The 68,975-nt window shown below is 33.0% G+C and overlaps 11 protein-coding genes and 1 pseudogene across 12 annotated transcripts; 4 read left to right on the top strand and 8 right to left on the bottom strand.

The window, feature by feature from the left end:
• Window positions 1-11,268: 11,268 nt before the first annotated feature.
• On the top strand, window positions 11,269-13,852 carry LOC125860609 (auxin-responsive protein IAA26-like). The gene is made up of 5 exons (XM_049540606.1): window positions 11,269-11,655; window positions 12,521-12,795; window positions 12,940-13,087; window positions 13,477-13,541; window positions 13,639-13,852. Exons 1-5 carry the CDS (start codon window positions 11,315-11,317, stop codon window positions 13,659-13,661), a joined length of 852 nt encoding a protein of 283 aa, XP_049396563.1. The 5' UTR covers window positions 11,269-11,314; the 3' UTR covers window positions 13,662-13,852.
• Window positions 13,853-14,185: 333 nt separating this feature from the next.
• Window positions 14,186-19,539, bottom strand: LOC125859336 (hexokinase-1). The gene is made up of 9 exons (XM_049539060.1): window positions 19,103-19,539; window positions 17,908-18,058; window positions 17,644-17,826; window positions 16,882-16,956; window positions 16,584-16,739; window positions 16,393-16,491; window positions 16,164-16,294; window positions 15,388-15,469; window positions 14,186-14,751 (listed from the first exon to the last, which is right to left on the bottom strand). The coding sequence occupies exons 1-9, from the start codon at window positions 19,372-19,374 to the stop codon at window positions 14,407-14,409; spliced, it is 1,494 nt and encodes a 497-aa protein (XP_049395017.1). The 5' UTR covers window positions 19,375-19,539; the 3' UTR covers window positions 14,186-14,406.
• Window positions 19,540-23,077: 3,538 nt separating this feature from the next.
• LOC125860400 (uncharacterized) lies at window positions 23,078-25,802 on the top strand. Its single transcript, XM_049540350.1, has 3 exons — window positions 23,078-23,279; window positions 23,686-25,478; window positions 25,572-25,802. The coding sequence occupies exons 1-3, from the start codon at window positions 23,192-23,194 to the stop codon at window positions 25,665-25,667; spliced, it is 1,977 nt and encodes a 658-aa protein (XP_049396307.1). The 5' UTR covers window positions 23,078-23,191; the 3' UTR covers window positions 25,668-25,802.
• Window positions 25,803-25,928: 126 nt separating this feature from the next.
• On the bottom strand, window positions 25,929-26,864 carry LOC125860401 (uncharacterized protein in LEU2 3'region-like). Its single transcript, XM_049540352.1, has 2 exons — window positions 26,465-26,864; window positions 25,929-26,375 (listed from the first exon to the last, which is right to left on the bottom strand). Exons 1-2 carry the CDS (start codon window positions 26,725-26,727, stop codon window positions 26,087-26,089), a joined length of 552 nt encoding a protein of 183 aa, XP_049396309.1. The 5' UTR covers window positions 26,728-26,864; the 3' UTR covers window positions 25,929-26,086.
• A 6,531-nt stretch (window positions 26,865-33,395) lies between these two features.
• On the bottom strand, window positions 33,396-34,336 carry LOC125857687 (acid phosphatase 1-like). The gene is made up of 3 exons (XM_049537299.1): window positions 33,954-34,336; window positions 33,749-33,863; window positions 33,396-33,665 (listed from the first exon to the last, which is right to left on the bottom strand). Exons 1-3 carry the CDS (start codon window positions 34,334-34,336, stop codon window positions 33,396-33,398), a joined length of 768 nt encoding a protein of 255 aa, XP_049393256.1.
• A 2,869-nt stretch (window positions 34,337-37,205) lies between these two features.
• LOC125860092 (pentatricopeptide repeat-containing protein At1g51965, mitochondrial) lies at window positions 37,206-40,645 on the bottom strand. The gene is made up of 2 exons (XM_049539986.1): window positions 39,849-40,645; window positions 37,206-38,494 (listed from the first exon to the last, which is right to left on the bottom strand). The coding sequence occupies exons 1-2, from the start codon at window positions 40,602-40,604 to the stop codon at window positions 37,289-37,291; spliced, it is 1,962 nt and encodes a 653-aa protein (XP_049395943.1). The 5' UTR covers window positions 40,605-40,645; the 3' UTR covers window positions 37,206-37,288.
• Window positions 40,646-41,624: 979 nt separating this feature from the next.
• Window positions 41,625-52,627, bottom strand: LOC125860093 (uncharacterized). Its single transcript, XM_049539987.1, has 16 exons — window positions 51,922-52,627; window positions 51,476-51,531; window positions 50,800-50,858; window positions 50,626-50,697; window positions 50,146-50,229; window positions 49,326-49,433; window positions 48,908-48,970; window positions 48,369-48,449; window positions 47,773-47,838; window positions 47,121-47,276; window positions 46,195-46,272; window positions 45,801-45,839; window positions 45,134-45,216; window positions 44,324-44,396; window positions 43,172-43,739; window positions 41,625-41,942 (listed from the first exon to the last, which is right to left on the bottom strand). Exons 1-15 carry the CDS (start codon window positions 52,512-52,514, stop codon window positions 43,569-43,571), a joined length of 1,782 nt encoding a protein of 593 aa, XP_049395944.1. The 5' UTR covers window positions 52,515-52,627; the 3' UTR covers window positions 41,625-41,942; window positions 43,172-43,568.
• A 2,456-nt stretch (window positions 52,628-55,083) lies between these two features.
• Window positions 55,084-58,648, top strand: LOC125860104 (uncharacterized). The gene is made up of 9 exons (XM_049540001.1): window positions 55,084-55,259; window positions 55,349-55,414; window positions 55,503-55,608; window positions 56,199-56,241; window positions 56,529-56,601; window positions 57,597-57,684; window positions 57,787-57,843; window positions 57,975-58,053; window positions 58,271-58,648. Exons 1-9 carry the CDS (start codon window positions 55,189-55,191, stop codon window positions 58,282-58,284), a joined length of 597 nt encoding a protein of 198 aa, XP_049395958.1. The 5' UTR covers window positions 55,084-55,188; the 3' UTR covers window positions 58,285-58,648.
• A 482-nt stretch (window positions 58,649-59,130) lies between these two features.
• Window positions 59,131-61,831, top strand: LOC125860106 (protein CHUP1, chloroplastic). Its single transcript, XM_049540002.1, has 4 exons — window positions 59,131-59,494; window positions 59,575-59,660; window positions 60,024-60,785; window positions 60,865-61,831. The coding sequence occupies exons 1-4, from the start codon at window positions 59,329-59,331 to the stop codon at window positions 61,726-61,728; spliced, it is 1,878 nt and encodes a 625-aa protein (XP_049395959.1). The 5' UTR covers window positions 59,131-59,328; the 3' UTR covers window positions 61,729-61,831.
• Window positions 61,832-61,944: 113 nt separating this feature from the next.
• On the bottom strand, window positions 61,945-63,179 carry LOC125860103 (putative F-box protein At1g67623). The gene is made up of 3 exons (XM_049540000.1): window positions 62,995-63,179; window positions 62,540-62,720; window positions 61,945-62,355 (listed from the first exon to the last, which is right to left on the bottom strand). The coding sequence occupies exons 1-3, from the start codon at window positions 63,177-63,179 to the stop codon at window positions 61,945-61,947; spliced, it is 777 nt and encodes a 258-aa protein (XP_049395957.1).
• A 543-nt stretch (window positions 63,180-63,722) lies between these two features.
• On the bottom strand, window positions 63,723-64,713 carry LOC125857686 (putative F-box protein At1g67623). Its single transcript, XM_049537298.1, has 3 exons — window positions 64,532-64,713; window positions 64,265-64,445; window positions 63,723-64,124 (listed from the first exon to the last, which is right to left on the bottom strand). Exons 1-3 carry the CDS (start codon window positions 64,711-64,713, stop codon window positions 63,723-63,725), a joined length of 765 nt encoding a protein of 254 aa, XP_049393255.1.
• A 1,165-nt stretch (window positions 64,714-65,878) lies between these two features.
• Window positions 65,879-68,462, bottom strand: LOC125860096 (GDSL esterase/lipase APG-like; annotated as a pseudogene). Its single transcript, XR_007445810.1, has 5 exons — window positions 68,041-68,462; window positions 67,399-67,529; window positions 67,015-67,248; window positions 66,371-66,626; window positions 65,879-66,277 (listed from the first exon to the last, which is right to left on the bottom strand). The product of XR_007445810.1 is annotated as a GDSL esterase/lipase APG-like (transcript).
• Window positions 68,463-68,975: the final 513 nt, after the last annotated feature.

Below are 68,975 nucleotides of genomic sequence, written 5' to 3'. Positions count from 1 at the left end.
ATCTTTTTTACTAACATAAATTTTGTATAATTCAGTATAGTTATGTATTTTACAGGAGAATCAAGATCTTCAGCAACCAAACAACGTAGAACAATATAATTTCATGTATTATTCTAACTCATATGATATTCTTACTTATCCTAGATACTAAACGACGCCTTAGATTATTCCAAAGAATTTCCCTTCAAAAGAAAAATAGCATATTTTTTTCTTGGACATTGATTGATCATAATAATTTTATTTAAAAAAAAAAAAAAAAAAAAAAAAAAACTGGTCAAATTTCATATCAAAATCAAATTAGTTAGGCTGGTAAAAAAGATCCAAAGCTGAGTATTCCATGAACTTAGACTTGCAACAATTTAGGCCCACATTCAACTTTTCAATTGGGCCACAATATGGGCTCAACATTGGGCTTGGGTAGTCCGTTTTTAGAAGTTACAATGACCTGGGCATGATGTCCGGTTGACGTTCAACCACCGCCGCAGGCCGCCGCATGTGTTGAATAATAATAATAATAATAATTACTGTTATGATAGTTTGTGGGAAAAAATATTTCATGTGCAAAAATGAATTAACTTTGAATTTAATTTCTTAGGGGAACATAGTGGGGCCTTATTAAAAGAGTCGTGCAAGTTAAAATTGAAACTATACATGCATGTAACTTATATAATATTTGTAAAGTCTAGTTAGAAATGATATCTTTGTCTGACTATTTTTTTTTTTGTCTAACTTTTTAATCCTAATTTTGTACGTGACATGTTTAAGACTTTTTTAAATTCTGTATCAAGTCAAAATCAGACAAATAAATTGAAACGGAAGGAGCACTATTACGGATGAGTTTAAGAGTTCAAAACGTGGCTACACAATCAACCTACCAACACAAGTAGACATTTTGAAACGTCTAAAATTCTTGTGTCTAATTTTCCCTTTTCACCAAAGTCTAGTATTAGAGAATTAAAGCCAACATTTAAAGCTTTCTATCAAGTGGGCTTAGTTTGAAACTTTGTGCCAATAAAGAGAAAAAACATTGAAATTTTTACACTTTTGCTGGAAGAAGCAGCAATATGGTCTTTTATGACTTTAGAAGAGAAGTTTACATAAACAAAAATCAAAACATCATAATTGGGTGGGAATGTGGGAAGCTAACTTGAAGGTATTTGGTGCAAGTTGTGAGAATATGGGTAGTTGGGGGGTCTCTACTATAGTTTTGCATGCCTTAAAGAGAGATCGAGGTAAGATCTTACTTATACTCAATGTTTATACTAAGCCAATATACATATAATATGTTTGTACATAAATTTTTAATACTTAATTATGATTAGCTAACATATATTCACATGATTTTATGTAAACATCTGATTGGGGATGAATATAGCCTTTGAACGATTGGTTCAACTGGACTCAATAATGTCAACACGAACACATGCCTCATGAATTACCACTAAAGTTTTAATAAATATGAGTGTATTCGTGTTAAGAAGTTAAAGATTAAAGTATTTAAATGCGACTATGCACGCAAAAGGAAGACTTAGAATTTTCTTTCAAAGTGTGTATGGATTAATTTGGTGGGTGGGTAGGTGTGGGGAGCCTCTGAAGTTGATATAAACCCAATTTAGCTGTTCATCTCAAATAAATCAATATATGCAATCACGTCTTATTTGTGAATGTTTGAACCAATTTAGTTTTTTTTTCTATTTATAATAAATATATATAGAAATATTTAATTATAAGTTTATTAACTAAAAATAATAAACGAATTCAATAATAAATAAATAATTCATAAACTTCAAATTCGAGTATATCAAACCTTATCCATTAATCCGATCACGTATCACATTTAATTTTCCATTTTAATTTATTGTTTCCTTTGCCATAAAGAGTAATAGGAAATGTCAATGAAAACTACAACTGCTATTCTATTCTATACCTATCAGTCAACATATTTTGTTCTATCTATATATCATTATAATTAAATAATGATGAAGTAATTAAGAGCCTTGTTGATTAAAGGATATATCTTGTCTTGGTGGGTAGTTGGCATAAGTTCACATGAAATTTAGAAAAAAAAACTGATTTTATTTTTTTATTTTATTAGTTTTCCTTTGGTGCTTAGGGCTCATTCAGGGGAAACACATTTTAATAGAGATTATTTCATAAGCCAGACTTAAAAATTAAAATCAAGATATTTGATTGAGTGAGAAATAATCTAATTCACTACACCACATTATCTGACAGAGAAAAAATGTAATTAAGGACGGAAGAAGAATCAATTGTGGTCCTGCCACTGGTGTTATTCATACTCTTATTAACAACTCTTACCATTTTTATTCTCTAATTTAATTGAACTAAACGACAAATCTTCTTCTTTTGAAATCGAATAATTTCATAATGGCTACTGATCTTCTAGCTAAGTATTCGAATTTCCAAACGATATTGTTCTTATAAAAAGTACTTGATGATCTCAAGGGAAAATAATCAGCTATATAATAATAATAAAAAATAAATAAAAAAATTATCACACAATCAATACCCTGTAAAAAATAGAAATTAAAACTAATTACAACTTCGTCATTAATATGCTGTTAAATTGTTCGTAAATGTTTTTTTTATAATAAGTTTCTAAATAGGATAACAATGAATTTTATTCTTAGATACAATACTTATCTACCATTAATTTCTTTTTTATCTTTTTAATTATCATATAATAATGATGTTCGAGTCATCTTATATATATCTCAATTATTTAACTGAATACTTATTAGTATATGTAGCTTAGCAATAGAATATGGAAAAACTCTCAAAATTATGGAGATGTGGAAAGTGGTACTATAATAGCAGGGGATTTAGGTGTTTAAAAAGCTAGATACGGCGTGATGATTTAATCTTGATTTAAATTTGTTAATTAGGGGCCACTAAAGCACAAGTCATCATCAGAATAAAAGGAACATATGCATCATTAACTCTGCTAATCATAACCAATAACACCATTAATTATTATTATAATAATAATCAGTTGAAGAAATTAGATTTGATTCATTCATCCTTTCTGTAAGATTATCCTTAGTATTTCTTTAAGGCCGACGTTGGCATATACAATGAATCGATCTCCTTCTCTTGTTTAATTTATTAATCGACTAATTCTCACTAACATAACAGATTATAGGCTTAATACTAACCCCCAAAATTCCCATGCATGCTTCTAATCATCAAAATCGACGTCACCAAGCTTCTTTTTCATAATAATACTCCATATAATAAACAAATTGATACATAAATAAATTATCTGTCCACTCCCTTCAAATATATGATTAGGGACATTAATTAGATGATTTGAGCTAAATCTGAATGGATAAATCTTAACATTTTAAATTAAACAACAACTCACAAATCCTTTATAAATATATATTTGGACTATATCTCTCCTAAATCAGTCCAATTTTTATACAATGATTTAGTTTTGTCCCAAATTGACACTTCACCTGTTTCAATTTGTTTGCATTATAATTTTTTCTTTTTAATCCGTTCAATTTAAGCAGACTATATTTTCATGTGCTAAAATTGAACACTTTGTAACAATGTTTTGAAAAACTTTGTTGGGACTCGCCTCAGGGCTCGCCTTAGGGCGGGACTCTAGCAAAACACTCCGAGACTCAAGTGTGGGACTTAGTTCTTCGCCCTAAGCGCCCGACTGTACGCCCTAAGCACGCCCAACGCCCAACGTTCGAGGCTCGCCTAACAGATCTTACACAAATTATGTGTTAAAATCTTTGATTAACATTTTTGACCTCCATAATTCTTGAATAATTGAATGATACATAATAATTTTTAATCTATAGAGATAAAGAAGATTGAGAATAACTCAAATAACAAGTTTTAGTATCGCATCTTTCCTATTTGGTAACACAGTGAAAGTAATTATATATTACGTAACATTTCTTTTATAAATTCGTCGCGAAATTTTACTTTTTCACTTATCATTGGTCTTCATAATTTTGTCATATGTCTCAAAATTATTATATTTTATTTAGATATTTGAAAATAATTTTATTTTTATTCACGATGGAGTGATGTTTTTATTATAATACTAGTAAGGCTATTAATTATTTCTTTTAGGGGGTAAATCGTATAGTATGATAATTTTATTTTATTTTTTGAGAAATAGTGATTTTTTTATTATTAGAAAGTTAAGATATTAGATTATTTATATTTGTAATTATTTCAAACTATTGATTTATTTTTATAATTTTGTGTTATTATATTAATATACTATATTATAAATTAAAAATTTAAAGATTCAGGCTTACGCCTCACGTCTCGAGACTTACGCCTTGTCCTATACTAAGTAAAATGCCTCGTCTCACGCCCCGCCTTTTAAAACACTGCTTTGTAATATGACGGTATAGCCCTCCTCCGTGGTTTCCGTCCAGATAAGCATGAAATAATTACAAAAAATGAATTATAAAAAAGGTGGATTTCATATATAAAAATAGAGAAATAGTGTGCTAGTTTTGAAAGTGTCAATTGAACAAGACTACACTTTCGAGTTCCGACCATTGTTGATAGAAAGGTATATAAGGTGGGTCGGGTCAACACAAACGTTACAGCTATACTTGATAATGACCCCTTATACTATTAATGATGTTTTTATAAGGTTACCAAAGGATATATATCAACAAATTAATTGATAACTCTGAATTCGAAATAGTCTAACTTCATTATTACGTGTATTGAACACTAAACTTTTTCTTTTTTTTGAAGTAGAGCAATATGCCACTTGGAAAAGGGGAAAGGAGTAGGCTTGTGGTGGGAAAATGCTGTAGATTTTTATTTTATATATAAAAAATGGAGAGCAGCATATGACATAAAAACGTGAAAAAAGAAAGAAAGGAAAGGGAAGGGACATATCGAATATTATTATAATTTTACATCTATTAGTATCTTTTAGGGATAGTGATAGAGTGTTGAGAGGCCAATAAGTGAAGTGAAGAAAAATGTAATTAGTGTTCATCCGACTCTTAAGGCTTTAGTTCAGTGAACGAATCACATCATTGACGGAATCAAAATTTTATTAAAAAAGTTCAAAATATTTATAAAAAAATTATAATAAATTTCAACGTCTATTATATATACATAAAAATTATTCTGCCTGGCTTTGCCTCTGAATGACATCATCTTTTTGTTAACTTATTGATTCAATTAATTTAAATTCACGATGATTAGTTCATAGCTAAAACATAAAGCCTCTTTATTAAAAGGGATATCATTATTGTAAGGTATACTAGTAATTTTAATCATTCAATTATAGATAAATTTTGATTTTGATCCTGATAATATTTAACTAAGCATGTCTAACCTTTAATTAATAAAATATTATATTTTTAGTACCTTTATAAGGAAAATATGTATGATATTTTAACTATTTTAGAGTTATATTACCTTTAAATGGAGTAACAATAAAAATAATACCTAACACATCAATAATTTATTAAATTTGTGAATATTTACGGTTAAAGGAATCAAAAGTACACGTAACAATGAATTGATTATAAGTCAAGTGTATACTTAATTATAAACTATAAAGTTAAAATCATTATTTAACAATATCTAAGGAAACCTCTAAATGTTGCACCATATTTGACTTGATATGATTCAAATGAGTGGAAAATAAGAGCATCAAATCCAAAATAGTGAATATATTGCTAGTGTGAAATGGATAGATCCACATATGTAAACATCAAATAGTAGATGGGGTCTACCACAAACTTTTATGAAGAAATGAGGTGAATAAGATAAAGGGCCAAATGTGTTCCCCACACCAATTATGTGGAGTACTGTGAATGAAGTGCTACAAAAGTTATGGGGTCCTCTTTTCATATTCTCCAAATATAATGCATACTCTCATTAATTATTTGGAAAACGTGGCTAAAATATTTTTGCCTCTACTAAAGAAGAAACAACAGTCGGCAACTCACCAGCAGCCTCCTTATCTTTTTTTTTTTCTTAATTCGATGTCCAATATTATATTTAAGCCTGACTATTTTAGATTTACATCACGTAGGGTTCCATTTAAGGATAAACGCTTTTTATGGTGATGTTTTCATACTCAAGGCTTAAACTCAAGATTTCGGATCAAAGGAGGAATAATTTCATTCACTGCACCACATTCTTTGATGGTAGCAACATCCTTATCAAATGTACTCCATTTTTATCATGTTTTTTTTTTCAATAATTAAATTACATAAAATTTAATTAATATTTTAAGTTACATATCTTTACAAAAAATAATATAAAAAAATATAATAATTTATAATATTTTTTTAAAAATATTGAAAATTTAATTAGAAAATGTTGAATTGATCTAATTCCATTTAATTTTAAAAATTAATTAAGACAAGATCTTAGGTTGATGTGTCATCTTGCGACTTAATTATGTTTCTCACTTCTAATAATAATAATAATATGTATAATTTAACCTTTGTAAGGAAAGTATTATATAATTGATCAATTAGTCTTTAAGCATGAAAGGGTATGAGCAACCCACTTTAAAGTATAATTAAAGGATATATAAAAGTTGTTACTTTGGTATGTTGACGTGTAACAATTATATGTCATATCTTCCATTTTTAAGTAATAAATTGTTATTCCTCCTAAAGATGTTTTCCGTTCTAATTAGAAAAAGGACTTCCCTTAAAACTTATCAACAAGAAAAAAAAAAGTGGCATGTTTATATAATAAAAAATATTTTTATTTTAGCAAAAAAAAACAATGTTCTTTAATTGTTGCAGCTGAATTTATGGATAAAAGAAGGCATTATTTCTATATTTTACCTAAAGTATAATCATACCGAATATGACTCACTTAAAATAGAAAACAATATATCAAGCACGAAATAATTATTTGGTTTTATTGTTTTTAGGAAGGTCACAATATTATTAGGTAATTGGCAGTATACATTGAATCATAGTCTTTTTCGACCAAAAAAAAAAAAAGAAGAAGCTAATCATGGTTACTAGTGGATAGGGTAATATATATTTTGTGAAATTAGAATATAATTAATATGGTAGAAATTTATGAATAATTAATTTAAAATATAATTGTTATAGTGCGCCATGTCTAACTTGCAATAAAAATTCCATTTGTGAGGAACAAACTATAAGTATGATTACATGTAGGACTAAAAAGAGGGTCGTCAACCTTTTCCAGGGCCCTCAAATGCTTTCTATGATTTGACCCTAGGATCACGCCTTGCTCCCCTCCCCCCTACCCACTTAACCCCTCACATTGAATCATTCACACTTCTCCTATCACAAATCTAATGTTCTGATTTAGTGACGGATGAGATTCGATCTCAAGACCTTTGTCTGATCTAATATCATGTTGAAGTGTGTGACTATTTCATTGAGAGAGCAAATTAGAGCATATTTTTATTAGTTAATAGTATTCTCAACACTGCACCTTTTAAATTTATTTGTCTGATTTTAATTTAATATAAAATTTAAGAATGTGATTATTTTTAAAATTTTGTGATTTTAAATTAAAGTTATTTTTAAAATATTCTTTAAACATGTGAGGTGAAAAATTAGAGATTTAAAAAATTACTAAAAAAATAATATTTTATTAAAAACAAAATAAAAATAAGTCAGAGTCATTTAAAGGGAAAGCGTAATATAGAATAGATCTCTTGTAGATTGTTAATTAATTTACAAGAGGGAAAAAGCTTCATACTCCTTGAAACTATTATCTTATTACTAGTTGTTATTATTATTATTATTATTATTATTATTATTTCTTCTTATTATAAAAAAAGATTTGACGTATTTTTAAGAAGAATAATATATTTTGAAAATTTTCTTATCGCGTCTCACATAAATGACATAAGTTATGGTGAGATTTTATTTTATTTCATAAATTGGTAGACTCAAAAATGTAAAATGTGACTTCACTAATTAGTAAAATAAAAATGAGGCCTCACAACTTACAAGTTTTACAAATCAAATTTCTCGAATTGAATAGAGTTGTGAATACAATCAACAAGTATCATGTATAAATGAAATTTCTTCACTTTGAGACGAGAGAAGGGGCTAAGTTATATAAGGCGATAGATATCATAAAGACATTAAAAGGTGTTGAGCGTGTTTCATGGTCGGAAGCAACCAAAGATATCGTCGAAATTGTTATGCCACGCAGTACTCGATCTAACATACAATAATAATAATAATAATAATAATAATAATAAAAGATAGTACAAAGTTTAATTGTGAATGTGAAGTACGAGAAATATAAAGATGGCGTTGTTCAGTATCCAAACACCACAGACAACAGTTGAGCTGCGCGCGCAGTCGACAGACACATCAGATAGAATCCTCTTTTCTTACAAATCCCTAAAAACAACATCCCTCTACACTTTGCTAACCTTCTTCTCACTAACACATGCATGATCAAATTTTATGATTCAATACATATAGTATAGGTGCCTTTTAGATTTGTCACAACATTTTATTTACATCCAAGAATTTAGTTATGTTTCAATTGAACACCTTAATTTCTAATAAAGTGTTGCAACCACACTTATATTTGACATAATACATACATGTAACTTGACTTGATCAACTGATATTTATGTCCTGCAACTTAAAATAGAAACTTAAACTTGTGTAAAATTAAACAAGTAGACACACACGTCTTACGTGACATAATACAAGTAGGACTTCACATAGGACATAAAATTGTCATGTAGGACGTCACATAGGATGAATATGTCTATTTGTTCAATTCTATACAAGTTTAAATGTCTACTTGTACGTATTCAAATTTGAACAACATAGATGTCAGCTAAACCGAAATTAAAGACTATAGTTATGTATTATGCCCTTATATTTTATCGACATCTTATATGATATGTTCTTTTTATATATATCAATTCGTAAAGTTAATTAAAAATACTTGTTTTTAATATAAATACATGATCAAACTAGTGCATTTTTCACTTTTCGAGTGATATTCATACCAGTTCCTCTAAGTTTCAAAAGAAAAAGTTTTCGAGCTATATGATGAATTAATCTCAACTTTGTTCTTCCCTATAATTATCTTATAGATGATCCTAATTTGATTATGCTATAAAATTTGTCTTGTCAATTTGGTATACTTACCATTCGACTTTAGGAGGTGAAATGATGAGACACATTAAATGTAGGCTCATGAAGAAAAACACGACCAAAATGTCACCAACAATTGGTACAAGTTTACAATTCCATGCTTGACCAATAAAATTAATTAATTAATTAATATATAGAGACATACATTTCATTTTCAAATGTTTAGACCAAAGCAGGTAGGCTTGTTGCCATTGAACTAAGAAGCCAGGCCATACCCACACGTGAGGTACCTAAAATTACTCTAAATTCAAAGGTGTGACGTGGAGCTTTACTATCACATTGTTTAATTATACTACTAATGTCAAATTTAAACTGAAATTAAAATTAATCAAAGAAAGTAAACAAGTATTTGACACACGGACGCTAAAATGCTTGACTTTTAAGGAGACAAAAAAAAAAAAACTACCTACTAATTGGACTAACAACAGTTTTGAAAAACAATTTGCTATTCCATTACACGAAATGCGGTAATTTGTCAAAATCAAAAAAGAAAAAGTAGGTTTAATTAATGGTGATTATCATGGAAGTTACATTTATTATAACTCGACTTACATGAGCTTATTCAGATTGCCAATTCCAAAGCACAGACAAAAGAAGGAGGGTTACGTTATCTTATCGGCAGTGTATATATCTTACTCGTGAGATTATGCTGAATTTATTATGGTTGTTTAAAGTTAATGTTACGTTATTTAGAGTGAGTGGTCCTTGGGAGGGTTAAAAAAAACAAAAAGCCTTTAGGTAGCGTGTGTACAGTAAGAATAGAATCAAAAAAGGAAGCGGACAAAATCATGGGATGTGCATGTTTTTTTATTACACTGCCAAAACACGGATCATGCAAATCCTCCTCTGTTTCTGTCTCTTTCTCTATTTCATCCCCAACTCTTTCTCTACTACTAATAACAATACACGAGGAGTTTAATTAATTAGTAATTAATTTACAATTTCAAGTTTTATACTAAAAAATATATAGTGGAATTACAACCTGAAATATTACACCGATAAAGAAGGATTGTTGTGATAGAATTATTGTGATGAATTTTGTTAGCATGTTTGACTTTGAGCTTATTGTGTTTTTTTTTTTGGAGCATTTTAACATTATCTAGATTTTTTTTTTCTCCATTCGATGTTCTGTACCCACATTAGAGTTTGGTTAAATTTGAATTCGCTTTGAAAAGTCTCGCTCTCTAACAAAGACGACTTCATACACAAGGAAACTCGAACCCAAAACCTTATTTCACTTCTATTATTTTTATACAAACAATAAAGATTCACTTAGTTCATCGGAGAATGACCCAGAGTGTATATATATATATATATATCAATGGATAGTGTAAAAATTCTTTATATCATGTAAATTCATAAAATAATTAGCAATATATAGAATAAACGGGGTTTGGTAATAATTAGGCTTAACCTCCCTAATTTAAGGATGAAGTCACTATCTAATCTTAATTTATTTTACTTAAACATTACTATAAACCGTTTAAAAACTTACATTTTCATTGTTAGAAGCAACCACTATTCACACTTGTCTGTGCATGTTTACAAAATTCTTATAGTATTCATTATAAATACATTATTAAGTAAAAAAGCAAGTTTAGGGAAGTGTGTTAATAAGTCTATAAGGTTATAGGTTTACTGTAGAGTTGAGTCAGAAAAGTAGAAAAAGGGTGGTCAGCTTAGCACGCTTTGCTTATTGAACAAAAAAAAACAACAAAAATAAATATATTAGTGGTTGCGTGCGTTATGCTCCAATTCCGTTTTGCTGTTTTAAGGGACTGAAGAGAATCTCCTCTACCCCTATAATCTATCTATATCTATATACATAACCCTCCCTCTTCTTTTCTAGCTTCCTTCTATTTACATCTTCTCCATTATTAACTCTCATATGCCTTACCCTTGAAACTCATAAAATTTATAAAACTCACTCTCTCTTACCCAACAAGATACAAATTTTTCTTTGTCACAAAGTATTTGCCATTTTTGGGTTCGTTCTTCAAGACAATCTGGATTCAAGGTACAACAAGTTTTCATAACTTTTTTTCCCCAAAGTTTATTAATGTGAAGTTTCATGTAATCAAGATTTTGTTTTTTTATGTAGGAAGTTTGTAAGGTGGAATTATCAAACAGAGTTGGTTGGTTGGTTGGTTGAGTAAAAAATGGAAGGTTATTCAAGAAAATGGGTTATGCAAAGAGGAGAAGAAATAAACCATGGAAATTCTGAGGAAAAAAAGCTTGAGTTAAGGCTTGGTCCTCCAAACGGAGATTGGTCATCTAGTGAAAAGGATGAAACATTTTTCCCTTTTAGTTACATCTCAAAAGATAACCATGCCCAAAAATTTTCATCATTTCTTCAGCTTCAATCAACGGCACAGAAGCAAAGCCAGATGGTACAGGAATCATCTCAGACAATTTGCACCAAAACAGCAGATTTGCAGAGCACAGAGAAGAAAAAAGCATTTTCACAGACAGCTACTGCGCATAACAGCGCTCAGAAAAGGTAACTCAGCTTTTTGCCTCTTATTTGCTTTTTTTTTTTTTATGACAGAGGATATTCACTGCTGTGGTCCATGCAACTAATGCTTTGTTTCATCTTTGTAATAGTGTTGTCTATTCTTTAGTGTAATGTGATTTTGCAAAGCATGATTTTTCTATTATATTTTAAGGTTATTATTGATAACATTTACAGTTTATGGTATTTTGTTTTGTTGTACTAGTCCAGCTCAAGCATATACTTCTTTTTATCTAATTCCGTGCCTAGCTATTTTTGTGATATTGTGCAAATTTGTTGAATCATAATAGAGCCGTATTTCTTTTGTTTGTTACAATATCCTTTTCGTGTACACCAACTTTTGATTAACCCGAAATTCAGGAAATTCGTTCCTTATTTTAGCATAGTTTCATGGATTCAAGTTATATACCGTGATTAATTGCTTGAAAGACTATTAGAATTTATCCCTTGTAATTAAGGGTGTGGACCTAGTGGTTAATGAAGTGAGTTGAATTTGCAATGTCAAATCCTCAAATTGGTGTCGCTTGGACGCCACAATTATTTATGGTTGTAGGAAGTTATCATTCTACGTCTATATTGGTCAATTTAACTGGATGGTGTAAAATAATCAAGACATCCTGATTAAAATCCCTATTATAAACCTCCTTTTATCTCATGCTGATTTTAGTTAACACATGGGATTAATTTAATCTCAAAATTTGAATCGGGATAATCCACCTAATCCCTTGAACCAAAACACAAAGATGACTTGTTATGCCCTGTCTTAAATTTTGCTTTCGGCGACAATTTAATATTGTATATTGTTTTGTCAACTAACTTGTGTTGTTGCTTCTTTCAAAAAAAAAAAAAATAGGACTGCACCAGCACCAGTTGTAGGTTGGCCTCCAGTTCGTTCATTTAGGAAGAATCTTGCAAGTAGCAGCTCTGTGAAATCTGCCACTGAGACACAAAATGTGGTCCCAAATAAGAGTGCAAACAAAAAACCAATGGAAATTTGTCAGAAAGGATTATTTGTTAAGATCAACATGGATGGTATTCCTATTGGAAGGAAAGTAGATCTCAAAGCTTATGACAGCTATGACAAACTCTCTTCTGCTGTTGATCAACTTTTTAGAGGCCTTCTTGCTGGTTAGTTACTTATCTACACTTTCCGTGGATAATAGGCTCGTCCCTTTACCCTTCCTTACCTAATTAAATACTACTATGTGTTTGTTCAAACATGTTACTTAAAACTTAAAAATTCTAACTTTGTTTTACTGCTGTGTTAATTAGCTCAAAATAATCCATCTACTGGTGGGAATGAGAAGAAGGAAGACGGGGAGACAGCGATAAGTGGTTTATTGGACGGAAGTGGGGAATATACTCTTGTATATGAGGATAATGAAGGTGACAGGATGCTTGTTGGGGATGTCCCTTGGCAGTAAGCATCTTTAGCTCTCTCTCTATCTATGGATCTGATACTCTCACTTAAATTATTTAATATTCTCACATATCTTAATGCTCTCTTTATATTTGGTCTGTCTGAAATAGTTTACAAAGAATTCTTATTCTCTTAACTAAAGTAGTACACCATAGGACAAAAAAATGAATGAATCTTTTCATTATGTGTACGTTTTAGTGTTTTTTGTCAGCCTGCCTGAGATAGGATAGGATTCATATAAGCCAAAAAAGTTGCATGTGTGTGAAGCAATAGTGCACCAATAAAGGTTACAACACACTATTTGGAGATTAATGGCCTGCCTTCACGATTTCATTCCTGTAGTAGTTTTCATCGGTTCGTTCTAATGGTTTAACGTTTGACATTTTCAGCATGTTTGTGTCTACTGTGAAAAGGCTGCGTGTGTTGAAAAGCTCCGACCTCTCTACACTTACTCGTAAGTTCCAAGTTGTTGATTTGTGTATACTACAATTCTTTTGCTCCACATGAAACTTAGGAACTAAAATTGGTACACTTTAATTTGCTTGTTTCAGGTGCAACTAAGCAGCTGACCTAATGATATCAATGAGCTAACGAGATGTAGAGTCAACATATATCTAAGAGAAGAGAGTGACTTGTTTTGTATGGAATTTGATGTTTTTTAATTGTTCAACTGTAGTTGCAGAAGCAAAAAATATATCATGTAAATTATGAATATTGCTGCTAATATTTGTGTTTTTGGCAAGGCAAAATAATCATTGCTTTCTTGTGATTGTTTGTGCTACAGTTTCTAATTAAAACCTAAACTGTTCTCTCGTGAGGATCAGCAGTTGAGTAGAAGCATAGTTTCACAATTTTGCAAAACCATTTCAATTAACCCGCTGCAAGTTTCGTCTATTATAACAACAAATAATTCAGTATAGTCGATAATAGCAAGTTTCTTGGTTTTGTGGGTAAAGTTATGGGCGTATATGTTTACCAGATGAATTAGTTGAGGTACACACATAACTTAAAAGGATTGTTACAAAGAAAAATGATAAAATCTAAAATTAAACTATGAAAATTCTGTATGTTTTCAGTAAATGATTGAAGATCATCCAGTCAGGTAGTAAAAGGATCTTTATCCATGAAAATTCTGTGCTTGAAAGCACTTCTAGGAAAACTCTCCTGGAGATAAAAGTTAAAAGTATCTGCTGGGGATATTATTAATTTCATTTGATGGTACAATAAAGGAGAGAAAATACCGAAAACGCTTGAGAGCAAAATATAGAGTCTAAAGGTAGTAGTCCCCTCTAGCAAGATATGGATTTGATCACACTCTCCTAAGCTTGATCTTCAAGGTACATTGAATGAGAGGCAGCAAGAAGAGCAGCACCAATGCCAGAACCATCATTGGAGTGCACAAAAACGATGCTCGTTGCCAATTCCTCTCCGAGCAAGTCCTTCAAAGAGTTCTCTAAACACATTCTATATTCTGTATAGTGCTCATACAACCCACCATCCATGGCAATAACCGTCCTTTCTGAACCACCCTGCTTAGGCGTATCTCTTCCCATCTTTTTCAAGATGCCCAATACCCCTGCAGCTGCAAGTCTTGCCCCACGTGTTGCAACGATATTGCACAGCTCAACCACTAATTTCCTTGTCTTCAAGGAGGTATTAGATATCTAAATGGCAGAAGAAAAAATAGTGTGAATTCATGTTTGTTGATGTGTGTATCAATTATCAAGAAGTAAAGATACTACTGTTGATGGAAAAAAAATGTCAACAACTTCAATCACTTTTTCCTGCAGTTATTCTATTTGATTATCATTTAGGCACTTTTGTCGAATAATTTTGATGTATACGTATATAGATTTATTGTGTGGTGTGCCATCTTAGGGGCTAAAACCTTGCAATGTACTGCCAGCAAAATTTTCCATTTATTCATCACTATCTGATACAGGGAGATACTTCTTCAGGATTTGCTCACAGCAAGAGAAAATTATCCAGTTTTTGGGTCCATTGAAAACAGCCTCTCAACCTTCACAAGGTAGGGTTAGGCTGCATACACTGTGTATATCGTTGTGTTGTTGTTCTAACTTTTTCAGTCTTTGTTTTAAAGAGTGACAGAATTGAAGAGGTAATATTGTTCACCGTCTATTCTCCTGAAAGTTACTCTACAAGGAAAGATGTCATATGTTGTACCCATAGGCAATGAGGAAACCAAAAAGAGGCCCTTCTTTTATTTTCTACAGTGTAAAGACATAAATGAATAACAACATTTCTTTTCTTGGTAACAGTCGAAAGGAAACAATATTTACCTCTAAAATATCCTTCAGCTTTTCACCAACCACTTTCAGATCAGAGGATGTGTCATGATGCATAGCAGACATATCAGGTGTCCTGCATATTGTTTAACATTTTTATCAGAGGTGCTGTTTGAATTTGGATAAATGGACAACAAAAGACAAATACCATGTGATGCAAGTGAATTAGAAACTAAAATTCAATTACATGAAGTATTTCCAAATGCAAATACCATCTCATTATTTAGTACTGATTGATCATCCAGAAACAGATGTAAATAAATATGCTTCCTCGAAACTTAAATCTGCCCATGTTCCACTCTTTACTCATTATTATCTAGACATGTTGCAGAGAGAAATTGATATTGACTTGTGAGATTTTCATCTAATTGCAACAAGTTCAACATTTATGCCAATAGCCCATTAGAGAGGTGAAAAGGGATTTTCCAACGCTTGTTGATCATATGAGACCTTCAGCTCTAGGCATAGAATTAATGAAGATTGTTTTTCATGTTTTTTTTTTCATAATCGAGGTATCTGGGCTAGCATGCACCTCGACTAATTCCACAAGATACTTGCTACCTCCCACCTGCATTCCACAAAGGCCTGGACAGATGGAAGGGATCAACTAATGTTTTTCACTTTGTTAGGATTTGAACCTGAAACTTCATGGTTCTTAACCCACTTTATTGACCACTAAGCCACACTTGGATGCGCTTTTTAGGTGGTTAATAAAGCAATTTTGCATTATAAGATTATTCATCAGCAATTCTGAAGTTACAAAGTAGTACCTTAACACAAATGAATCCTTGAGCTTTGGAGGGACCTCATCACCAAAAACGCCAGCTTCTTCAGCCACCCTGAGTAGAACTCTGCGTAAAATTTCTCCCAAGTACATGCCAGAAGTCATCTTCTCAAATATCTGTTAGGATGAATGGAAATATTCCTCATGTGCATCTAAGTAATCACAACATAAAGCAAGTCTACAACAAGAAGTTATAAAAATAGACAAACAAGCACCTGTTCACCAGGATTTAAACTCTCGTTATCCAAAGCATGATCATACTCTGTCAAGGGCAGATGGGATGACCTAAAATTACCCCATTCCATATTGATAACCTAGAAAGAAACACAGGATGCATTTAGCAACTATCAACAGTGTCAGAGAGTGAAAGAGAAAAGCAGATCAAAAGCTACTGAAAGATCCCAACCATTTCACCAGATTTTGGCACAGGACCATGCCACTTTGGAATTGCCTGCACCCGCTCCACATAAGCTGCATTGGTCCCTGTACCTAAGATAACAGCAACAGCTACATCCTTTTGCGTATATTTACCACCAGCTAATGTTCCAACAGTATCATTCACCTTTCATTAAAACATTAATCAAAATCAATATTTTACAACTAAACAGTACTTAACATGTTTTCTGTTAAGTACTTCTATCAGTATCTTTTTTCCTCATACACTCTTAAATGGAATAATATTCTGCAGCACCAGATAAACTCACCAGAGCTGAGACCCGCATATCGACACCTTTTCTTTTCATAGCTTTTGTGAGTTCTCCAACAACATCTTGGCCAACCTATGTCCAAGCAACTAGCACAAACTTAGATCCATTGGACTTTTACGCAAAGGACATTTCAAGTTCCCATTTTAGCAATGAAAGGCACATATGATTAAATAAAATATATTTAGTGTGTGTGTTTGTGTTTAAGTAATACAATAAAAAATAACTACAAGCACAAAAGATAATGCTATGGAACTGGATAAATTGCAGTCAAGTGAAACATGAAATGAGAAAAACCATATGTTTTGAACTTTCTGATTCAGATGGAGTGATGCAGTTTTACTTCTCATCTAGATTTAGTGACTAGTTTCTTATACAAAACTTAATTGTACTTGTATTGAAACCATCTACAAAGAGAAGCACCAAACTTAGGTTGCACCTAACATTTAGCACTTATCTGCACCTTTAATAACACCGCTTCCATATATGCTGATGAAATCTTAAAATATCTACTATCAAAGTATTCTTTCAGGCCAAACATATTTTAGCGTCTAGGCCAAACACATTTTGAAATATAAATCAGCAGGCTGTTTCAGTACCAGTTTAACCAAACTGTTCACTCTATATGTAATCTTCAGAACTAGTAGAAAATAATCTGAAATCAAATTGGAAAGAACACAAACAAGCTGCAGAGAGTGGATGGCTAGAATTACAAGGAACTACAATAAACAGGAAACACAAAGTAGCAATGACAATGCATACCGCATCATCAATAGAGAAGCCTTTTGTCCACCGCATAATAGTCCCAGAGTTGATTGAAGTCTGCATTACTGGGAATGAGAAGGTGAAACCTAGTTCTCTCTGCTTACCAGGAGGTTGATGAAATTTTTCCTCTTCCGCAGCAACAAATTTTGCAAGCTCAGCCGCAATATAATCAAAAAGTGCCTGAAATCATGTCAACTTTAGAGTTCAAAAGAAACAAAGTAGAAGAATATGGCAGGCTACAACATCTCAACAGGTACTTACATCTGAAGTCCCAACCATCAAACTTGGAGGAATTGATGCCTCAGCAAATTCTTGATGAATAATACCACCATCTTTTCCACCCAATTGCACTCGCAATACTCGAAAATTTGTTCCACCAAGATCCAATGCATAAAAGACGCCAGCTTCATCACTAAATTAAAAGGGTATTGATGGAACAAACATTTAGCATATCCTCAGTTCATAATGGGCTTAGACCAGCCACCATACAGAATACTTCAAATCACTCGAATTAATATGATTGACAACACACTTGGCTGTACACTCTTTTGGCAGTTTAAAAGAGCACCGTAATACTGACATTCTGGATAGAAACAATGGCTGCAAATCACACATCATAACCAATGCAAAGAAATTTTACGTCAATCGTATATTGGAATGACAATGCTCAGCACATCAATTTCAACTCAGGATATGTCCAGGGGACATCAGGGGAATTTGAGGAGTAACTTTATACTGGTGAGCAACATTCAGTTACCGCCAATAAAGTTTCTCTAAGGTACATCAATGAATAGCTTAATAAAACAAAGAGGACATGCAGAGCAGTAGAAAACAAGAAAATACAAGTATCAAAGTAGAATTCCCAATTTTTCAACTTCATGGAAATGATATCTAAATACTCCCCAACACTTCCATATAAAACAGAACCAACATTGAGAAAGACTGATTTTTTAGCTCATTCGTACTCTCCTCAGCTTGTCCCGATTGACTAGAGGCTATGAATTCTTAATCTGAGATCATTCTAGACAATTACAATTTTTTTTAGGGAAAGTAGCTTTTGATCCTTTAAATATTCGACTAAGCATATTTAACCTTGACAAATCAGGTTCCACACAGCTAACGTCCCCAAAAACCCCCCGTAGCCAAATCTATAACAGCTGAACCGTAGAGCATCTAAGCTTCAATTTTGAAACTCAACTTACAATTATTATCTTACAAAGTCACTTTCTTTGATGAAAAAACTGAAATCAACAAAGAAATGCGACTTTCCGATATAATAACACTATTAGTTCAAGTGACCATTTTGAGAAATCAAAACAAAGAAAGATTCAGATTTCTACTAAAAAGATCATTTTTTTTCCTTTCTACCAATGAATTGATGACACCCATCAATAACGACAAATCATCACTGCTAGATTTCAATCCATACAAGCAATGCTTAAAAAAGAAGACTAACCCAGTTGGGAGATTATCGACATAGGTGATAAGCATCTTGAGCTTGCTGCCGCCTTCAGAAGCAAGTCCGGCGTGCATCTCAACAGTCATAGCATCAGCAACTTGCTTAAGCTTTGCATCTTGAGTCTTACACTTTTCCTCAAATTCACGAAGAATAGCCATAGCACGACCCCATTTACTAGATTTCCGCATCCGGTGGTGCACTATTAACGCCGCCACTGCACACACCGCAGCTGCACCAACCACGGCGGCTCCCACCGTCACTTTCTTCATTTTTTTTGCCGGAATTTGAGGTTGGCAAAAAGTTGGTCCACTGAGAAAAAATGAAATCAGTAAAGTAAAAATTTGTGATTTTTAAGGAGAAATAATGAAAATTACAGAGAGGGTGTCTGTGTTGGTTAAGAAGGAGATCGGATCAAAGGAGAGTTCAGTAATTCAATGAGAAAAAAGGGGGAAATTTAAGGTTAATTTGTAGACTGGATTAGGATATATTTACTCTCTATTTATTACAAATTTAGATTTTCATAATTTTGCTTTGAATGAGAGTTAGTATTAAAACAGAAAATGACAAAAAATAAAGTCTTACTTATGTTTGGTAGTTGGTAAAAAAAAAACAGAAAAAAATATTCTTCTATGATTAATGAATTGCATTATTCGAGGGATCACAAAGAAAAATAAAATAGGTCAATTCAAACAGGCTTTTAGTATTTATTTTTAGTGTTAGATTTCTTTAATGTAGATTTGATTTGGCTAAGTAAATAATTAAGGGAAACGGATAGAGAGAAATTTTACGAATACTTGATAAGATTATAACCCTTAAATATAAGAAATTATTTGAGATTTATATATTTATTTTATCATATGCCATGTTTAATGTATTTATTAGATTTCGACACGTAAGTAAAATAGTACCCCTAGAATTATTCGAAACCAAAAGAAGTAGGAACAGCTAACCTATTTTCTAAATGAAATCTTTATACTTTTTTAATAATATATTGTGGAGAACAACAAATTTGTACCTATTTATCAACAAATTTTATTTTTTCCCCAAGATTTATATTTTGTGGGATGTTGATGTAAGAGCAGACAGCCAAAAACGTCCTTCTCCCCCACGTTTGTTCTGACGGTTAGGGCAATAGAAGAAATATCACATCATATATATATCTTTCTTTGTTGCTAACTTTTATATTTTAGATATTTATTTGCTTGAGTTGTGTACATTTTATTAATATAGAAAACTTAAACAAAATATAAATTTATTGACATGTTTGAAGTATCACTATTTCTAAATTAGATGTTTAAAAGATGCTTATTGATTGTAATTTTTCCTATTAATATATGACTTTTTCCAATTTTTCCTTGTATTTTTACAAAACGAATTCTACAAATACATCAATTTTTGAGCTGGTAGTAAGAATACATCAATGCTTGATATGAAGATTTAAACTAACGTTATAAATTCAAATAGTATAAAAATAGAAAACGATCACTGATTCATTATCACCAAATTTCGAACCATACACTTATGATTCTAGAAAAAAAATTGTTATTTAAAAAAAGATCGTTAAAAATACTTTAATCTCTTATTTATTACTCAAATTTATTAAAAATAAGTAGTAAGAAAAAAGGCAACGTAGAGATGAATCGAGGTGATGATGTATTCACCTATAAAGGAAATATATGAGTGGGATACACCAGATTACAGACCTATTCTTAGGCCAGTTGATCAAAGTGGAAATTAGGTGCAAAAATTCTAATATTATTAAATTCTCATTTTCTTTGACCTTACTTTTTCAGTATTAGAAAAATAAAAATAATAAACGAAAGAGCCTCTCAACTATTTTGACCAACACATTACCAAAGCAAGAGGTTTTGACTTTTAAACCTTTTACTTTGACCTCACACAACTTGAATGAATACAATCGTTGACCCTTCAATTGCCATTTTTCACGGCATGCGATCATGCTATTGGTTTTAAATCAAAGTTACCACATTCGATCCAATCGATAATATGTAATTTAGCTCCGCTCTTACATTTACCTCGATTAATTCCACGGAATTACTATACCTCCTACCAATACATTTACAAGATAACTTTGTTCATCAAAAATTAAAACATATGAAAAGAAATTACCTCATATTTTTTTGGGAAAATTGTATCTAATAGCAAACTATTAATTCAAATTAAATGTTATAAATATAGTTTGATTTAATTGTACCACATAACAAACTGTTGCTATTTCGCCTCTCTCCTTGTGAATCTCGCTCACCACTCTCGTTCTCTCCCTCGCCTCTCTCGCTTTTTATACAAACGCAAATGTATAAAATGCGTTTGTGTTTGTATAAAATGAGAGAAAATTGTATATATGCATATATTTTCGTTCCCCTCTCTCCCCTCTCCCAGATCTCGCTCGCTCACTCGCCTCTCTCACTTTAAACAAAAACGCAAATGTATAACATGCGTTTGTGTTTGTATAAAGCGAGAGAAAATTGTATATATACATATATTTTTGTTCCCCTCTCCTAGATCTTGTTTGCCACTCTCCTAGATCTCGCTCCCTCAATCGCCTCTCTCACTTTATACAAACACAAATGTATACATTGTGTTTGTGTTTGTATAAAGCGAGAGAAAATTGTATATATAAATACAAATGCATATATTTTCGTCCTATACACTTATGATTATACAAATACGATCTTCCCTTGCCCAATTTTCTTTTGTCTTTCTCTTTCTTGCTTTATACAAACACGGATTATACAATTGATCTTTTGTATATGTATACCAAAGCAGATTATACAACTGTTTTCTTTTGTGTATAACGAAACTATACAACTGTTTTCTTTTGTATATGTATAGCGAAATATACATATTTATGTTTGCTATGGAGCACAATTATGCAAATTATAACTATAACATACAAATATGATTTTTGTGTTTGCTATATGTGAAAGTTGCTCTATTTTTTTATGGGAAAATTGTATATAATGGCAAACTAATAATTCAAATTAAATGGTATAACCACACTTTGATTTAATTGTGTCCTGTAGCAAACTGTTTGCCAGCGTCTCTCTCCCTCAAACTCTCGCTCGCCACTCTCTTCTCTCGCTCACTCCCTCTGTGTTCTCCTCTCTCGCTTTATACACAGAAGTGTATAAATTGCGTTTCTGTTTGTATAAAGCGAGAGAAAATTGTATATACACATGCAAATACATATATATTCGTCCTATACACTTATAATTATACAATAAAAATATTCTCCTGCACAGTTCTCTTGTGCCTTTCTCTCTTTCTCGTTTTATACAACAGAAGTGTATAAATTGCGTTTCTGTTTGTATAAAGCGAGAGAAAATTGTATATACACATGCAAATACATATATATTCGTCCTATACACTTATAATTATACAATAAAAATATTCCCCTGCCCAGTTTTATGTTTGTATAATGAAATTATACAATTCTGAAGAGGAGCCAACGAATTATACAATTGCTCTTTTTGTATATATGTATAGCGAAATAGACAGCTTTTCATTGTATATGTATAGCGAATTATACATATATATGTTTGCTATGGAGCGCAATTATGCAAACTTTGCTATAGCATACAAATATGATTTTTTTGTTTGCTGTATGTGAAAGTTACTCTTTGATTATGCTAGATTTTAACTTGAGATCTCACAGTTTTCAACGACTCTAATAATCACGAGGTTACACAATTGAAGTTGCCTTTCAGCCCAAAAGTGAATATTGGCCCAAACTACTATCTACACAAAAGCCCAACTCGGTTGCATATCCAAAAGGAGTGGGCCATTTGCGGCCCACTGAATGTGGAATTTTCGTAAGTTATACGAAATCTCGCTGACAGCCCACATGCTCCAACGGTCATATTTCTGAAATTTCAGATTTAAAAATGGATACCTACTCTTCTAACGGTCATCTTCTTCATTCCTTGGTTACTCTCTCCCTGACTGTCATATATACCAAAATTTTTCAAAAAAGAGAAAAAAGTGAAAGAGGGAAAATAAAGAAAGTAAACAGCAATTTTCTCAAATCAGAAGAAATTGATATTTGATTTCTTGTGTGACTCTGCCATGGATATGGGTACTACGCCGCCACCGAAAAGGACTCCATTATTGAGTTCTTCTACGTCTTCTGCAGTTCCAGATCGTTCGCTTTCTGGTATGTTGCTATTTCCTTAATCATGAATATTTACACTAATTGACCTCACCCATAAATTGGGTTCTTGAAACCCTTAGATTGGGTTAAAGGGACACATTAGTTGGAGAATGAACTATCTGTCCGCTTATATAAATTTAGACAATCCATCTTTTGTGAAATAGTTTTGGGTTGAGTTAAACCAAGATGTCATATCTTTACATGCCATTGGAGCCAGTTATGGCGTGAATGGGGGGTGTTAGACGGGAATAAAGTTCCATATTTGTTTGGAAATGGATTCAGGATATACTTGTATGTTCTTGGGCAATCTTGATTAAAGTTCCATATTTCTTTACATGATTACTGTGAAAGGTATTCATCACAAATTGTCTTATTTTGTTGATATAAATGTCTTTTTTTCTACTAACAGGGTCAAGAGAATCGAATGAAAATGAGCAACCACTTAACCAGAAACCCATGACTAAGAATTTCATGTCACCCACCATATCTGCAGCTTCCAAAGCTTCAATTCCAATTAAGAAGAAAATTTTGGCAGAAAGAAACGAACTTTCCACCACCTGTGAAACCCTTCCTCACAAAGCCTCAAATTCGACCTCACATCGTTCTGGAAAATTACCTATTGCTTCCTACAGTTATGCCTCTGAATCTGAGAATGATCAAGAAAACAACTCTGTTGTTGATTCCTCATATAAGCCATATGACCCTCTTACTAATGACCTCGGCCCTAGACCGAAGTATCTCCGTTACCAGCCAAATAGGCGTCGTGGGACCTTTCTTGATCCCCAGAAATCTGATGGTGATCAAGTGTCATTGCAGCAAACTCAAGATCCCTTAAATCTGCCTGAAAAACATAACCTGGAGCCGGAGAACGATGAAGATGTGGTGGAGGATAGTGTTGAGGATGATGAAGAAGAAATGGAAGAGGATGTGGACCGGGAATGGAGTTTGAAAGGGGTCTTCAAGATTCTGCTTTTATTGGTTGTTTTCTTTCTGTCAGGCTCAAATTTATCATCCATGGACTCTGTGGTGAGTTCAGGTTCTGGTGTTGTGATTCGGAAGAACATCTTTGAAGCTGTTTTCTATGAAATTTACGGGAGTGAGAGCGCATATGTGGATCAGCCAGAGTATTTTCAAAGTGGTTTTCTGGAATTGAGTCAAAGAGAAACTACTGATGAACTTAAGGCAGTCGAAATTGTTGAAGATACTGTGGAGTTGTTGGAAGTGGGAAGTGCTGAAATGGAGGAAACAACTGAGTCACAGGAAGGACTGAGTGCGGATATTGATATTGATCAGGACAACACGGAGGTCGAAGTTACTCATAGTGTTGTACATGGTGATGAAGAGGAGGAAGCCATGTCAACAGCTGCTGATGAAGTTACTATTTCCAATGAAGTGGATGAGGAAGAAGTTGGTGATTTTGATGAGCAGCAGCTACAAGAGAACCTTGAAGTATTGCTTGATGACATTTCAAGCTCCAAATTTGAGCTAGCAGAAGTTGACAACAACGTTGAGCAGGTCGAAAAAACCTCACAGGAACAAACTGGAGAAGTAGAAATACCGGAGATAGTACCAGAAGGAACTGAAAAAATTGAAACAGAACTTGAAATCAGCAATCTTGTCACTGAAATAGAGTCGGAGAATGCTGAAGTCAAAGAAAATGGACTCAGTAACGCTGTAATTGTCGTTGGAGTTTCAGCAGCTTCAGCGCTTTTGGTTGCCTCTATGGCTATCATCTATGTTACAAGGAAACCAAATGCTTCTACTCCTCAAGCTGAAATACTCAACAACTCAGCTATTGCTAGTGTTGAAGGAGAACTCTTAGAGAAGAAAACTGAAACTTCTGTAAAGGTTTCATCTTTACAAGAACCACTGAATTATCCCTCCGAAAATCGCAGGAACTCTCACCTTGAGAGTACACCTGCCCTTGGATCCATTACACAAGCTTCATCTTTGTGTGGACCAACGAAAGAAGCATCGAAAGAAATCAGCCACTTCAGTGCACCAAAGATTGAACTACTAGGTGAAATGATGGTTGGAGAAGTCAGCAGCTCCCTTAGAAGCTGTGTTAGGAAAAACAACATGATTGAAGCAGAAGGTAGCAACACTAATATATCTAAAGGTGTTGTTTTACCTCCTGCTCAACCAACAGATTCTCCATCATATGGAAGCTTCACAGCTGAAAAGAAGATCTTGAAGAAAAAGGTATGCTGCAAAGTTCAAGTTAAATCTTAATGTAGACCTTTCTTGTATTTAGATTAAAGCTTCAATCTTTAACTATTTTACTTGTAAAAACAGGTGGAGAAAGATGGAGAAGAGATCAAGAAGGTGCTGTTGACAACCCCAGTTAGGAGATCAAGTCGAATTCGAGATCGTATTGGCATGTCCCCTTGAATGAATTATTTACTGTAGGAGTTTTTCGTTTGTTTTAGTGGAAACAGCATCTCTGTTGTTTCATATTCTTTGATCTTCTACAGATCAAATTCTAGGAATTAATGTATCAAGTGCAAAGTGCAAAAGCATTAGAATTGTAACTTGTAGGAAATGATGATCTTAACTTTCAATGGAGAATTCACTTATCTTCTATGAATATTTTGCAAGCTAAGAGAGATAAAGATCAATGCATCCAAATATCTGCAGAGTAATTAAACAGAATTGAACTTTTCAAGGGCAAATAATATATCCAAAAATGCAATAACTTATCCAAAATTGAAGTATACAACACAACTCTTTCTCACTCTCTAGCTAGATCTCTCTTCTGTTTGAATAAATACTACACTCTCCTTATTTTCTTTTTTTCTCTGTACTACACACTACATCTCTTGCACAGGAATCAGAGGGGGCCTGCTCCTGCTGATAAAACTTGCCTTTCCATTAGTAAAAGATGCTGAAAATGATGAGCCTCTTGAAGCTTTCTTCAATATAGTTGCCTTAGGAAGAGTGTATGATTTATACGAATCCAATCCAGCACCATAGCTCTTACAAGACTTCATTTTTCTTCTGTATGGTGATTCTTTCTTAGCAAGATCTTCTAAACTTGTCACTCTTGACAAAGATGTAAAAGACTGTGATTTCCCTTCATAAAACTTGGATAATCCCCTCCTGCAATTCATAAACATCAAAAAAGGTATAAGCTTTTCACTCTCATTATTATTATTATAACAAGATTCATTCTTTTTAGTCATACTTACTTGATTGGTAGTTGTGACATGAGGGATGATAAGTCATACAAAGCTCCATCATCAGAAGAGGGTGATGAAGATGCATCATCTGTTGTATCAAGTGAAGATGAACAACAAGATCCATTAGAGATGTTTGATGATCCTTCACCAATGGATGATGAAATTGATGATGAAGATGAATGGCTCATATTATCACAAATTTCACCAGGATCTAATTCATGTCCTTCATCTATCATCCATAATTGATGCTCATCTTGATTAATCTTCTCCATATGATTTAAATTTTCTTGATTCTTGAAATTGAATAAACAGATTTAAAGATGAGATAAATAGATAATAATAACAATGTGTGAGTTAGCAATAAGCTTTAGTCTTTATCTTTTATAGGCACATACAATACAAAACATGGGATTGTTAGTCATTTCTAGGAAGGCATTTATATATATATATGTACAAGAAGATAATGTGTGGATATAAATTAAACATTTACTTTTTAGGACTTTATGACAGCTAAGAACACAGAAACTTGCGTCACACCCCCAACTAATTACCGACACTTGTCAAACAACCACACGATCGTTACACTGAGCTAAAATTTAAAATTTATGAATTCTGAATTTTTCATCAAACATATAACACGTTTAACTTCGAAATAAATATTTTGCATATATGTAATGATTTTCTCTTATATAAATACAAGATTTTAGAGAAAAGTTATTGAATTTATTTCAATTTATAATTTGGTATTATACACGTGTCAAAAAATGAAGTAGATAACACGGCAAAAAATGATACATTATTGTGATAATAGAGAAATTCTTGATTTAAGATAATAATATTTAATTGAACGAATGAAAAAAAATATAAGTAGGGCTTATCCAGAGATTCGATATTATCTTGTCGTATGGTTTGAAATAAATGTCTTGACTTTAAAATTGCACTAAGTTAAGAAAAAGAGGATAAGCTCTATGACTATGAAATTAATATTATGATATATATTAGCCACCAGTATCTGAGTCACCAGCTAAGTCCACAAATATTAAAATAAAAAATAAAACAAAAGCATATTCTTTTTTATTTTTAGTTGTGTTTTTTATGATAAGAAGCAAGTTGTAGATAAAATCGTTGACTAGGAGACATGGGGGCCATTCTTGCATGCCACTTTTTCTACCTACTTTATCCTATTCAAATTTTTTGAAACACCTCAAGATTTAGGATTGGAGAAAAACATATCAACAAAAATCCATTTGCTTTTTTAAAATCTGTTTTCCGGACACAATTCAATATATTTATCTTGATTAGCTTTAATTTAAAGTAGATTCAATCAAATATATTTATCTTGATTAGACTCATGACTCAAACTAATTATTCGATTGTCCACTTATTCTATTCACTGAATCACTATTTTTTTTTTATCATTGGTATCATCAAAGTATATATATATATATACTCTAATGGTATCAAGTAATATTGATAATGGAGTTCAATCCCACAACACTAGTGTGAAAAACATTTTCGTTGCTCATCTTTACAACTGAGTTATCAATCATTTTTGTTAGGAATTCACAAATTAATATACATATCTATTTATTTAATTTTCTAATATAAATACAAAAAATTAATGAATTCGTCGAAACCTATGAACTCCACCTAGCTCCGCTCTTGGAGGGGGTCAAGAATAGTTTTTTTTTTTTTCCATAGAAAAAACGTGAAAGTAGTCGCACTGCTTAGTCTCCAAATACGGAACATTACTGTAATTTGAAAAGGTCAAATATTTTGGGCTTTGTTTAAGAATCCTATGATGTTTCAACTATTTTTCCTAATTCTTTTTTTTCTTTTTGGGTTATGACTCTAAAATTTTCTATACCATAGAAAATAAAGAGAAAAGTGGTAAAAGACTTGGGGGGCTGTTCAAACCAAACTGACAAAAAGAAAAGGCTTGATTTGATATTGAATGGGAAAAAAGGGGGAAATAATTAAAACTATATATAAATAATAGAATTTTCTCTAAAAATATATGTTAGGAAATATTTGTGATTCTTTTATTGGGTATAACATTTAATAAAACTTTATAGGGCATTTATTTTTATATATATATATTATATTTTATATAATGCTTAATTCAACATGCATCATTTTAGTTATCAAGTGTTGTTGAAAGGTGAAAAAAAAATTATATTCATATTTCAAAATATATTAACTTTGAATATTTTCTTTGAATTTGAGAGTGTCAATAATTATTATAATTTAATTATGTTTGAACGTGGGCATCCTTGAAAAAGTATTTCTATCATGTAATATTTAATCTATAACTCTAATTTAAAATAATAGTTATGAGATAAAAACTAAAATAAAAACTCGATAAAATTGAACCGTTCAAATTAATTTGATTTTAATAAAATTGAATCAAATCAAGTTATGAAAAAGTACATATAGAGAGATAAGAGATAAGACCTAGGTCTATTCGAAAATACATCAACACAACTTCGCTACGATGGACCTTCTTATCCTGTTATCCATCAATCTTTTTGTTTCTTTCTTTTCTTTATATTACGTCCGTTTCATGAAATTAAATTGATATAAAATTAAATTTTATTTAAATATGGTATTTAAATTTGTTAAATTATATATTTTTTTCTTTTATATTATAAAATTTTCACAAGTTGTGAAAATTGATAATTTTTTTTCAAATGAGCAAGTTTATAAATAAGGTATCAGATTATCTAAAGTTTCTCATTGATAAATTAAATATTTTTATATTTTTTTATTAATAAATATTTACTATAAATTCAACATCTCTTTACACTGAATATAACTCTTCTTTTTACAAAATATAAATTTATAGGTCACTTTTTATATTTTTTAAAAAATAATCATGATTTAAAATTTCAAATTATGTATTTTAAAAATTTTAAAACGTTAAATCTAAATCATAATACTAAATCACATACTCAAATATTAATTTAAAATCGCAATTTCATATCGCAACTTATTCTATTATATATCCCCACTCTTTATGAATTATAGGACGGTGGAATGATAAGTGATGAATTGAGCAGCTATGCATAAGAAAGAGTTGTTCTCCCGGATTAGATGCCCGCATCGAACCCATTTTACCCTCTATTGAAGCTTCTCATTTCTAAAATTCGAACCATCTTTTAGTTGTTTTATTTTATAAAATTTTGTGATTATTTGAGAAACATAATTTAAAAAAAAAAAAAAACTTTTTTCCCTTAGCCTTTTGTTTTGGATACGATAACCACGTAACGCAAAGAAAAGGGAAATAACTAGAAGCACAATCATAAAATAACTTATTATTATCATGTTGAGTTTGTTAAAAAAAGATATATAAATAATTGGACTTGTTGAGAGGTTGTTAAATAGTCGCTAGAAATCTAGAAAGATTTGATCAAATCAAATGAAAGAAGATAGAAGCTACAAATAACTCGGTTTCATATTGTCTAGTCAACTTTGTTTGGCTTGTGTCAACATGACATTCTACTTTTTCTAGAAATTAAACTTTTCAATCATATAGTACTATAGTAGTATTTTCAGAATGTTATATCCCTATTTCTCCCTACTATATTCATAAAAATACATATTTTCAAATTCAAATAATATTCAACACTTTTCTCAACTTGATTATTATTGAAAATTATCTTGTGGCTGGAATTCCATTGCGGATTAAGAATAAAAATAAAACCATTTTCTCAACCATACCAAAGTAATATTACATCAATAGTTAAATAATTTCAAATAGTACTAGACAGTGTTGGAGCCAAGAATTAGTGAGCACTCACTCATTCAAGGTGTATGAAACCTACTAAAGGGACTTGAAATCACTGGGCTACAAAAGCGTTTCTTTATGTCAAGTGCGTCCAAAATATGTTATTTAAGATTTCCGACGAAGGGTATCCAAATTGGACTACCCTGACTTGCATGTGCCTCTGCCCCTGGTACTAGAGCCCTTTCCTTTTTTTTTTCTTTTTTTTTTTTTTAAAATTCCTCTCTAATTATAAGAGAAACTAAAATATTATACCAATAAATATATATCAGTGTAACTCGACCAACCTTATTTCTATCGTGTAAAGCTAAAATATTATCCTTAAAAAGAAGTTTTAAGATGGGGTGTAAAGGTACATTAATGGATGAGTCCAATTGGCTAGAGTTATTATAGACCACAAAACTTTTTTGTCTAATCAAAACGAAAACGATGTAACCAATGATTTTTCTATATTGTTAGCACCACATGAGTTGCAGCCTCTGCAAGGAACAATTACAATTAATTAATGATAGGAAAGAAATAACATACAACGTGAAGGGCCTCCGTTTGAATCACGTTGAAGGCACGTGTCTGAACAAACAACAATACGGTGTAATTATAACCGTAAAGTTTGAGTAGAGTAGAGTACATAAATCTTATCTTATTTATATTTTTTGAAATAGAAATATTATTTTCGATAAATTATTGATTCAATAAAAAGTTATTTAAAATCAGTTTGAGAAAACTTTTCCTGCTAGAACATCCAATCAATATATACCTCATTCTATTTTAATTTATTTAAAAATAATATCGCTTTTATAGTTATAAAAATAATTTAATTTTAAACTTTCTTCATGCTTTTACAAGTACAAAATTTTATAACATATTAAAAATTATGAATTTCATTTTTTTTAACAAATTTCATGCTAAATAAAATTATGCTTCGAAACATAAGTATCATCCAATTTTGAAAATAATAATAGTGTAAACAGTGACTCGAAGACGAAATAATGACTATCAAAGATTGTAGTAACATGATTAAAAAAAAATTCAATCTTAATAAGTCTCATATTTGATCCTACGAATGAAATAGACCTTAATATTATTCAAATTTAGAAAATCTTTTTGATACAAATTCAAATACGTCGTACCTGAATAACATATGAAAAAAAAAAGAATTGTGAGGGGGAAATTGTTGGGGCAGTAATACGTGGATGACTAGCTTATTTTCAAAATGGGCCTGTCATGATGGGCTTTTGGCTCAGATTGATCTTCTCCTGCTCAATACAATGTCCATTTCACACTGTACATTCTCGTTTATTCTCTTCTCTTTTTCTCTTTTGTTAGTTCGATCGATTCTCCCTTAATCAAAAACGATTTTTATTTTTTGATGCAATTTAGATATGCTAGCTATCTCTATTATTTTTTCGTCATATATATGGTTTGCTTACGAGGATCATAATTTTTCATGTGTTAGTGTAAGTTATTTGATTGTTCAATTTAGAATATAAGAATCGATGATCTTTTTTATTTTTCATGGAGGACCTTAATTTGTCACACCATGATGAATTTCTAAAGAATCATTTACTATGTTTTTACGGAGAACAACTACCCTCTTATCACATTATTTTCTATTTCTTCACACTCATTATTTATGTAGCGTGATTGACTGTCCTTTTGTATGATGTGTTTTAATTCTTTGTTGCTACTCACTGTGCCTATATATTAAACAAAATGTACAGCTTTTGTTTCATTCAGATCCGCATATTGTACCTACTTAAATAATTTTGTCGATAGCATAGAGCAAAGCGTAAGCAACAAATTGCAAATCGTGAATTACTTATTATAAATACACATCTTAATAAAAATGACGCAAGAATTAACAAGCTAAGTAAGCAGCATGGTTTGATCAGTTTCACGTTTCAAGCACGCCCCCCCTCCAGTTTGGCTTATATAACTAGCTATAAAAAATAAAATTAATCTGTTATATTATTGTAGATTAAATTAGTTTATTTAGAAAATGAATACTTTTGTCTTTTTTTATTATTAATTTTCGCATTTCAATATACTTGTTCTTATGCATATTTATTTTTCTTAGGAGGCCAATAAAACTTTATGCTTATTATGTTTCTTAGTAAGCCAATTAAATAGCAAATAATATCATATTAAATTTAAAATATATATACATATAATATCTAGTTTTATGAAAAATTATAAATTCACCTGCCTCAATTTTTGCCTATATTCACTCTTGGAGGCAGACCAGCAATGCGTTAACGTTGATACCGTCACATATATACATATGATATATTAAACAATGTCTTAGAACTTCAACTAGCTAGCATGAAAATCATTTTTTTTTCTTCTAATTCCATACATTCAAATTCTTCTAAAAAAATTTAAATTGGCACGTTAAATACCCTTAAGCACGTGGATTGCACTTATAAACAAGTAGGATGTAAACAACATTTTAAGCAAGTAGTTGAAGCACATTGGTGAAGTTAGTAGGTCGTTTACTTAGTCTAATGCTTCATTTCTTTCCAAATCTACTCACTCTAACTTTTGCTTAATATTTAACAATATATACACTTGGACTCTTTAGATTCAGTTACGACCTCATTCTCTTGAGTTTAAATAAGTTTTTATGCATATTGAAAAATACATGCATGGCATTACTTTTAGTACAATATAAGTTATTAATTGATCAACCAGTTCAAAATACGAATCGATAACCCTTCTTTATTTTTTGCAAAAAGTTTTTATCAATTTGCTATCCTCGAAGCTCCCCTACTGATAAAGGACCATGTATAAAATCAAACAAGTGAATCATTATAAAAAAATTTGGTGACTTAAACAATTCAATAGGGTTTATCTAGTGATTGTCCATTTGTGTGATATGCCTTTTGTTGTTCCTGACTATATGTCCAAAAAAAAGACAAAATGCACACCTATATTATTATACCAAATTAATAATTTTGTCTTATAGCATAAGCACAATCATTGTGAATCAACTGCATTTCTCATTTCTACACCCTTTTGATTGATTACAGAAAACTCAAAATAAGAAGTAGGTAGGGCTGTAGAAGGAAATTAACATTTTTCAAAATCCAAAACCAAACATAAATCCTAATTAATTAATAGAAATCAGAACCGTAAAATTAGTGACAGTTTGAAGTTTCAAGCAATGTAGTACATTGGATCAGGCAATTTGAAAGTGCGCTGACCAACATAATCACCAAGCAAATCACTCCATTGATCTCCAATGTTGCCAACAATTCTGTATCCATCTTTCACCAACTCCGCTCTTTTCCTTGACTTGTACTTCATTGATGATCCTGTATCATTTACTCCCCTGTACGTACCCACAACAACAAATATCTCAGGCAGGCCATTAAAAACAGAAAAAGCTAGCGCTTCGTATGAGTAGATGCTTACTTCAAGATGAGCCTAATCCATGAATGGTACCCAACTTTATTTAGGTTTGTAATTCTTATTTGTCTAAACTCTTCCTTTGTTCCTGATATAAATACTGGTTTAATACCCATAGATAACAATGTATTATACAGAAACAGAGTTGCTGGTACTGTTGGTGCTTTTCCTTCTCTTGTCCACTCGTCGAATTTCGTGGCGTTGTATTTTATGGAGCTGATGGATCAGAATTAAATGTTTAATTAGGCGAATTTGAATAGAGACAGACGATTGAATCAATTTTAACATAAATTGAAAAGTAGTTACCCAAATGCAACATCAGAACGAGCGTAATAAGGAAGGTTAGAGAGAGTAGTTTCATCAATATCAAATACCCAAACATCTTTACCAATTTTGAGAGATTTGGCATACTGAATAGCCGCGGCGACTATATTATAACAGTCGTCGCGGTATTGTTTGCCAAGCATGTAGTGCCCGACGTAATCTTCGCATTGAAGAGGCACTAATGTCCAGTCCTGAATGTTGTTTGTTTCAACGGCTAGACGCCAGCTGAGGCAGTTGATTTGAGGTACATGGCTCCCCGAGGACCCCGTTTTCGGCTGCAGAGGGTGGATTTCGTTGGGAATTAAATCTGCCTGGGATGATTTTGCAGCAATGGAAATAAGGATGTAGAAGAAAATGAACTTCATGTTGTTGTTACATTTCATTTCATGTGTGATTCGTCCCTTTATATAATAAATAAAATTCGAACTAAGACGGACGCTCCTTTCATTTCATTTCATGACAATTTTGTGAACACTTTCTTTACATGATATCGATATCATTTAGTTTAGTGCTTCAGATTTCTTGAACTTTGATAATGTAAAGTTAAAACCTGTAGTAATTATTTGGTTATTGAAATTAAATTTCAGAGAATTAGGTATATCATCTTTTATATGTGATAACTAAACTAACCCTACAAAATAATATTTGAAACTAATTAATACCTATAATTTTCGTTTTCAATTTTACAGTCCCTAACACAATGTTTTGTGTCGGACATACCTACTCCCTTTTTTTTTTTTTTATTTCATTCAATTATTGCACTTGATAAAATAAAATATATTGACCGTGATTTCTTTGATATTTTATTATACAATCAAACAAATACAAAAGTAAGGAGATGTATATATATATATATTATTATTATTAGTATAAGAATTTTATGTACCATCGATCGAATCACCATGAATTGTGTAGTTTTTGCCACAAAAGGATAAAATGTTGTGTCGCTATTTATTAGTAATATATTTTTTATTTCCTAAGCTCAAATTGGAGAACTATAATTTAGAGTGAACGACCCCCAATCGCTCCATTGTACCCCTTGCTGATTTCCATTTTATGTAACTTGTTTTTCCTACGGAAGTCATTTTTTTTTTTTTTTAGGAAAGTTGTTTCTCTAGAAAAAAATATTTTAACTAATTAAATATGAAAAAAAAATTAAAATATTTTCCTCAGCACCAAATACCTGTGTATAAGATTATTTAGCTTGTCGTTGGACAACGCAATATTTTGGCTGGGATGTACCTACTCTCTTTTCTTTATTTCATCATCTTAATTATTGCATTTCACAAGATAAAATATAATAAGTGCAATTTTTGTCGTGATATTTTATTTTCCATATTATTTTATCATCAAATAAATACAAAAGTAGAGGCTTGTATGATTACATAAGATTTTCATCCACTTATCGAAAAATTCCTTAAGATCCTTTTCATTTCTCTTCGCAAACTCTTTCTGAATATTGGTAACATCACTTTTCATAAAGTCAATAATATACCTCTTATTAATCATCTAAAACGATAATTAATTTAAACTAGTTTTTTGTGTATGAAATCTACATAGGATCAAAGGGAATTATACGTACGCTTTAATAGAATTCAGTATCACCATGTCAATTATTCCTATTCACAAATGTTTTTTTTAAAAAAATTATATCTTGAGTCGAGGATCTATCAAAAATAACAAATCTATTCCATAGAAATAAAAATAAAATATGTGTACATTCCATCCTCTCTACATGATATGTTATTATTGTTGTTTGCAATTTCTTTTCATCTTCATACTTGTACATGCACATTAAAATTGAGAAATAACAATTGTCATATCTGTTAACGTAACAGGTGACTGATATGATTGAACTCACTACTAAAAGTTGCCCAATAGCTGCATGCTTTGTGCTTTTGACCAACGATGCCTATTTATCAGGTCCAATATAATGCAAAAGGGAAGATACTGTTATATTTAATCTTTACTAAATTTTTTGTATATATTTATCCAGAGGTACAATTATTGAACACACCAAGAAAAAAGCTCTTTATTATGAGTTTTATCTTAGACGACAAAAAGAACCACCACCTATCACCTTTTCATTTTGAGCGATGAGTTACATATAAGTTATATATGAATTTTTATATCACCCGATTACTTTTATCTATTATAACAAGTGATCTTTCTTATTTTCAAGACCACAAATTTAAACCATCAAATCGCCATGAATCTCACAATTGGATTATCCACTAAAAAGGATAAAACGTTCTCCATTAGAAAGCTTTGAATTTTTTTTAGGCTCGATCGATATCTATGGACCTTAAATCTTACTCAACCCCAAAAACTAATTCAAGAGTTAGAATTGTCCAAATCATTATAAAAAAGACCACACATTCTCTGTTTCGGCATTATACGAGTAGAAAATAGAAAGTTGTATCCTTCACGTGACTTGCAAGAATATTGAACTCACAGCCCATCAATGAAGTCCAAATGATGCCCAAAGGGAGACAAACAATAGTAGCTTATTTACATAGCCCATAAGGTATACGCCAATCTTTTTTAGACTTCACCTATGAATTCTACTCGGTATATAGTTTTGAGTCAAGTTCTATTGAATTTTTTTTTTTTGATGAAGTGAGTCAAGTTCTATTGAATTCCATATTGACAATTTCCAATTGTGAAAACAATAACTTAAAAGCTTTCATATATATGTACCTGAAAATTTTCGCTAATTGTTTCAGTCTTAAACACAAAAAAATATAACGACTTTCACTTTCCATAACAAAAATGAAAGTATCTATCTAATAACGAATCAAAATAGCACATCTTAAGCATAGTTATACACCCACAATATGATACATTCATCGACAGCAGAGCGGAGACAGGATACAAAGTAGATAATTTCCAGAAATTGTCACCTGTGACCTGACCCTGATTCTGTTAAAACAATTGATCAGTTCAGTTAAATATTTGATTTCCAGAAACAGTGCCAGTTGTTCTAGTTCTACAAATAACCAGCTTCGCACTTGTAACTGTCTTCTATTCACTTCTCATCTCAACTCTGGCAACATGGGTGATGGGTGCTATTTCACCAATATACAGTTGCCTCTCTGACGAAGAGATGAGATCTTGTAACTACTTTCACATAAAAAACAATTCATGTCGTCTACAGCAGGTCACTCTTTGAGACAGTTTAATTCCTCATCATCAGAGTTCTCAGTATAAATTCAATGTCACCATGCTGGCTCAAGCAAAAGCACAACTGAGTGGTAAGATCCTTTAACCGTGTAATCATGAGCATGCGCAGCTTTAATCTAATCCTTGTTTGAATGTCACCTTAATGGGCTAACCACCCAACCGGTGATTGGATTTTTTCTGCGAACTCTTGATGTTCTATGAGAACCACTTTGTAAACGTTCAAGGATGGTGTATGTGATTGAATCAGCTGCCAAACCTTGTTCCTTCAATTTCGCATATAAACTAACAGCTTCTGAAGTTCTCCCACTTCTCTCGAGACAGTCAAGTAGGATATTGTATGTCACTATATTAGGATAACAGCCAGCTGCAAGCATTTCATCAAATAGCCGACGTGCTGTCTCAACTTTTTCAGTCTTCCCAAAGCACTCAATGAGAGTGCTGTATGTTACAACATCAGGATTCAAGCCCTTCTCCTGCATCTCGATGAATTTCATGTGCGCTTCATCAATGTCTCCATTCTTTCCCAGACAATTTATTAAAGAGTTGTAGGAGACAATATCAGGTTTACAATTGCTATTCTCAAGTTCTTCAAAAATCTTGAGAGCTTCCCCAACCTCCCCCGCTCTACCAAAGCTAGAGATCAAAATGTTATAAGTAAATATATCTGGTGAGGGGCCATCCTGTTTCATCTTTTCATAGAGATCATGAAGATGAGGAATCTGCTTTAGCTTCCCAAGTGCAGAGAAGACGGTATTATACATGAAGCTATCTGCTTTTACTCCCTTTTCACTCATCTTATTCAGCAAATCAATAGCCTCAGTTACTTTCTTAGAGTTGCATAAGCTCTCTAACATGGATAAGTAGGCATCACGATCTCCTCTATCATGGAAGCTCCACATATTGCAAAACAGCCTATGAGCTTCGCTTGCATGGCCTATTTTACTCAACGTTCTAACAAGATATGCGTATATCGATTTATTCATGTATCTCTTAGATATTTCCACAACTTCATCAAGTCGTCCAAGTTGCCCTTCTGCGGCCAATACATTTAAAATAATACTGTAAGTAAATTCATTGGGCCGGCAACTATTCTCCACCATCTTAGAGAAGGCAAAGATACTCTTATCAACCATGCGGCTTTTCGCAAGAGCTTCGATCATAGTATTATAAGCAATTAAATTTGGTGAAATACCCTTTGACAGCATTTCCTGAAAGAAAGAAAGTGATTCACCGGGCTTCCCTAATTTCCCAGTCATTCTAATCAGAATGGTATACGTATATTCATCAGGTTCACAGTGCCACTTCTTCATGTCCTCGAAAACCTTGTGGACCTGATCAACCTGGCAAAGTGCTGCACATTAGAATCATTAGCCAAGCAGAACCATATTCATCATATATTTCAAGACTCACTCATGAAGTGGACTCAAAACACCTCTATAGCATTTTCAAATGCATGTATACAGTTTATTAAGTATTTTATCTCAGAGACAATAATTACATTTATCAGAAATCAAAACTCAATAAAAAGAGATCAGATCATACTTGTATTGTTCCAATACCAAGTAATAATGATGGCACCTGTGACTAAAGACCGATTTATTTGAAGATAGATAAATCAAAAGCTTTCTTTCGACTTTTTTCAATTGAAATCAAGACTTTTGCGCCCCCAAGGCCTAGCTCAAGTGGCAAAAGGTGGAGGATTTGTGGCTTAGGTCGCAGGTTCAAGCCCCACACCATGCAAAGCGAAGCCCGGTATTTAAGTGGAGAAGGGTAGAGGGGCGGGCCCATTATCCACCGAGTTTAGAAGGCTGTGATTGGTCCAAAGGGCGGGTCATAGACGGATTTCTCGGTTATCAAAAAAAAAAAAATCAAGACTTTTGCCAACCCTCCTACTTCCCAAAGAAGGACACGTTAAACCACTCTCCCCATTCCTTGGTGAAAGAAAATGTTACCTTGTGATAAAAAAAGAAAGCTTGTGCCTAGCCGAAAAAGACTTGGCTAGCTAAGTAGAGGCATTTCCCCAAGATGTTGGCCTTAAGATGCTTTATTCATATTTTGCACTAATGACTAATAAAATATCTTTAAAGGATCTTAAAAAAAGTTCCTAGTTTTCAAAAGTATGTCCTTGTCCAAGGTTAAGTGAAAAATCCTCCTAATAGTTGCACTACATAGACTAGAACTCTTCCTATCTACCTTAGGGTAAGACACTAAAAGAGCCAACATGTGTGTGTACAAGAAGGTTTAGAATACTAGAAAAAGTTCACCAAGTTCCACCTTAGTTGGAGTATGAACTTTCATACCCAAACTTGTGACTCTAGTTTTTCAACTGCTAAGCCACCCCTCTGGAGGTAAAGGTAATGCACTTCATTTTGCATAACTATTCCTTTTCTATTTTGTATATAACTAAGACGACTTGTTTCCATTGAATTGGTATACCTAGTGCCACAAACTCAGTAAGGATTCACATTTCAGATGGAGAAACATGAGATGAACCATTTATCCCAAACTTAGTGTTTATTGTATTCATTAATTTCAGAAATTGAAGTTACAGACACGTCTTTTACACCATATGTTTCTTCCCAAAAAAGAATAGCTAATAATGCCACAGACAATGTCATACTGCAACTTAAAAACCTTAGATTCCAAAAAACTGAATAATATGAGAGACAATCACAAGGAATCCAAAGAACAAACCTTTTGGTCCCTAGCAAGAGCATCAAGAAGCATGTTGTATGCAAATATATCCAATCTGTACCCACGTCTCCTCATTTCTTGGTAAACTCTCAAAGCCTTGTCCGGATTGCACAATCTGATATAGGCTTGTAAAAGACACTTATAGCTATAGCAATTCAACTTCAAATCCCATTTTTGAACCAACCCCAAACACCTTGTTAGCTCATTAACACCATTCCCTTGGCCGTCACCAAATGTTCCAATAAGAAGATTGACAGTGGATATGTTTCCCTGAATACCAGTCCGTTCCATTTCATCAACAATCTCGCGGACGCAATCGAGCCGGTTCGGAAGAGAAGATTTGGAGAGGATGAGAAGGATACGGTTGTAAGTGAAGCAGTCATGACGGAATTTAGGGATTTCAGAGGGGCAAAATCGGAAGAAGCGAAGAGCGAGGTTTGGAGACTTCAGGGATTTGAGAACTTCAGAACCTTCAGAGGGAGTTAGGGTTATTGTCAATGTATCGAGATAGTCAGATAAGTCAAGGAAAGGATCAGAAGAAGGGGAAGGAGGTGACTTCAGAATCTGGGAGACCTTACAGATTAGGTCACGGCGGGGAAGAGCATAGCCTCTGGAGTCGGTGTGAAGAGTAGGGGCATCGACTTCGACGGCGAATGAACGGCCATCTTCAGCTTCCACCACCACTCTGCCACTGTACTTGGTGGCGAAGCATCGGAACTTCTGCCGGAGCCGGTGACAGGGATGCCTGAGCTGCATGAATTATTTTGTTATGTTCAATTGGGTTCAGAGAGGAGGAAGAGTAGAGGAACCCACCACCAGTGTATGGGCTGTTCTACTTAACGGCCCATTGCCCATTGGGCCGAGGCTCTTAATGGTTAAGGAAGGAATTAATATATGTATACTGAAGATACACATTCACTAATTTGGTATAAACACAAAGATATCAAACGCTTGTGCCAATTTATAGATGCTAACAAAATTAGGTAATGAAGTTTAGACAATTTGTCTATGTTAATATACAGTACTGAGTGCAAAATGATAGAGTTTTGGGTTAAAATTATCCTTAAAGTATAACTCAAACTCAAGATACATCCTTATGGTATAAATGTGAACAAAAAACATCCTTTATCTATCCTAAACTTAGCAATAATCATCCTTCTGTTAACTTTTGTTAAAAAAAATAACAGCTGATATAAAAAAAAAACACGTGGCAAGCATCTGACCTTTTTTCTCTCTCTAAATATTGTTTTCCTTATATGTGTTTAAGTGCATTGCGTATGTTGTTTTTTTTGGCAGTTTTTCTTATGTTTTGCCCAAAAGAATTTACTGATTTTCCTATTGATTTTTTTCTATTTACTATTGGCTTGTCAATAGAATTTTTTTTTTGTTTTTTACTACTAGTTAACCAGCTTCACTGTTGTATTGCTGTTTTTAGCTACTTTGGTCTTGTTTTACTGTTTTTTGTTGTTTTTCTACGGCTTTATCAATATTTTGCTGTTTTTTTCTGCTGCATTGCTGTTTTTAGCTGGTTTGATGTTGTTTTTACTGGTTTTTGATAATAGTTTACTAGTTTTTTTTTTGTATTGTTTTACCAGTTTCTTTTTCCTATTTTTCAGGTGCTTTGATGTTTTTTTTTTTGGAGTATTTTCTGCTAGTTTTGGTGCTGTTTTTCTGCTGATTTACCAGCATTTTTGCTGGCTTATTATCAGTTTGAAGTGTTAATATGCTCAAGGTGGAAAAATGAAGAAAAAATAAGCCAAAAAATAAATACTCTCAGGCAACTCATAGTACTTTTTTATTGCACTTAACAAACTTAGATACGTTTAATACAAGAAATTCAAAGTGAAATTAATATAACATAAACGACTACTTCACTATGACTTCACTTTCTCATCTTCTCTCTTTCCAATTGCAAGAATTCTTGTTGCTCTTGTGTAACCATGACATTAACTTCTTCTCCTGCTGCTTTTCTTTTGTGTAACGATCTTCAATTTGTGCTTTGAGACCAATCTTTTTTCATGGAAGTGGATCTCATAAATTGGATTGACGTTAGGCTCTTTTTCTTTCCGGTTGAAATAGCCATAATCTTGATTCCTACAATAATTAAAAAGGGAGAAGATATTCTTAGTTAGCCGTTATAAAAACTCATAAAGAAAAGAATATTAAAGAATACAAACAGGTCACTCGATTTTTGCTATAAATATAAAGAAGCTGAAGGCTTATATCCCCATTCTGCTATCTCTCAAGTACCCTATCATGTTGACCATATATTTAAACCAACAATTTTCTCATTCTCATCTTTTACTACAACAATTTTCGTGACAAACTCAAATTTACATCATTTAATTGGATTTGGTGCATCACATTATGCAATGCATCAATATTCGATTGTCAAAAATGGTATGTTAAGCGTCACATTCTACAATGCATCAATTGAAAATAACTCATCGCAACTTTTAAGTAGCTAAATTTACTTTAGAAGGCCATGAGACCTGAAAATTCATATGCAATATACCTTCAATTCCTTTCAGACATTTTATCAAATAAGGTACATTTAACACTGCCATAGCTGATCTTGGCCATGGTAATTGCTACTTGTGCTTGACAAATATAATAGTTCTTTCGAGACGATAAAAACAACAAAAATAAAAATTAGCATCCTAACATTTCATAAAGTCCATCTCTTTCAATTGGAGCAGATTATTTTTCTGCTTGAAAGCATAAAAGAAAGTCCAGATATAAGGATGAAGACNCTACAATAGTTAAAAAGGGAGAGGATATTCTTAGTTTGCCGTAATAAAACTCATAAAGAAAAGAATATTAAAGAATACAAGCAGGTCACTCGATATTTGCTATAAATATAAAGAAGCTGAAGGCTTATATCCCCATTCTGCTATCTCTCATGTACCCTATCATGTTGACCATATATTTAAACCAACAATTTTCTCATTCTCATCTTTTACTACAACAATTTTCGTGACAAACTCAAATGTACATCATTTAATTGGATTTGGTGCATCACATTATGCAATGCATCAATGTTCGATTGTCAAAAATGGTCTGTTAAGCGTCACATTCTACAATGCATCAATTGAAAATAACTCATCGCAACTTTGAAGTAGCTAAATTTACTTTAGAAGGCCATGAGACCTGAAAATTCATATGCAATATACCTTCAATTCCTTTCAGACATTTTATCAAATAAGGTACATTTAACACTGCCATAGCTGATCTTGGCCATGGTAATTGCTACTTGTGCTTGACAAATATAATAGTTCTTTCGAGACGATAAAAACAACAAAAATAAAAATTAGCATCCTAACATTTCATAAAGTCCATCTCTTTCAATTGGAGCAGATTATTTTTCTGCTTGAAAGCATAAAAGAAAGTCCAGATATAAGGATGAAGACGATATAATATGGAAATTTTGGGGGAAGTCACCTGCTTGACATGTTATTATTTCAGCTGTTAGTTTTTTAACAAAAGGATGATTATTGCTAAGTTTAGGATAGTTAAAGGATATTTTTTGTTCACATTTATATCATAAGGATGCATCTTAAGTTTGGGTTATACTTCAGGGATGATTTTAGCCCAAAACTCCAAAATGATACAACTCTGAGCCAAAATTACAAGAAACAGCCTAGATAATATACAGTACTGATATCTGTGTAGATTGCATCACTATCTACACATAAAAAACTCACTACAACCAATAATATCTCAGCGTTTTCTGAACACAATGTTTATCATCTCTTTCAAATTTCTGCAGGCCACAATCTCAGTATCTCCAAGATCTAAAGCTGACAGTGATGTTTCAGCTGATTTGGGAATTATACATTTCTTGTATCCCAGCTTCACCACTGTATTTATCCTTTTGTCCATTCTTGGTACCTAATTTTTTTTTGAAAGGGGAACAAATAGAAGTCGATCAGAACAGGAGGAAGAGGAAGAGGAAAAGATCGTGTCTTGTGCACGGTGGGCAAGTATGGTGCAGCATACAATCTCCAGCTAGAAACCATAATGCTTTTTCTTGAAAACCAAATGGCCTACTGTTGGATGCATGGAACATAATTAATGATTAATTCCTAGCAACAGTTGTGCTGAAGGTTAGATAGTATGCATGAATAATAGTTTATTTTTTATAACAGAGGAAATGGAAGACCATTAAAACACTCATGAAATCAGAAAAATCATGTAATATGGGAGGGCTAAATTTATGAGTTTGAACAGAAACCAACAACTATAGTTTGAATCATATTTCTGCCTTTTTCTAAAAAAAAATATATTGATATCAACTGGCTTATTCAAATTTGAGGATGCTATTTGATCTCAATGCATTGTACGAAGGGTCCACATAGCATCCTCTAATTTGAGAAAGCCATGTTATCAGGATGCAAAGTCCAGAAATTTTACAAAAAAATACTTTAAGAAGTGTACAGAAAGTTGGAAAAGGAGGGTTGGGTAAGTATACATACCGTACGAATTTCACCACCAAGGCCAATTTCCCCAATGAATGCAATGCCCACAGGAAGAGGGAATTCCAAAAAACTGAAAAGGACACGACACACATGCTTACAAACATCTACATACTTTACAAGAAATGTAAAAACAATTACAAGAAGTATGACAAATGCAGAAATCCACTAGTCTATTTCACTCTCAAGATTGATATCACCCTTGTGGCGTAAAAGAAGGTTCCAATTCATGTTAAAGAAGGATAACCTAAATTTGACTGTTTATACTGAAAACCAGCACTATTATCAACTTCAGCAAAGCCATGCACAAATCTGTTTGTTTTACTTTAATAGGGGCTAGGGCATTGGTCATGTCGTTCACATTGTTTTGCTTACAGCTAGGCAAATGTATCTTCCAATTCAAGACAAAGCAATTTCATGTCATCAAGAAAAACTGCATGATTTTTTCTTCTTTTCCATTTCTGTTCATTCACTTCCCTCTTTTGTCTTTTACATAGTAAGATATTAATGTACAGAAAACATCCACTAATATCAGGTATTCCTTCGAAATTAATGTGACACCATTTAGCTCAGCATGGAGTTTAAGCTGTCTATTTGACTTCTATGTTATACAAGAAGTAAAACAAATTAATACTTTCAAAGTTAGTTACAGGAAAAACACCCCATCAAATTATATGTTTGATTAATTGAAAGAATTTGACCTACTAAAAATTGTGGAAGTTGTGTAAAATAATAATACAAATTGAGACAAAGAACTATGTAGGTGGTCGACCTGAGCAGACAGATGACTAGTATATATGAAAAGAATACCTGCTGCAAATTGCTGCTGCTACTGCAAGATCACCAGCAGTCTCTGACAGGCTAACACCACTGACAACATTGAGAAAAACTCCCTATAATCAAATTAAACAGGAACTATATCAAAGATCTAAATAATATATCAGATTGTAACAGAAAATAGAAAGTACACACTAAGAAACCAAATATATATATAACAGAAGACCAAATCAAAGATACCAGATAAGACATCCTACGGAGAAATCTGTCTATGTAAAAGTGAATACATTACATTAAAAATTGCCAAATGCTTTAGTATATGTTAATGGTGCTCCTAATAGCCATGTCTTTATAAGTTGGTAAGGTTTTTCGAAATCAGATAGATCAAAATACCAATTCATTTGCATGAATGATCTCTCTTCTATTATGAAAACCTGGCCATTATGGTGCCAAGAAAGATCCAGAGTCATTTGAAAGCCAGTTGATGGAAATTAACAAAAAACTTTAAAATCCAACTATCAAAGGGATCACAATGAAGGTAAAACAAGAACAAACTAAGATTTAGAGTGCTTAAGTCATTTACCATAGAAGACTTTATGGGGTTACTGTAATCCACACAATCTAAAAGTCATATGCAGCACATAGAGAAGGAGCAATAAAAGGAAGAAAGTATTGGGGAAAGGTTCATTAGAATCATTACATTCTCTTGCAGCTTGAGACCAGCTTGCTTTATAAGAACCTGAATACAGCAGTAAAGAAAACGTTATTTGCAAACTTCAGCATATCTAATCCAAAATACTAGCCCATGGCATCTGAATTATTCAGTTTCAGGCAATGAAAAGGACATATCAACAATTTCCAAGAATATTAACTGGTTTCTGTACAGTAATAAAGAACCAGTTAATTTGCAATCTTCAGCATATCTGATTCCAAAGTAGCCCATGGATTCTGAATCATTCAGTTTCAGGAAAAGGACAAGGGAATATCAACGATTTTCAAGAATTGGCATGTGGGCCACAAGTTTCAGCACATGTAATTTCCTTGCAAAATTTCTTTACGAGTTCATTTAAACTTCGGAAGGAGTAATCACTCACTGAAATTATCATCTCAGCTCTGCCAGCTTGAACACCATTTACTTGTCTTGAGACAGATGAACCAGCAACACACAATGCCTACATAGATATAGACTTTCTTCAAACGATAAAAGAATGTATGAGAAAATATTACATTAGAAGAGCAGAATCTTATAAGGCCTGATGGCCATTGACTTGAAAAAAAAAACATTAGAAGCACAGATTCATGTGGCCATAACTAGAGAGATGCTTGCTTAAATCACAAGCTCTTCCTTCCCCTCATTGGTACACCTGTGCAGTTATCATAGCTTTTGGAGAAAATGTAGAGAAGATGTTGCACAAGGAAATATCACTACACCATTTTTGTTTCCAGGACCTGATTCTAGCTCCATTGCTCACTTGACTTGGATGTTTGTCATAGAAATTCCACCCCCACCACCCCAATATCTTTGTCATACCCCTCCAATTCCCCTCATATCTTTGTTATACCCCTTCATAGTCCTACCCCATAAGGCATGGTAATTTAATCAGTCCTTCATTGTCCTTGGGTTCCATATTTGTCTATGATGAACCTTCTTCACAACCCTTGGTTCCACTTGAGCATAAACCTAAAGACTTTAGAATTGAGAAGAGACTAAGTCACATGTTAATTGCTAGACTAGGTTGGCACTCTGCACTCGGCAAATTTATACAAAAATGATAATTACAAGAACAATAACTAATAAATGTGATTATCGGGACTCTGGTGTAATATGCAGGATGTATATTGGAAAGATAGCATGACAGACTGTATCAGCTAACTACTGGAGTAATCTCTGATAAGGGAGAACCCTCCTTTCTGTTTTTGCACAAGGAGACCTTCTATTCTGTAATTACCAGAACTAGCTTAGTGCTTGGCAGGTTACATCAAGAGATACCCAAAAACAAATTATTGCATAAAGACATACCTGAATTTCAATAAGAAAGGCTCGAGATCCATCCATAATTACAGTAACAGCTAATCCAGCCAGAAACTCAGAATCCGACTGCTGTTCACTTAGAAACATTTCACTTGGGTTTGAAACAGCCTGCAAGCCTGATTGTGACATTTCAAACACTCCAAGCTGCAAGCAGAACATGTCAGAGCATACAATAGACAAAACATACATTAAAAATAATAATTCAGGAAGTCACTAGGGATGGTCCAAATATTCAGTATGATATTTCACAGATAATCATAACTAGTCCTGAGATGAGATCCTACATAGAGAATAGCATAATCCATACTAAAGGGGTTTGAGAAATCCTTTGACAATTTTACTCTATATTAAGTCAGGCCTCTTTTGTCCTTCAAATTAACTTTTGGAAAATCTTCAACCATGAGAAAGTGATAACCTTTCTCAATCAGGATATGCTGACCAGATAAGAAGGATAACCTTCTACTAAACTTGAAACTAACTGATTCATGCAATGCATAGATCTTCCTTTTAAGTTGCCCCTCGTCTCCCCATCAAACAATGAAAAAGAAGCTTTGTTTCAAGTCCCATGAACATCTAAAATCATATAGAGCATTTCAACAAAAGGAAAGAACAAGAAAAATGAGCAGAAGCATCTGAATACCTCATCTGTGGATCCAAATCGATTCTTCACTGAACGAAGTAAACGATGAGATGAGCACTTCTCTCCCTGCAATTTTCAATGGGTGACCCGAGCATTGATGAGAAGCAGATATGGCATAATCAAAAGCAAGAATAAGAACCTCCTAAAGGAAGGAAAAATAATAGAGAAAATTCTTCTACGGAGGATGTGTAGTGCTCTGTCTTGCAAGAGTGGACTCCAGACACATTAAATCCTAAATGCAACCAAAAGAAAATATGCACAAACATAACTTATTATCTCAATTAAGTAAAAAAGGGCATGCAAACGAGCCAATGAAGCCACAAATTATAAAGGATACACCCAAATGTTCATGGACTCAGAATAAATTAACCAAGCATTCTACACTTGATCACTAAAAAAAATAGGCACTTTACCATACAACATTACTAGCATGAGCACATGGTTTCATCTTCAGTGTCAAAACTCAAAAGCCATATCAAAATCTCTTTATTCTCTTTAAAAGATAAATCCAAGCTAGAAAAAAATATGTGTATACAGCAAATGACATCAAAGTATGAGAAGATACTGCTCAAATCTGAAATTCAGAAGGTACCAACTTCCATATAGAGAACAACATCAACTATGTGTTCCAAGACGCGAGGACCAGCTATTTCTCCAGATTTAGTCACATGTCCAATCTGAAATTTCCCAAGTTTAGTATCAGATCAACAGATAAATAACTGGCAAAGAGAATAGAGGAAGATTTCTCTAAACCTATCAATGGATTCTGGCTGCTGACAGCATATCATCAAGTCAGAAAACAAATTCTAGTTGTGCATAGGTTCATAACACATAGCAAAAATTTATCCATCGAAGAGAAAAAAGAATATATCCTCTGATAAGGTAATCGAAATGATACCTCTCAAATAAAGGTGAAACTCCTCTTATTATTTTTACCTCTGTCATAAAAAATACTATATAAAAATATTGAGATAATTTAATTTACTTTTGCGAAGGAGGAGAGGACGAGAGGGTAACTAAAGAAAGCCACCTAACGTGACAAAAAAGACAAACAACCTTAAATTAAGTTACAGCAATAAATATCATCAACCAGATGTCTTAAGTTAAAGCACAGTGCTCAATTGTCCATCCTCACCAGAAACACAGGGATATTGGTCTTCTTGGCAAACCGCAGCAATACTTCTGTGCATTCTTTTACCTGTCATGAATGAATCAGCGTTAAGTAAGATGACTGAACACCATAGTGAGAAGCAACTTAATGGTTGTCTATCTCATTAGTTTAAAAAACAGGTAAACAAAGCTTTATCAAGACATCCTTTAGAGGCAGATTCTTTTCTGAAAACTCTGTTAGCACAGCTGCCTTGAGACAAAGGATTTATTTATAGGAAGCTTCTTCACATGATAGCTTTCAATAACAAATGAATCTAGATCTACCCTCCCATTCAAATGGATAAAAAGCTCGGATGAACTCTCAGCAAACCTCTCACTATTACAAAATATAGCACAAAACAGTGAACCTCTGATAATACAAAAGGTAGTACAAAACAGTGAACCTGCGATAGACCACCTGCACTTCCAGTTACTCCTCTCAGATATACTGTCTGGATGGAATCAATTACCAAAGCTCGCAGTGAGAGAGTTTGGGTCTTTTCCAAAATATCCTGAAGAAAGACGGCAACATGGAATAAAACATAAACTCATCAGATTTATTCACTCTAAGCATCTGTTAAACAATTATCTCATTCTGCAACCTTCAAGTAATCCAGGTTATTTGTTGAACAAATATGCAAAGGACCTAGTCTTTACAAGAGAAACAAAGCACACAAACTAATACAAAGCTATCTTTCATCATTGACACAGATAAACGGCCTATCTTTCATTAAATGATCATTTTTATAGCTTGCATGTTTAAAGATTATAAAGATAAAAATATTGATATTCCCATCCTTCCTTCACTTATAGACTCCTTGAGTGAGATGCAATTTCGGCTAAACATTGGTCACATCTAAAAATATCATAAGTTGGTTCAAAAAATAAAATCGAAGTACAACTAGAAAGATATTTTGGTAAAAACATGCTAGGTAATATACCACTAACTTTATGTTCTAGGGTCGGCAAAATCAGCTTGTCTCCAACTAAACAAAGACTACAAACATTTTACACCTCGTTAATTATGTGATGAAGTACTGAGGACGACTACTAAGTTCAAGCTTTTTGATTATTACAAGCCTATAAGGTGAAGTGCTTGCATGGTATAACAAGCCAATTTAAGATTACTAGTCAACTATCAATTCGAACAACTACTTAAAAAGGTCAAGCATACCAAAAATAAAATTGACATTCATAATTATTGAATGATATAAAGGGGTTAACCTCAACATCTGTACTTGCATATAAAAATAGTTCATCTGTCCCGATTCTCATCCGATCAGCTCTGTTCCCAATTTGCTCAATACTCTGCCATGCAGATGACTCAAGACAGTAAGATACCAATATTTTTCATGAGCATAAAATTGCATACAAGGAAAAAGACTTATTTAAACAAGAAAGCTAGGATATGAATTTGGAAAATTTACAAGCCATCAACATTTTCCCAAATTTTGTTTCGTGTATTACAAGGCCAAAGGACTAGTATCTGCACTCAAAAAGAGTGTGCTCCCTCAAATTTACTGAACTTGAAATCATGTAGTTTTTTTATATAATTGTTATTCCCATTCCCTTTTCAAGATAAATCAATCAATTCTCCTTCATGAACTCATGCCCTTGGTCTAAATTTCAGTTTAGCAGAAGCAATTTATCAAAAGCTTAAAGAAGAATAATGGCACTGCCCAATTAAGAATGATAAGCGCCCACCTCTTCCCCAGACACATAGAGAACTGCTGCTGGTCCCCCCATTTCACACCCCTCTGCAACTATGGCTGCAATCTTGCAATAGAGAGTAAGATAGTTAAAGTGATTGGAGAATAATAGATAACTCCAAATAATATGACCTAAAACGAAAAACTTATGTCGCACACAGCATCATACCTGTAACAGTAATGTGCTCTTACCAACACCCGGATCACCTCCAATTAAAACTAAGCAACCTGCAACATAGAAAGGTGAAAAAATGAATTGGTCCTTGTTGAGAGGGCAGAGACCAGCTTACCTATTAAAGAAAAAGGTAAAGACCAAATAGCTCTCAATAAGTCAAAGTCAAAATGCTCCACGAAAGCAATGGGAACATTTAAATAGTGAGAAGCAGAGACTAAAGGCAACCTAGAGAGTGACTGTACATTTAGCAGCATTTATTTATCTGCAGGCATAGATTTAAAGTTGGTTGATGCTCCTAATCCATCTGTGGTACAGTTCAAGGTGTAGCCTATTATAGTGCTCACCATAACAAATACAGGTAAAAAAGAATTACAGAATGCAACATCTCTGGAAGCTTTCTTTTTTAATTTGCAGGTGGATAACTAAGTCTTTTATATAGAATATACTCGGGCTTCTAGCAAAATTGCAAAGTTAAAGTGAACGCTGTAGTAACCCAATTTCATTAATAACAGAGTAGCAAGCTGACTACATTACTTAAAGTTATTGCTGGAATTCTTACAGAATAATAGAGGTACTTGGGTCCATAAATTTATGCCTCATGGACCATTAATAACAGAGTAGCAAGACAAAATGAACTTCATGTAAAAGCAGGGTCTGAACATGGCAGTACCTGGCACAAGACCACCACCAAGTACTCTTCCCACTTCAGCTCCAAAAAGGCCAGACCTATAATAAGACCATTAATTCAGAGTGTTCATTGACATTTATCAATGATCTCCCTATATATTATATATGAACCTTAAATGGCCAAAAGAACTCATCCAATGATATGAACTTAGAAAGATGCAGTAGCATTCATTTTTACATTATTAAATTCAGTGTTCCACTAGAATCAAATTGATTTACGATAGTCCACCTGGTCCTACAGTCTTGTCAAAATTTCACCTAATCTAAACATTCACTCCTTCGAGAAGCTAGAAAACTTGGTAGATATTCCAACTAAAACATAGACAGCATTAGTGTAAAAATAAACTAGAAAGCCAAAATCTTAGCATCATATGCATAATACATAGACAAACTCAAATTCAAGTTGGTACAAACTGTCACTTCACTTACAGAGGGATTCGCCAATTCGATTGATTAATTCCCTTATTCACATCAGTCAATTTCGTGGGCATAGCTCTAACAGACTGATGAGGCAGCCACGACCTTGTCACATTCTCCAAAACCTCAAACCCACTCGTGAGATGCTCTACCCCTTCAGAAAACCGCTTCATAGTATTCACCCCATTACACTGCTTACATATCCCCCACCACTGTCCATCATCATACCCACAATCAGAACACACCCACACTGTTTTACTCTTCCCTTTCCCCTTCTTCTTGTTCCCATTCCCTGTAACCTCATAAACCCTGCCCTTTGAACCCAAAACATTGGAGTAATTTGCACTCGATTTAGACTCCCTTTGCGGAACATTCTCACCACTAGGGTTTTCTCGAGCAGCTGAAGGAGCGGCCCAGCCTTGTACGGCGTCTTCGGTGAGAGCTGTGGACTCTTCAGGGAAGTGTTTCCGGCGAGTGAAGTGGAACTGGCGAGAACTGCATATGACAGTGAAACGGAGAGACGAAAGGGGGTTTGTTGGAGGGAGATTGAGCAAGTGTTTTTGGAAACGGAGAGCTCTTAGCGCTTGCATGTTTGGTACTTGCATTTACAGAGAAATGAAGGATTCCGGGAGTTTTATAGGCGCAAATTTTGAACAGAGCACTCCCACTGACTGACAAACGGCGGGAACGGAAACTCGCTCTTATTAGCTTTTTGGTAACCTTTTTTTTTCATCTTCCGGTTTTCAATATTGTATTGACCCCACTAAATTCAAATTATGTATCCATTTGTTGGAACAAAACAAATTTTCTTTTTTTCATTTTTGAGTCTCGAATTCAAAAACTTTTGTCGGGCATGACTAATAAAAATAATAATATATTCTACATAATTTCAGAAATTGAATCCATAATTTAACGACTAATAAATGAAAAACTTATGATTCATATTTTATAGAATAGTAAATTTTTCATTTGATAATAAATTGGTACTTATCTCTCATATTTATTTGAAATACATATATAATACCAAACAAATATAGTTCAAGATGTTATACGTCTACTTAGGAGTTAGGACATACTATGTTAAAGTTCAACCAACTACAAATTAAGTAAAACTTAAGGATATATGATTCTATTTATTTATTTTTGAAACTTAGTACAATTAAAATCTTCAATTGAAGATTAAAGGCGATGTAACTAAAATATTTGGCATGATATGTTTTTTTTTTAAAAATAATTGCATGAATTTAAAACTCCGTTACCAACAAAAAAGGAAATTAATATAAAATTAAAGTATATTCCCTTAATGGATTATAACAAAAGTTCATATTTTTTTCATCAAACGATGCATTCATCGACATTAAATGTAACATCAAAAAATTATAATTGTATCTTTTTGTTAAAAAGAAAGGCTTCACTAAAAACTACTCAACTAAGCGTTCAAGCATTTAAAGTAAAAAAAAATCATGAAAAACACAATTTGTAATTAGAAAAGATGTTCGAATTTTAAAAAAGAAGAACAAATGAAATTCAAGACAAAACATTTTTTTAATATTCAATTTAATCTATCATTCGCTAATAGTTAAAATGGTAAATAAAATCATTCATCTAAGAAGAATTAATCTAAATAGTCACCTATTTAAATGTTTAAATTAAAAATATCAGTATATAGTTTTTATATATTGACTAAAAATAAGTAAATAGCGAACCATTATACATGTTTAGATATGTCTCTCTAAAACAATTTTTCTATTTTCACAAAATAGAGTTTAGGCAGGATATATTGTTATAACTTATTTGCATAGTTATACTGATAAATTATTGGAGAAAATACATCATTACCCCATTCAACTATAATACTCTTTTTAAAAAGACACTCGAACTTTACAAAGGTCCTAGTACCCTCCTTAAACAATTTAAAAGTGGTAAAAATATCTCATTTTTTCATCAACCCCAAATATATAAGAAAGAAAGTGCATACATGCACCAATCAATACTTACCACGTGTCAATTAGGTTACTTTTAAAATTTTATTTTCATATATGTTATTTCTTATTCATTTTTTAAAAAATAAAATAATAATTTATCTTTTCTTCTTCTTCAAAAATAATTCAACATCAATAGCCGTTCTTTTCGCCGGCGGTGGCAATTCTCTCGCATAGCCGCCACTGCCATAACATCAATAACACATCTCAACAATGGCTAAGCAAATCTATAGGAGNATTTTTTAAAAAATAAAATAATAATTTATCTTTTCTTCTTCTTCAAAAATAATTCAACATCAATAGCCGTTCTTTTCGCCGGCGGTGGCAATTCTCTCGCATAGCCGCCACTGCCATAACATCAATAACACATCTCAACAATGGCTAAGCAAATCTATAGGAGCAAAATTTCTTCTATTTTCTCTCATGGTTAATTTTTTTTTGTGTAATTTTGCTCGAAATCAAGATGTGTTGTATCTGCAAAGATCGGAAGTCTCTCTCTAATTCAGATGGGGTATTTTCTACTTTGTTTGAACATGACCCTTGGTGATTCCCTCTTAGTTGTTCGTCGTCGTCGTCGTCGATCTCTCTGGCGCTTCTTTTCGATCTTCCTCCACCACGTCACTCCGCTTTCATCTCTTTCTCTTTCAACAATCTCATCAATTTTCTTCAAAGCTTTGGAGTGGAAATTTTCTATGGCCGCTAATTTATTTTTCAATGCAAGCATGGCAGCTTGTTCATCGGAGAGCCGATAGGTCCCAATTGCAAAAATACAATAAAACTTTTTTTATTATCAAAAATACAATAAACACAAATAGAGTAAAAAGAAAATCATATTTCTAACTAAATAAATGCTAAAATAAATAAAATAATAATTTTTTTTGTTTATCTCACTCGCTAGTGGCGAGTGAAATACATTTTGTGTGCCACATAGGTTCATTAGGGGGTAATTAATCCACCCTGAAAAAGAATAAGGGGATATTAGGACCTTTTCAAAGTTCAAGTGTCTTTTTAAAAAAAGTGTTATAGATAAATGATATAATGATGTATTTTCTCAAATTATTGTTATACCGATATATTATTGTGGTCATCATATCATAGGTTATATATGGGTAAAAATTCCAAACATTAATACTGGGCCCAAAACCACGAACTTTTTCCCCAATTAAAAGACCGACTTTTCAAGACGCATCTTGACCCGCTCCATATCACGTTAGGGTTTTGAGAATTAGAGCACATTCCTGAAATTGCACTACAGCTGCAGGAGCTTTTCGTGCAGTTCAGATTTTGAGAACCAAAAATGGGGAAAGCAAAAAAGGCTCCCAAATTCGCAGTGATGAAGAAAATGGTTACTCACAAAGCAATCAAGGAGTGAGTTATTGTGTTGATTCCCTCTTTCGCCCATCTTTTCTCGTATTTTGTTTTTATTTTTTTGAATTTTAATGGTGTTTTAATTCCAGGCATAAAGAGGCAGTTTTGAACCCTAATAAGAAAGATTTAACTAAAGAGAAGCTCCCAAGAAACGTGTAAGTTTGTATTTTAGCTTCAATTTCTAATTTAAAGCAAAAGACGTTGTTGATTTTGAATATTGAGTTGCTGGGTTATATGTTTCAGGCCTTATGTTTCGTCTGCACTCTTCTTCAAGTACAACACAGCTTTGGGGCCGCCGTATCTTGTTTTAGTTGATACTAACTTTATTAATTTCTCCATTCAGAATAAAGTAAGTGGCTTCTTTTTAATTTTGTAAATTAAAAGAATTTATTAATGTTTCACAGGCTTGGTGTCGTCTCCGCTATATATTTATTCCACCCAGCATTAAGCCTTCAAGTTTGTATATCTTGTTTGTACCATAATATGTGTTAGGAAAAAACATAGGATTCTTAAAAAATCTCACATCAGAAAGGTTTGAGTTGTTGAGAATTTATGTGGATAAAGTGGCTGTGACATCCATTATGCTTTAAAATTCCGGGCTTGGCAGCTAGAAATCAACTGAGTATCATATAACTTTAGATATTTAACTATATAGGTGATAGAAGTTCTTGCTTAGCTTTATGGTGGCCGGAATGATTAAGAACAACACACATTTTCTTCTCTCAGATTCATTGTCTTTCCCTTCCTTTATTTTCCATCCAATAGGTAGATAGTAGTTGCCTTTCTACAAAAAAGTCAGAGGACAGTGATTGCTAGTGAATAATGTGGATTAGATATTATTTTTGTTGGCTCTCTGTCTAATGATGTATTTTACCTTGATATATGGTTTATTTCTGATTTCTATGACTAAGTTGATCGAGCTTACCTCTTTTGTTTCAGTTGGATTTGGAGAAAGGGATGATGGATTGCTTGTATGCCAAATGTAAGTTCCCTCATCCCTAGGTGGTTTCTCACTTTCCCCATCCCCGCTTCTTTATCACAATCTTCCCTCGGTCGAATACATTTGTGTTTAAAGTATGGAGGCACATAATAGTTGTGTCTCAAAACATTGTCAAAATGAAATGAGATAACTGTGTTTTTTTTGTTTTAATTTTTAAAATTCTTGATGCAAGTGATTGCTACTGTGATCTATCTGAATTCATCACTGAAAAATCCCAAAGAAGAACTGGATTTGTATTTACAGAAAAGTTACATATTCTCCTTCCACAGGTACTCCTTGCATTACAGACTGTGTCATGGCTGAGCTTGAGAAGCTGGGTCAGAAATACCGCGTTGCTCTTAGGTACTTGTTTCAAATTATCTTTTGATTCTGTCACTAGTCAAAATGTATTAAGTTAATTGCTGTTTAGTTTTGTCCCTTTTTTCTCACACTTGGGAAGGGTGGATGATTTGCTAGAGCAGCGGTTTTTGTAGAGAAACTTCCCCCGTATATATATTTAGTGATTCAAGGGCATTGTTAATTAGTTTTTATGGTTATAATTTTGTTTAATTTAATATCAACATAATAAAACAAACTATATTGTGTACATCTAAGGCTTAATCATTTCTTAGTCCTTCCTCGAATGCAAAGGGTGAAGAAAAAATAGAAACGTTTTGTCACAAAAAAGGGGAAAAAGAAATATGCAAGCATTAGTTGAAGCTTTATCCCTTCACATAGATAGTTATGAATTGACGAAATGACTAGTAGATAAGCAGGAATCAATTCTGACCCCCACATGATGAAAAAAGTAAAAGGCCCTTAGACGAAAATAGACAATTTGACCTGAAGGAGATATGAGTTGATATGTGCTCCAAGGATAAACGCAGAACAGAAAACCTTGTTGTGGGTGGCCTGTATAAACTGTAAATAACTTATAATTTCTGCAAGACTGTTCTGTTTCTCCGTGTGCTCTTTTTTTTTTTTTTGGAACCAACCATTTCATGAGTGCAAAGAATACTACCTCGCAGAGTCTTTTTCAGATCAATAGCAGGGCAGCTAGTAGCATTGCCTTAAATTGTGTTTAATTGAGCAAATTATGTTACTAGTCATGCAGATGCTCTTTTCAGCTTCTAGTGATGATAAACTTTGTATAGTACTAATGGATTTAAGTTTCTGTAATCTTTTGGAAGTTCTATGCAAAAATAAATCTGTTTCTTCATCGTTATTTCATTTAGATTATAATGTGAACTCCTCCCTTTCAACAACAGAGAAATTGGTGGCAAAAACATGTCTTTTAGTTTTTGTCCCCATGATAATGGATGTTCTTATTCCCTTAAATTTTTCTTTGTTGTAAATAGAATTGCAAAAGATCCCCGATTCGAAAGGCTTCCCTGTACTCACAAAGGGACATATGCCGATGATTGTATTGTTGAGAGAGTTACACAGGTATGATCTTAATCCATTGTGCATAATGTTCTCTGAATTTGTTAGTTGTGTAAACCAATTTGTAATCCTACTGCATGTGTGGATGATTTTATTCCTCTACAGCACAAGTGCTATATTGTCGCAACATGTGATCGAGATTTGAAGCGTAGAATACGCAAGGTATGACAGATTAGCTTGTATCCCTTTTTTTTGTACTCCTTTTCCTCTCTTCTGCTGTTTAACTCTCGTATTTTGTTTCTTATGTATATATATATATATATAAAAACTGTCATCTAACGTTGAATGATCAGATCCCTGGTGTACCAATCATGTACATCACTCAACACAAGTACTCTGTTGAAAGGTTGCCTGAAGCAACGATTGGTGGAGGTAAAGCCTACTCGTTGCATATATTGTCTCTTTCTTACAGCTGCAAAAATTTTTACTCGGAATTTTTCAAAAATCTAAATCCCTAGCACTTGTTGGGGTTGAGGGGTTAGTTCCTCACCCCCACCTTGACGTAATAAAAAGGGAACACACTTATCCTTTTCTAGTCAATTGTTTCTCGATTTCTCATCTAATCTCTTCTTTACTTGTATTTCTGCAGCTCCAAGATTTTGATGATATGGAAGTTAACAATGAATTCCCAAGCTCTGGATGGTGGTTCCAATTGCCAACATTTTGTCACTACAACAAGACTTCCATCTCTCTGCAGTGTTGGATGATAATTGCTGAAATATCATTGTCAATTTTGTACCTTAGGAATTTCTGTATCCCAAATCCCAAAGATATGAATCTTTTTCATTTTGCTGGTTTCTGATAGAAAAAAAAAAATCCGCATTTGGGATCTACTTGCGGTCCGTGTGTATATTGTTGTGCTGAAGCGCATACCTTGCTAGAACTATTATCAATGCTTATTAGCTGTAATTCCTCAGCCACAATGTCTCACCGCGAATGAATACACAATTTGAGTATTTATCCATTTCTGTGTTCAAATGTAGAATGTGATACTGGGGTTAAAATTTTAATTTGCGTTAACTTCATAGAGTATTTGAGTAGAGGGCTTTTGAGGAGTAAAAATGTCAGTTTCTCTGTTTTGAGAATCGATTTATGATAGTTAGGAAGTTCATACGTGATTTGTGTGAAGCTTTTGTGTATAGTCCTGACTACCTAAACTTTCCCTTTGTTGTTTAGAGTTCGATTTCTCATTTTGTAACCTTCTTTCCTTTTTTTTTTTTTTTTTTTTAAAAAAAGAATTAATTATATTTATGAATGAATTTAACTATGATATCATTATCTACTAGGCCTAAAAGATGCACATGAAACCTATAATAATGCATTGAATTTAGATTTGTCGCTTTTTTTTGCGCCCTATGTAAATAAGTATTTCACATAAATATTGAAATATCAACAACAAAAAGCAGTACATCTATAGGCCATTATCTCAAAATATATATACATTGATATAGAGTAGTAGGAATAAATTTTGATTATAATTATCCTAACACCATTATCATTTTCTAACTTTATCATCCTGGAGAAGTGATTCCCCCTTGCTTGTTTCAATTATCCCTGTGTGTTTTGTGTTGTTGGGGGTATTTAGATGAGGAGGAGGAGGAAGAGGGAAACTCAAATCCATGATGATGTTTGTAAGAAAAATTGATAATGGTGAGAGATAATAGGAACATAATAAGGCCTGTTGTCTTCAAAGTTGGCGTTGTTTTGGCTATATCTCTTGGTGGAATTATCTATACCATTTTCAGAACCAAAAGAATCAAACCCTCAAATTCCAATTCCAAATCCAATTCATCCTCCCCACCATTGGCAACAGGTTAATTTTTGTATCTTAATGTTCTTTTCTCCTAATATTTTGTTTGATTTTGATTTTGATTTTGTGAATTGAGTTTACAGGTGGTCAAAATTACGAGCTCACAAATATTGATGATCATGCCTCCCCTGCAACTCCGTCACCTTCCTCCCGGAAATCAGAGAAACACGTAAGATTATACATTTGTTCTTTGTTAACAAAATGTGTTGGGTAATATAGTTAGATTTGTGGGAAGTTGTACCAGGGCTAGCACTTGTCTTGTCGAACCTGGCCAGTCAATCTCATGTCATTGCTATTTGGTGCTCGAACATCATGTATTTTTAGGTCATTAGTCAACAACCCCATGGACAGCGAGTGAGAAATAGGATGACTTCACATTGTTTCAGGGAAATCCTCTCCCTCTACAGTTGGCATCGAACAATTTATGTTAGTAGTGAAAACAAAAGAAGTTGCTTCATAGTGAATCTTTAAACTGTTCCTACAACATATATTGGTTGTTGCGAGCTGATCTGTTTTTTCGTTTCTCTTGCAGGAGGAACTTCACATCTCTAAACACATTATTGATAATTCCACAGGTGTTCCATCTAGCAGTGGTATATTCAACGCGGAGAGAGATGGATTTTTCCTGCCAGAGTTCAATGAACTTGTAAAGGAACTTGCTTTATCTACCTCAAAGAGAGACATTGAAACAGTGATGCAGCATGAAGATTCACCCAGAGAATATAGAATTGTAGAAATTGTTAACCATGAGCAAGAGATTAAGAGCCTGAAAAACATTGTTAAAACTCTCGAAGAGAGGGAGAGGATTCTAGAAATACAATTGCTCGAGTACTATGGTCTCAAGGAGCAAGAAACTGCTATCATGGAACTTCAAAATCAACTAAAAATAAACAATGTGGAGGCCAAGATTTTTGGTCTCAAGATTGAGTCACTGACCGCAGATAAGATGAGGTTAGAGGCTAAAGTGTCTGATTATGGAAAAGTTGTTTGTGAGCTCGAAGCTGCAAAAGTCAAGATTAAGCAACTAAAAAAGAAAGTGAGATCAGAAGCTGATCATAGTAAAGAACATATTTTAGCCCTTCAAGAAAAAGTTATGAAGTTGCATGATCAGGAAAAGAAGACCGTTGAAGCTGAATCGAATGTCCAGTTAAAGCTCCGAAGACTCAAGGATTTGGAGAATCAGTCTGATGAGTTGAATAAATCTAACCAAAGTTTAAGAAAAGAAAATTCAGATCTTGCTCATAGATTAGAATCTGTTCAGATCATTGCTTCCTCTGTCTTGGAGAACGAAGAAGTAATTCTTCTGTTCATGTTACGTTTCATTTTTTCGTTTTGTTTAGTGTTATGTACTTATTGAACATTTCTTGTTTCAGACAGAAGCACTGAAGGAGGAAACTCTACAGCTGAAAAAGCAAAATGAGGATTTAGCAAAGGATGTTGAGCGCCTTCAAGCAGATCGCTGCACTGATGCTGAGGAACTAGTCTATCTCCGATGGATAAATGCTTGCTTGCGGCATGAGCTGAGGAACTATCAGCCAGTCACAGGTAAGACAATTGCAAGAGATCTCAGCAAAACATTGAGCCCCAAGTCAGAGGAGAAAGCCAAGCAACTAATTCTTGAATATGCAAATAAAGAAGAAAGTCAAGGGGAAAGGGAGGTTAATGTTAGTGATCTTGATTCCGAATGGTCCTCCTCCCGAACATCCTTTCTTACAGACTCTGTTGAATTTGATGAAACTTCTACTGATAACTCATCACCCCGTAAGACTCAGTCTTCGAGCAAAAATAAAGTGTTTAGTAAGCTTATGAGACTCGTAAGAGGAAAAGGCCGCCCACTTAGTCGGAGTTCTTCTATGGATATGGTGCACACTCTAGAAGATAATGTAGCAGGACATTCTAGTTATTCTCCAGGGTACATAGATTCCGGAGCTAATGGTCTCAACATCAGGTCAAGAACGTCCTCGCAAGGTTCATCCAAACAATTTCTGGACCTACATTCTGTGTCTCAAGGTTCAAGGAGCGGCAAATTAGGAGAAAACAACAACTATCCGATGAATAGTAGGCAAAATAATGATGGGGGTTCGTCGTCAGGTTCAAGAAGATTGGATTCACCTCAAGAAAACAGAAGTAAAGATGAGCCTGAGAAAGCAGAATTGCTGAAGTATGCAAAAGTTTTAAAAGGGTCCCGTTCTAAAATGGGATTTGGCAGGAGATCATCATCTGTTAGTTCCTTCTAACATTTGTGCAAATAAAGTTTGCTCAAACAGTCACAGAGGCGGAATCATGGTTTAAAACTCACGACTTCTGAATTCTAATCATTTTATGTTACTGAGTTTGTACATATTCAATGAATTTTAAAGACAAATAACAGACTTGACAAATAACGAATCAACTTATGCCCATGGTTCAGAGCCAAAAAATATTACATACTCGAAAGATAATTATAGGTAATACTAATATGTAGGCAAAACATCAATGATATAAGCGATTTCTACATCACAACTACAAGCATCACAATGAATGTGGACATGTTCATCGTCACTGTCAAGCCAGCCATTCCTGCGAATGTTTTCTTCATGTTGAATAGTGCAACGAGAGGGTCTTTTTCCCAAAATCAAAGGATTCTTCACCCAAATAATTTTCAAGATCTCTACTAAACTTTTTCGACATTGCCTTGTTATTTTTCTAAGTGCCTCTGTTTCTTTCATGATGCCAATCAACTTTACCCCTTTTTGCTTATATTCATCCCCCAAAAAGACTCCTATTATGCCAATCACATACAATGCTCCAAAGTGGTCTCCGTTTGCTGCTTGCTTCAGAAATTCCATTGCAACTTCTGGCTTATCGTTTTTGAAAAAGTCCACCTGAGAATAAAAACACATTTAAGTATCAGTTACGCTGAATACATCGATAAATTCATTTAGACACTCAAATTAATCATGTTCAAATTACGCACCAAAACAATTGCGGATTCTTTTTTCAAAAATTTTGAGTTGTAAGTATCTAGTAGGAACAAAGTAAAGAGTAAAGTTTAAAATTAATTATTACCACGCCTTTTCTGTATAATGCTTCTGTATTTCCACATTTTCTACATTGCTCCATGAAAGAAGTAACTCCATTTATCTTTTCTTGCGTTTGCTTTTTCCATGAAGGTTCAATCGGAAAGTCTACCAGCGTTACCTTCTGATATACATATCGTTTCTTTGCGACTTTATTAAAAATCTTGCAACTAAAATATCAATTGATTTAAAAAAAAAAAAAATTCTAAATACCAACCTGGTGAAGAGCGGGAAACAACACATAACAAAAATACATAATCCGTAGATTCTAGTGCAAATGTGTATGCAGAGGATGCAAAATAAAATATATATTGAAACATTAAGAAAAGACTATAATGTAGTAAACAATTAATTAAAATATTGACGGAACAGTAATTGAGAGAACCAGTAGATCAGAAGAAAATTAACTAGGTTGTATTCCTACTTATAAATATATATACATACCTTAGTTTGACATTGATTAAATCCTTAAAGGAAGAAGAAGCAACCTTTGCAACAATTTCAGTAAGTAACACTCTGGGAAGCAATAAAATGGAAGAACAAGAATTTTCTTCTATGACTTTGTTATTACTATTTCTTCTTCTTGCGGTCCTCTTCATATTTTTTCTTGAATGACCATTGATCAACATTATTTTTCTTGAAGAAATTTATTATTACATTACAAACAATGAATGCAATTGAGTTATGTGTTGGGTTTTAAAAAGTTTGAATAGAAAAATGAAGAGTTATTATTTTTCTGAAGAGTTGTGATTTTTTTGAAGAGTTATGACTTTTTCAAAGGGTTGTCTTTTCTGAAATGTTGCGACTCTTCCGAAAGATCATGACTTTTATGATGAGTTTCAACTTTACCGAAGGGATCTGTCTTTTCTGAAGAATTGTGACTTTTCTAAAGAATAAAATATTTGATTGTTACGAACTAATCTGTTTTTGTTTCTTTTGCAAGAGGACAGAGATGGATTTTTCCTGCCAGAGTATTATGGTCTCAAGGAGCAAGAAACTGCTACCATGGAACTTCAAAATCAACTAAAAAAACTAACAATGTGGAGGCCAAGATTTTTGTTCAATGTTCAATGAAAATTTGAAGGCAAATATCAGTCTTGACAAATAGCGAATCAACTTCATTGTTCAAAGTAAAAAAATATTACATAATTGAAAGATAATTACAGATAATTCTAATTTGTAGGCAAAATGCTAATGATATAAGCAATTTCTTCATCACTACTACAAGTATGACAATGAAAATCGACTTGTTCATCGTCACTGTCAAGAGGCCAGCCATTCCTGCGATGTTGAATAGTGCAACGAGTGGGTCTTTCTCCCAAAACTAAAGGATTCTTCACCCAAATATTTTTCAAGATCACTTCTAAACTCTTTCGACATTCCCTTGTTACTTTTCTAAGTGTCTCTGTTTCTTTCATGTTACCAATCAACATTACCCCTTTTCGCTTGAATTCACCACCCAAGAAGATTCCAATTATGCCAATCACATACAATGCCCCAATGTGGCCTCCTTTTGCTGCTTGCTTCAGCAATTCCACTGCAAGTTCTGGCCTATCGTTTTTGAAAAAGTCCATCTGAGAATAAAAACACATTTAAATACAAATTAGTATCAATTAGGCACCTGAACACATACAAAATAAATTCAAAATCTTGAGTTGTGAGTGTCTAGTAGGAAAAAAAAGGTAAGAGTATAAAGTTTAAAATTGATTATTACCACGCCTTTTCTATATAAGGCTTCTGTATTCCCACATTCTCTGCATAACTCCATGAAAGAAGTAACTTTATTTATCTTCTCTTCCTTGTCCTTTTGCCATGAAGGTTCTATTGGAAAGTCTACCAGTATTGCCTTTTGATACACGTATCGTTCATTTGAAATTTCATTAAGAACCTTGCAACTAAAATATCAATCAGTTAGGGAAAAAAAAAAATTTGTTCGTTTAAAAAAATAAGATGTTTATAAATATATATATATATACCATACCTTAGTTTGACATTGATGAAATTGTTGAAGGAAAAAGAAGCAACCCTCGCAACAATATCAGTAAGTAACTCATTGGGAAGAGATTCAATTGAAGAAGAAACATTTTCTTTGATCAGTTTGTTATTATTACGTCTTCTTGCAATGCTCTTCATATTTTTTCTTGAATGACGACTGATCACCATTTTTCTTTGAACAATTAAACTTATGACAAATAATGAACGCAATTGTGTTATATATATACGTTTTAACTGCTTAGTTTCTGTTTCTTTCAGTTTTCCTTCTTTTAATCGGATTTGGAAATTCTTTAGTTTGTTGATTTTATTTTTTCTTCTTATTTCAGGTGAAAGTAGAAAAGTGTGTTTGGCGTTACTAGGAAAACTTTCCCCTTTTCTTATATGTACGTTGTGAGAGGTTTGATTTTAGAATTTTTTATATAACTTTACTATTTTATTTAAATTGTGTAACATTGGGCAAGGCAATGAGTAAAAAAAATTGGGATGGTTTTTTTATTTAGAATTTGGAAATTTTAAGTGGGTCTTTTTATTCCCTAGCTTCCGAGTGGGCAGTCCATCTAAATTAAGGGGAAATTATTGTCACAGTACAATTGTAGGGTTCAAATTAAATGTATAATGAAACAGAAGATGTATTTAAATTATTTTTGATAAGATAAAGATATTTTGGACTATTCGGTATTCCTGTTGTCTTATTGACAATTGCGACACTTTACTAATAGCTACCTCATTAAATTTTCAGATAAACGCTACCTATATAGATAGAGGTTTGATTGTATAACCACATTCAATTTATTTTCTGAAATTTTGATAAACATGGTTAAAAATATTTTATTTTTTTCACTTTTACTTATTCACTTTAAACTTTATACGATCTTAAGAAATAATAATTAATATGAATATTGTATATTAATTGATATATAGTTTTAAATCTTGAAAAATGATTCGAAGAATAAGTAATTAATGTCAGAGGGTAAAACATGATTTTTTTTCTTTTAATATGCTAAAAGTGATAATTGCTCCTTATGTTCACTTTTATTAGTCCATTATTTCAAAAATAAATTTTTATTTTTACTTGTCAATTTTAACATATTAAGAAAAGACAATTTTTTTTCTTGCTTTACCTTACGTATTTCACAAATCATTTTTCAAAACCTAATAAACATGTTATTTTAATTAATAAGAGTAGTATGATAAAACAGTCATATCAATTCTCTTAACCGTGTGTGAAGTTCAAATGTTAACAAGTAAAAATGAAAGAAGAGAGTAATAAAAATAAAATGTATTTTTAATATAACCGATAAGTAAGTTTGAAAGGAAGGAGATGTCAATTTGCATTTAATAGACAAAACTGCGGGAGATACATCACACACACACAACATGGAACATTCATTAAATAAGCATGGACAACAACACAAGACATCATTTTCATCTTCATCTAAACAAATACTCCTGGGAAGCCCAAGGTGAGAAACAAAGCGAAAATTTAAATAGCTAATCGACTGAGTTACTAAAATTCACAAATTTTGTTGTATTAGTTATCCAAGTAGGTAGATGCCTTGCATAATAAGCGTATCAGCTAGGACTTGGTTAGCAGCTTGAGATAGATGAATTCCATCCCAAAACACATACTCTGTTGCATTGCTGCAAGTCCCTGCTAACTTTGGGTTGCAAAATAGTGATGTTGTCTCCACTTTACCTGTCCCACAGCACCCTCGATTTGCTACCACAAATCCTAATAATCACCAAATGATTATGTCAATAACAAAGTTGTACGCAGGATTTTGTATAAGCAGTGTGGAATAGTAGACTTTATATGGAAAATTACCGTGGTCTGACGGAGAATTGACGAGGTCATACATGGGCTCGAAAACGTCAAAGATAGCAATCTTAAGGCCAGGAAGTTGCTTTCGCAATTGTATTGCAGTTGAATTCATCTTTTTGTTGAATTGTTTGGCATCTCTATTGATTTTTGAGATACAACCACTTTTATGAAATCCGAACATTGTTTTAGCAGCTGGGAGACACCCCAATGGTGGCAATGAAGTAACCCCAATTCTTCTTGCTCCTTGTCCATACAAATCCTGAAATAACAGAGGTGGCAAAATCAATCTATCAAAGTTTAAATCAGTTGGATTATGATCCATTTATTGATTTGAAATTCGAATAACTGATCCATCAAAATATTGGGAGCAAAAACAAGTGTATATGTTGACAAATCAAAATGCAACATTTATCACAACCTACTAAATTAAATAACTAACAACGACAACAACAAACTCAGTGTAATTTCACAGGTGAGGTGGGTCTGGCAGGCCGATAGAATGTATGCAGACTAACTTACCCTAGCTTAAGAAGATATATAGAAAAAACTAGCATTCACTAATTTTTTTAAAAAAAAGCAAAACAAAAAGAAGGGGAGGTTGTATCATTGCTAATTTATAGCTAAATAGCTCATAACTAACAATTTACCTTGACAAAGCGAGTGAATATGCGGACAAGATAAGAAGTATACTGATGAGGAGTAGAAATTTTGTTAAGATAAGGATTGAAGTAGTAATTCTGTAAGAAATCAGCTGTTCCAGCACTTAATATGTAGAGTGCATCCTTTATGATGGATTCCGCTTTTTGACTGCCTGCAACTTTTGCTAGCTTGGTTTTGTACTCCTTGTAATATTGCATCTGTTTTGACAATGGAATTGCATGCTGCATCACCAAAAAAAATTGTCAGCCCCAAATTCAAAATTCGTATTAGATGACTAAAGATGCATTACAACAAAAACGGTCTTTCACTATCTGCCTGTTCTAGTAAAGACATCGACTATATAATGACAACAGTGCATTTGTAAAACTTACGTTGAGGATGGCTGTTTTATCATCATAGCCAGCAGCAGCAGAAGCGAAATTAGTACCAATAAGGAGATTTTTCCCCGATGCTTCAGGGCTCAAATATGCAGCCGGGTAAGTAGTGAAGCCAAGTGCATCAGCTACAACCACATTTGTTAGCTTGATAGTAGTAACTAAAAACTAACAGGAGAGGCGAATCTAGAAATTGAATCTTTAAATATAAATACAGACTTTGAGCTGAAGTTAATGAGTTCCGTTCTCTGTAAATAATATCTACCGCCTGAATTGGTTGAATGATTTTATACTCAAATAACAATATAGGTGAACAATAGTTGTGTTACAAAACAAAGTTGAATGATTTTCTAAAGTAAAAACTGTTCGTTGAGTGATCGTAACTCGTTAAAATAGTCAATACTAAACACTTGAGAGTAGGAATTAGCAAGTTAACTTACCAGTCATATCAGTGACTAATTTTCCATTGCAGAATCTACCAGTAGGTTGATGAGTTACAAAATCCCTTCCATAAGGTGGATAATTAGCCTTAAAAAGAGTAATAATATAGTCATTATTTCCTACATCAGAANGATCGTAACTCATTAAAATTGTCAATACTAAACACTTTATAGAGTAGGAATTAGCAAGTTAACTTACCAGTCATATCAGTTACTAATTTTCCATTGCAGAATCTACCAGTAGGTTGATGAGTTACAAAATCCCTTCCATAAGGTGGATAATTAGCCTTAAAAAGAGTAATAATATAGTCATTATTTCCTACATCAGAAGCTGAATCCCCAAATGTTATGATTGCTGGAACAAGCGTTGTCGAATCTTGAGCACTATTCAAACGGATCGCAGAACCCAACAACACCACCAACAAAAATACCAATGCTGGTTTATTATTGTGGATGCCCATTTTCGTACTATGTGTGTTAGCTAGACACTTGAAAACTATATAATGAGAAGTATGTTGCAAGTCTGATCCCATCAATAATTAAAGGATGAATAATTCTGCATTCAATACAAGGGACCTGAAACAGCAAGGGAGAACAGACTACATTGGCCCAGGTGCTCATTTATTTCATCTTTGTAATTCTGTCAGCATTACTTAATTTTCTTCAAAACTTTGAAATTTGTTGCTTATCTACCTACTTTAGAGTTAAGGCTTTATTACGTTTTTGTTATAATCTGTTTGGAGAGTCATTATGATTAAGGTTAGGTATAGAATTCTTTTCTTCATGCAACTTCCTCGCACAAGGAGAAGATACGACAATTTATTTATTTTTGTTAGTTGAATTATTGTATGAAAATTTATGTCATTTCAGCCTTTCTATGAATTGTTTAATCTATCTGAGGTTAGGTTCATCTCCCCTTCTACTTTTATAATTTTTTTGGATGTTATAGTCTAATGACATGGTAGGGGTTAAGGCTAACCTCTGCACACCAATAAAGTGATGACTTAAATATATATGTTTTTCTTTTCTCCTTTTAATTTATTGCAGATCCGTCTATACCTTGAGTAAGGAGTCGATTGGTTAGCAAGTGTTTTGAAAGGAAGGGCGCAAGGTGAGGCGTTTAGGTAGAACTAG

The sequence above is a fragment of the Solanum stenotomum genome, chromosome 3 (genome assembly GCF_019186545.1).
Source record: "Solanum stenotomum isolate F172 chromosome 3, ASM1918654v1, whole genome shotgun sequence".
In the NCBI taxonomy this organism is placed as follows: domain Eukaryota; kingdom Viridiplantae; phylum Streptophyta; class Magnoliopsida; order Solanales; family Solanaceae; genus Solanum; species Solanum stenotomum.
This window is presented reverse-complemented; position numbering and strand designations above follow the sequence as displayed.

Excerpts from the sequence above, each read along its gene's own strand:
- LOC125860092 (XM_049539986.1), bottom strand. The coding sequence starts at position 40,604 with ATGCAGCTCAGGCATCCCTGTCACCGGCTCCGGCAGAAGTTCCGATGC. Across the intron at positions 38,495-39,848 it reads CTCTTGCTAGGGACCAAAAG|GTTGATCAGGTCCACAAGGT; the intron begins GTTTGTTCTTTG and ends GCACTTTGCCAG.
- LOC125859336 (XM_049539060.1), bottom strand. The coding sequence starts at position 19,374 with ATGAAGAAAGTGACGGTGGGAGCCGCCGTGGTTGGTGCAGCTGCGGTG. Across the intron at positions 18,059-19,102 it reads GTCGATAATCTCCCAACTGG|TGATGAAGCTGGCGTCTTTT; the intron begins GTTAGTCTTCTT and ends CTTTTAATTTAG. Across the intron at positions 16,295-16,392 it reads GTTTAAATCCTGGTGAACAG|ATATTTGAGAAGATGACTTC; the intron begins GTGCTTGTTTGT and ends TCATCCTAACAG.
- LOC125860103 (XM_049540000.1), bottom strand. The coding sequence starts at position 63,179 with ATGTTGATCAATGGTCATTCAAGAAAAAATATGAAGAGGACCGCAAGA. Across the intron at positions 62,721-62,994 it reads TTAATCAATGTCAAACTAAG|TTGCAAGATTTTTAATAAAG; the intron begins GTATGTATATAT and ends TTGATATTTTAG. Across the intron at positions 62,356-62,539 it reads CATTATACAGAAAAGGCGTG|GTGGACTTTTTCAAAAACGA; the intron begins GTAATAATTAAT and ends TTTTATTCTCAG.
- LOC125860093 (XM_049539987.1), bottom strand. The coding sequence starts at position 52,514 with ATGCAAGTACCAAACATGCAAGCGCTAAGAGCTCTCCGTTTCCAAAAA. Across the intron at positions 45,840-46,194 it reads GAGCTGAGATGATAATTTCA|GTTCTTATAAAGCAAGCTGG; the intron begins GTGAGTGATTAC and ends TGCTGTATTCAG. Across the intron at positions 43,740-44,323 it reads TTGGTGGTGAAATTCGTACG|GTACCAAGAATGGACAAAAG; the intron begins GTATGTATACTT and ends AAAAAAAATTAG.
- LOC125860609 (XM_049540606.1), top strand. The coding sequence starts at position 11,315 with ATGGAAGGTTATTCAAGAAAATGGGTTATGCAAAGAGGAGAAGAAATA. Across the intron at positions 12,796-12,939 it reads TTTTAGAGGCCTTCTTGCTG|CTCAAAATAATCCATCTACT; the intron begins GTTAGTTACTTA and ends TGTGTTAATTAG. Across the intron at positions 13,088-13,476 it reads GTTGGGGATGTCCCTTGGCA|CATGTTTGTGTCTACTGTGA; the intron begins GTAAGCATCTTT and ends TGACATTTTCAG.
- LOC125860401 (XM_049540352.1), bottom strand. The coding sequence starts at position 26,727 with ATGGAGAAGATTAATCAAGATGAGCATCAATTATGGATGATAGATGAA. Across the intron at positions 26,376-26,464 it reads ATGTCACAACTACCAATCAA|GAGGGGATTATCCAAGTTTT; the intron begins GTAAGTATGACT and ends TATGAATTGCAG.
- LOC125860400 (XM_049540350.1), top strand. The coding sequence starts at position 23,192 with ATGGATATGGGTACTACGCCGCCACCGAAAAGGACTCCATTATTGAGT. Across the intron at positions 23,280-23,685 it reads TCCAGATCGTTCGCTTTCTG|GGTCAAGAGAATCGAATGAA; the intron begins GTATGTTGCTAT and ends TTCTACTAACAG. Across the intron at positions 25,479-25,571 it reads AGAAGATCTTGAAGAAAAAG|GTGGAGAAAGATGGAGAAGA; the intron begins GTATGCTGCAAA and ends TTGTAAAAACAG.
- LOC125857686 (XM_049537298.1), bottom strand. The coding sequence starts at position 64,713 with ATGGTGATCAGTCGTCATTCAAGAAAAAATATGAAGAGCATTGCAAGA. Across the intron at positions 64,446-64,531 it reads TTCATCAATGTCAAACTAAG|TTGCAAGGTTCTTAATGAAA; the intron begins GTATGGTATATA and ends TTGATATTTTAG. Across the intron at positions 64,125-64,264 it reads CCTTATATAGAAAAGGCGTG|ATGGACTTTTTCAAAAACGA; the intron begins GTAATAATCAAT and ends TTTTATTCTCAG.
- LOC125860104 (XM_049540001.1), top strand. The coding sequence starts at position 55,189 with ATGGGGAAAGCAAAAAAGGCTCCCAAATTCGCAGTGATGAAGAAAATG. Across the intron at positions 55,415-55,502 it reads GAGAAGCTCCCAAGAAACGT|GCCTTATGTTTCGTCTGCAC; the intron begins GTAAGTTTGTAT and ends TATATGTTTCAG. Across the intron at positions 56,602-57,596 it reads AAATACCGCGTTGCTCTTAG|AATTGCAAAAGATCCCCGAT; the intron begins GTACTTGTTTCA and ends TGTTGTAAATAG.
- LOC125860106 (XM_049540002.1), top strand. The coding sequence starts at position 59,329 with ATGGTGAGAGATAATAGGAACATAATAAGGCCTGTTGTCTTCAAAGTT. Across the intron at positions 59,495-59,574 it reads CTCCCCACCATTGGCAACAG|GTGGTCAAAATTACGAGCTC; the intron begins GTTAATTTTTGT and ends TTGAGTTTACAG. Across the intron at positions 60,786-60,864 it reads CTGTCTTGGAGAACGAAGAA|ACAGAAGCACTGAAGGAGGA; the intron begins GTAATTCTTCTG and ends TTCTTGTTTCAG.
- LOC125857687 (XM_049537299.1), bottom strand. The coding sequence starts at position 34,336 with ATGAAGTTCATTTTCTTCTACATCCTTATTTCCATTGCTGCAAAATCA. Across the intron at positions 33,864-33,953 it reads CGTTCTGATGTTGCATTTGG|CTCCATAAAATACAACGCCA; the intron begins GTAACTACTTTT and ends CTGATCCATCAG. Across the intron at positions 33,666-33,748 it reads TATCTATGGGTATTAAACCA|GCTCATCTTGAAGTAAGCAT; the intron begins GTATTTATATCA and ends TTCATGGATTAG.